The sequence below is a fragment of the Grammomys surdaster genome, unplaced genomic scaffold, assembly GCF_004785775.1.
Source record: "Grammomys surdaster isolate TR1022 unplaced genomic scaffold, NIH_TR_1.0 67, whole genome shotgun sequence".
NCBI classification, from domain to species: Eukaryota; Metazoa; Chordata; class Mammalia; order Rodentia; family Muridae; genus Grammomys; species Grammomys surdaster.
The window spans coordinates 2,825,114-2,897,202 of record NW_021604569.1 but is presented as its reverse complement, the minus strand read 5'-3'; positions in this window follow the sequence as shown (position 1 = coordinate 2,897,202).

The following is a 72,089-nucleotide window of genomic DNA, read 5'->3' as shown; positions in this document are numbered from 1 at the left end:
TGGCTCCTGGATGACTCAGGATTCAGTTTCTCCACAGGACAGGAGCAGACCGACTCTGTGTCTGCTCCAGTCCAAGGGACCAGGCAGAGGCCGAAGGGCTCCTGTAGCTTTCTTATCAGCCCTAATGACTGACTAGGAAAACTGTTTATTCCTGTTCTAGAACTTTATTTATGTCTATTTGTAAGTTTTGTTTCCAGTGGTAGGAGTACTCCTGCCATGAGACACAGTAAATATTCTGTTATTCTGGAAGCAAAACCTCCCCTCTGGCTACTTTGGCCTTTTGATACCTTTGATCCAATAGGCTAAGAAAGAAATAACAATGTTAGGAGATATATTTGGGCCAGAATACCAGGGGGAAATTGGTTTAGTCTCCAAAGTAGAGCTAAGAAACATTATATCTGGACCACAAAAGATTCATTGGATCAGTTTTTTTCAACCTATAGGTTGTGACTCCTTTGGACATGTAATGACCCTTTCATAGTGCCACGTAAAATGGTCAGTAAAATTTACATCATGGATCATAGTAGTTACAAAATTAGAGTTAATGAAGTAATAATAAAAATAATTTTATAGTTGGGGCTTACCACAAGAACTCTATTAAAAGGTCACAGCATTATCATGGTTGAGAACCACTGTTTTAGTATGTCTCTTGGTTCTACCATATCCTGTGACTAAAGTCAATGGGAAAGTACAGCCTAATCCAGGAAGGATGCAAAGGACACAGACTTGTCAGGGACAAAGTTCTTTATTACTCTTCTAGGGAAAGATCTAAAACCTCCTGATGTGCCTGCCAAAGGTGGATGAAATACAGAGTGGAAAAAGAGAAAGGTAGTTACAGATACTAGCTAGGAACCCTTGCAAAACAAAGATTATGATTGATATGAGTATTTCTTTCATACTTTACTAATAATGCATTTATATAGATATTTATGGTTGTTTCAATTCTTTTATAATGTGGTATAATATCAATTAAGAGAGCATCAGTGGTCATCATATTTAAGTATGGGTTATTTAAAAATGTCCCTCAAAGAACATTGCCACCTACTTTAAATGTATATTGTGTTTGAAGTTGTACATAGGATTGTTATGCTGTGTCAGGTATAATTATAACTGGGTCATTGTTTTCACTTGGAAATTAAATGTGACATAAGGAGACATGATAGTGTGTCAAGTTGACAAGAGAAGGACTTGTGGTAGATATTTTTGGTTGTCAACAAAAGTACATCTTAGATTAACTAAAACTCAAACAGCTGGGTACACCTGTGATAGGTTTATTGTTGTTGTTGTTGTCAATTTTTGTTTTTGTTTTTGTTTTTGTCTTAATTAAATTCTTCGAAGTAGGATGATCCATTTTTATTCTGCACTTTTGACCTGGAAAGATCCACCTTTATTCTGGACCACAACTTCTGGTGAAAGTCTAAAGTATATGACACAATTAATATATATTAATAAGTATAATTATTATATTATAATATACATATATTATATATTAATAACTAATAACAATTAATATATTAATAAACTTGGCTTGCACACTTAGTGTTTCTTATGTGTATAGTGTATATATATAATATCAGGGCTAACTACTTGACAATGGGTAATATTTTGTTAAATATCTGTACTTGGTCTTCATTATATTTAGAGGTTCTAACCTTAAAGATTTATGCTTTCCACTGGGATAAATTTCACAGACAATAGATGGTCTCTAGGTAACACAGTATAATATCAATGAAAAGTGGGAAGCCTAGATCAGTCATAGCACAGAACATATAGGTCAGAAAATGTATCTGCAAAGTCCTAGATAGTAAATATTTCACTCTGTCACCCCTCTAAATAGATGGCATTTCAATAGGTAATTAATATGCATTAAGCTGTGATTTTTCAGCATTCCACTCAACAATGCAAGCAACATATATTAAATGTAGAGTCTTACAGGAGAGATATAAAAAATACTTCAGTAAGAGAACCATGTAAAATTATGGCTCTTAGTGAAGGGACCTAACTAAGAAAGAACAGCTTAAGTATGTAGCTGGTTACTTATTTCCCTGTTCTAATTTTTAACCTCCAAAATAATGCAGTAGTCAGCCTTAGTTCTGGAAATACCCAGAAGCAGAAAGACCATTTCTTCTTTTTTTAAGTAACTTTGCTTAAGGAAATTGCCCTGGATTTCACACAGTTTTCTCAATCTCCAGTTCATTAAAAGAATACCTCTGCTCCATTAAAATCTTCTATGAACAGTAGAACTAGTGAGCCATTTTAATGCTTAAAGTTCATTACATAATTAATTGAAAGAGAATCATGGATGCATGTCATGTTTTCTACTTATTAAAATCCTGATCATTTTACTCTGATTTAATTCATTTCTGTTGCCAGAACACAATTCATGTTTTGGGATATGATCAAATGTCTCCATCATGTAAGCGTAAGATTCTCTGTGGCCTTAGCAAAGGTTATTCTAAGCACTGCTGCTGGAGCCTCAATAATGAGAGAGCAAATGAGATTTGTATAAAGCCTCTACTTTGATAAAGAAGTGAAAATGTTTGCTTTCTGTTATCCTGAAAAAAATAATAAAAAATACAAGAACATTTGAAATGATTATGATTTGTGAAATATAAAACAGCCATGGCAATTATCTCTGGAATAATTTATCAGATGCTGAGTTAGTTAAAAGTGTCCGTTTTTCCCACATATTAAGTATAATAATTCTTTCTTCACTTCTTTGAAATAGCATTAAAAATAATCATAAGATCATTCCACCACATATAGGCCATCTTTAAATGCTCACTTACTGTTGGTGTTCTGTCCTGTACATTATTATCATAAGACTATTCCTTATACTCTAATCAAAAAAATGCTATTATTTTCAAACGGGATTTTAACAGTCACCTTTACTTTTACAACCTACATTATCAGTCAACAATTAATTAAAGCTATCCTACTGTATTGGTCTTCCATACATTCATCTTCCCTCATTTCTTTGAATCACATTGACCACCTTGCTCTTCCTTATGTGTTTCCAGTTTATATCTACATTCATTTTTTCTAACAAAATCATCCCTTCTCTATTTAACCTGAGGAATATGTTCAGGTAAATGTCCTTTACATACCAATCTGGTCACTTTTAACTTCATGGCAAAGCATGCTCACATTCACACATATATTTTAATTTTATTTCTCATCATCTAGAATAATCAAAATGGCAGTAAGGAATTCCTGGGATAGAGTAAAGAAAGGAGAAAAATGAATAAGGAAATTCCCTTCTTTCCTTAGATGCATTTGGAATGTCATGCCCAGTCTACGTGTAATCCTTAATCTCATGAAAGTTCTGCTGTTCCTCAAGGACAGCCCAGGATATTAGAATAATAATTTCATATAAATTAATAATGTTTGATGTTAATACAACATTTCATTTTGCTGGAAAACATTTTCATCCTGCTACTAAGATGATTTGTGGACTCTTCCTGTGTGCACATGCACCTGGAGGGGGCCTAAGGCTTCAGATATGTACCCAACTCCCAAACCCCAGAAGATGCTGGGCTTCCATGAATTCTAACATGCCCAGGAGTATAGATGAATAAACTGCAACCCTCCCTTGCCCCTCCCAAAAGAGTAATTTAGGACTATCTGGGACCCACAAACTCCCTCAAGGCAAGTGACACAGGACCCTTCTTGTCTGTACTTGCACCTGTAGCAGCCCTAAGGCTTCATCTCTGTACCCAACTGCCCAAAACCCAGAGGAAGCTGGACTCCCAAAAGCTCTAACACATAGGAACACAGGATAATAGAATCATAGGCTCTCAGGAGCTTGGGCACACCAGGATTTCAGGAGCCCAGAAGCAGCCTGACTCCCAGGAGATATCACAACCAAAGTCTCAACATCACAGGATCACAGAGACAACTGGACTCTGAGGAGTGCTGACTCAGCCAAGATAACAAGACAGACAGGCTCCAGTCAGAGATAAAGAGCAAAGGTAGCACTAAAAATAATCACATGGTGAAACACAAGCAAAAGAACATAAGCAACAGAAACCAAGGTTTCTTAGCATTATCAGAACCTAGTTCTCCCACCACAGCAAGTCCTGAATACCCAATGACACCAGAAAAGCAAGATTCAGATTTAAAGTCACTCTTCATGATGATGATAGAAGACTTTAAGTAGGACATAAGTAACTCCCCCAAAGAAATACAGAAGAAGAACACATAAAAACAAGTAGAAGCCCTTAAAGAGGAAACACAAAAATCCCTTAAAGAATTACAAGAAAACACAATGAAACAGTGGAATGAATTGAACAAAACAATTCAGGATATAAAAAAGGAAGTAGAAACAATAAAGAAATCAGAAAGGGGGACTACTCAGAAGATACAAAACCTAGGAAAGAGATCAGGAGTCATGGATACAAGCATCACCAACAGAATACAAGAGATAGAAGAAAGAATCTCAGTTGCAGAAAATACAATTAAAAACATTGACACAACTGTCAAAGAAAATGCAAAATGCAAAAATCTCCTAACCTACATCATCCAGGAAATCCAGGACACAATGAGAAGACCAATTCTAAGGATAATAGGTATAGAAGAAAGCAAAGATTCCCAACTTAAAGGGCTAGTAAATATCTTCAACAAAAGTACAGAAGAAAACTTCCCAAGCCTCAAGAAAGAGATGCCTATGAACATAGAAAAAGCCTACAGAAATCCAAATAGACTAGATCAGAAAAGAAATTCACCCTGTCACATAATAATCAAAACACAAAATGTGCAAAACAAAGAAAGACTATTAAAAGCAGTAAGGGGAAAAGGTCAAGTAAAATAAAAAGGCAGAACTATCAGAATTATACCAGACTTCTCACCAGAGGCAATAAAAGCCAGAAGATCCTGGACAGATGTCATATAGACCCTAAGAGAACACAAATGCCAGCCCAGACTACTATACCCAGCAAAACTCTCAATTACCATAGATGGATAAACCAAGATATTCCATGACAAAACCAAATTTACACAATATTTTTTTCACAAATCCAGCCCTACAAAACATAATTGAGGGAAAACACCAACACAAAGAGAAAAATTATATCCTAGAAAAAGCAAGAAAGTAATCTTCTTCCAACAAACCCAAAAGAAGATAGCCACACAAACATAACTCCACTTCTAATAACAAAAATAACAAGAAGCAATAATCACTTCTCCTTAATATCTCTTAACATCAATAGACGCAATTCCCCAATAAAAAGACATAGACTAATAGACTGAATACATAAACAGGATCCAACTTTTTGCTGCATACGGGAAACACACCTCAGTGACAAAGACAGATACTACCTCAGAATAAAAGACTGGAAAACAATTTTCCAAGCAAATGGTCCCAAGAAACAAGCTGGAGTAGACATTGTAATATCGAAAAAAATGGACTTCAACCAGAAGTTATCAAGAAAGATAAGAATAGAGACTTTATACACATCAAAGGAAAAATCAATCAAGATGAAATCTCAATTCTGAACATCTATGTACCAAATGATGTAAAGACAATCAAATTCATAAAAGAAACTTTACTAAAGTTCAAAGTACACATTGCACATCACACAGTAATAGTGGGAAACTTCAACACCCCACTCACATCAATGGACAGATCATGGAAACAGAAACTAAACAAAGATACAGTAAAGCTGAGAGAAGTTATAAACCAAATGGTTTTAGCAGATATTTTTAGAACACTTTATCCCAAAACAAAAGAACATACCTTCTTCTGAGCACCACATGGTACCTTCTCCAAAACTGACTATATAGTTTATCAAAAAACAGGCCCCAACGGATACAAGAAAATTGAAATAACCCCATGCATCCTATCAGCTCACCACAAACTAAGGCTGGTCTTCAATTGTAGGAGTGCGTAAGGGTATTCTGGCTCATGGCTTGACAGTTGTCTAGAACCCTGAGACTCTGTGTGATAATCAGCAGGAGTTTGGCACACCCAGGGTCCTGAAAAGCAGTCTCTTCTCCATAGAATTACATTGTTCAGTCATGTAGGCTGGCCATTATAACCCCTCCCAAAGTGTACAGGTAGAGGATGTGACTAGAGGCCTCAGGGCCTAGGGATTTACATACCAATGAACGCCAGACGGTGGAGCAAATTAAGCATGCCTCCCCAGATCCTCCCCATATCCTCCCCCTTTCTCCCTCCTATATAACTCGGGACTGCCCTGAGTTTTACAGGGGTACTTCCAGATTCATCCACCATCCACCATGACAATAAACCCTTTTGGAACCAAGGACTTCCTCCTGTCATTTGGGCCTGCCACTGCCAAATCCTTCAGGCCACTGGAACCATAGACGTTCCTTCTGCATGTGGGACCCGCTGCAGCATGGAAGCTTCCCCGGACCACCACTGCTATGGCCTATAATTTTTCCCCACATTTAATAATTATAAAATCAACAGAAAGCCCACAAACATATGATAACTGAACAACGTTCTACTCAATGATAACTTGGTCAGGGAAAAAATAAAGAAATTGAAGACCTTTTTGAACTTAATGAAAATGAGGGCACATCATACCAAAATTTGTGGTACACAATGAAAGCAGTGCTAAGAGGAAAACTCATACCTCTAAGTGGCTACAAAAAGAAATTGGAGAGAGTACACACTAGCAGCTTGACAGAACACATGAAAGCTCTAGAACAAAAAGAAGCAAATGCACCCAAGAGAAGTAGACTGCAGGAAGTAATCAAACTCAGGGCTAAAATCAAACAAGTAGAAACAATAAGAACTATACAAAGAATCAACAAAACCAAGAGCTGGTTATTTGAGAAAATCAACAAGATAGATAAACCATTAACCAGACTAACCAGAGGGCACAGAGACAGTATGCAAATTAATAAAATCAGAATTGAAAAGGCAGACATAACAACAGAAACTGAGGAAATTAAAATAATCATCAGATCCTACTACAAAAGCCTATACTTAACAAAACTGAAAAATCTGAATGAAATGGACAATTTCCTAGACAGATACGAGAAACTAAAGTTAAATTATGATCAGATAAACCACCTAAATATTCTTATAACCACTAAAGAAACAGCAGCAGTCATTAAGAGTTTCCCTACCAAAAAAGCCCAGGAAAGGATGGTTTTAGTGCAGAATTCTATCAGACCTTAAAAGAAGACCTAATACCAATTCCCTATAAACTATTCCACAAAATAGAAACAGAAGGAACACTACCCAGTTCGTTTTTTGAAGCCACAATTATGCTCATACATAAACCACATAAAGAAACAACAATGAAAGATAACTTCAGACCATCTACATTATGAATATGGATGCAAAAATACTCAATAAAATTCTCACAAACCAAATCCAAAAGCACAACAAATCAATCATCCACCACGATCAAGTAGGCTTTATTCCAGGAATGCAGAGATGGTTCAATATTTAGAAATCCATCAGTGTAATCCACTATGTAAACAAATTCAAAGAGGGGAAAACACATGATCATCTCACTAGATGCTAAGAAAGCATTTGTGAAAATTCAACATCCCTTCATGGTAAAAGTCTTGGAAAGAACAGAAATCCAAGGCCTGCACCTAAATATACTAAAAGCAATATACAGCAAATAAGTAGCCAACATCAAACTAAATGGAGAGAAACTTGAAGCAATCTCACAAAAAATCAGAGACTAGACAATGCTGCCCACTCACTATCTATTCAATATAGTACTCAAAGTCCTTGACAGAGCAATTAGACAACAAAAGGAGATCAAAGGGATAAAAATTTGAAGAAGTTAAAGCATCACTATTTGTAGATGATATGATAGTATACTTAGGTGACCTCAAAACTTCAACCAGAGAACCCTTAGTCCTGATAAACAACTTCAGCAAAGTGGTGGATATGAAATTAACTCAAACAAATCAGTAGCCTTCCTCTACATAAAGGAAAAGCAGGCTGAGAAAGAAATTAGGGAAATATCAAATTTCAAAATATTCACAAATAATATAAAATGCCTCAGTGTGAATCTATTCAAGAAAGCAACACATCTGTATGACAAGAATTTCAAGTCCCTGGAGAAAGAAATCAAAGAAGTTCTCAGAAGATGGAAAGATCTCCCATGCTCATGGATTGGCAGGATTAATATAGTAAAAAATGGCCATTTTGCCAAGGGCAATCTACAGATTTAATTGAATCCCCATCAAAATTCCAACTCAATTATTCACATAAATAGAAAGAGAAATTCTCAAATTCATTTGGAATAACAAAAAATCTAGAATATCAAAACTATTCTCAACAATAACAGAAGTTCTGGGGGAATAAAAGTTCAAAGGGTTAAAAAAAGGGATAAAGGGTCACCACCCCTGACCTTAAGCTGTACTACAGGACAGTAGTGATAAAAACTGCATGATATTGGTACAGAGATAGGCAAGAAGATCAATGGAATAGAAGACCCAGAAATGAACCCACACACTTATAGTCACTTGATCTTTGACAAAGAAGCTAAAACTATCCAGTGGAAAAATGACAGCACTTTCAACATGTGGTCCTGGTTGAATTGGAGGTAAACATGTAGGAAAATGAAAATGGATCCATTCTTATCTCCTTGTACAAAACTCAAGTCCAAGTGGGTCAAGGACCCCCATATAAAACTGGACACATTAAAACTAATAGAAGAGAAAATGGGGAAGAGCCTGGAACACACTGGCACAGGGGAAATGTTCCTGAATAGGACATCAATGGCTTGTGCTCTAAGATCAAGAATTGACATAGGGGACCTCATAAAATTACAAAGCTTCTGTAAGGCAACATACACTGTCAGAAGGACTGAAAGGCCACCCACAGATAGGGAGAAGATCTTTACCAATTTTACATCTAATAGAAGGCTAATATCCAAAATTTACAAAGAACTTAAGAAAGTAGACTCTAGACTGTAGGGCTGTGAAAGGGGTCTTGGTTTTTGCTAGAAGCGCTGGCTGGAAATAGCCCGGACACTCAACAGGTGTCCATTGCCTGTGAGGGACATGCATCTAAATGTGGGAAAAAATAAGGTCAAAGCAGTGGTGGAGGAGTCCCAGAGGCTTTCCAGACTGGGGGGGGTCTCACATACATGAGGGGGTCTAACGTTCCAGAGGCTGGAAGCTTTGGTGGTGGTAGGCCCCAATGACATGAGGAAGTTCTCGGTTCCAAAAGGGTTTATTGTCATGGTGGATGGTGGATGGATTTGGATGTACCCCCCTGAAACTCAGGGCAGTTCTGAGTTAAATAGAGAAGGAGAAAGGGGGAGGATCTTGGGAGGAATGCTTAATTTGCTCCACCATCTGGCCTTCATTAGTATGTAAATCCCTAGGGCCTGAGGTCTATGGTCACACCCTCTACCTGTGCACTTTGGGAGTGGTTGTAATGGCCTACAAGACTGAACAATGTAGGTCTTTGGAGACTAGACTGCTTTTCAGGATTCTGGGCTCTGGGGACTTGGCCGAACACCCGCCGGTTCTCACTGGGTTTCAGGGTTCTAGGCCCATGGCCAGCCATGAACCAGAATACCCTTATGCAGTCCCACAACACGTGGCATAGAACTCCATTGACATGCACTGTTCAGTCATGTAAGGAAATACAGCCCCTCCCAAAGAGCACAGGTAGAGGGCATGACTACAGGCCTCAGGCCCTAGAGAGATTTACATACTAATGAGATACCTGAAGGCTAGAGGTTGGAGCCAATTGAGCATTCTTCCTCACACCCTTCCCCTTTCTCCCTCCCTATTTAACTCATGTCTGCCTTGAGTTTCAGAGGGTACTGCAAGATCTATCTACATCCACCATGAAAATAAATCCTTTTGGAACCATGGACATTCTCATGACTTCTGGGGACTGCTGTGGGGCATGCAGGGCAGGTTTTTAATGCTGAGCTGCCAGAGCCACCTCGCCTAACTTCCCCCCTGGAGGACCTCTCTGCATTTCAGCCACAGGGACCCAGACCAGACAATCAAATAATCCTATTAAAAAATGGGGTACAGAGCTCAAACAAGAATTTTTAACTGAGGAATATCAAATGGCCGAGAAACACCTAAAGAAGTGTTCAATGTCTTTAGTCATCAGGGAAATGCAAATAAAAACAACCCTGAGACTCTACCTCACACCACTGAGAATGGCTAAGATTAAAAACTCAGGTGATAGCAGATGCTGGTGAGGATGAGGAGAGAGAGAAATACTCCTCCACTGCTGGTGAGATTGTAAGCTTGTACAACCACTCTGGTAACCAGTCTGACTGTTCCTCAGAAAATTGGACACAACATTACCTGAGGACCCAGTTATACCACTCCTCTGCATATACCCAGAAGATGATCCAACATACAGCAAGGATACATGCTCCACTGTGTTTATAGCATCCTTATTTATAATATCCAGAAGCTGGAAAGAACCCAGATGTCCTTCAACAGAGGAATGGATACAAAAAAAATGTGGTACATTTACAGAATGGAGTATTATTCAGCTATTAAAAACAATGAATTCATGAAATTCTTAGGCAAATGGATGGAGGTAAAAAATGTCATCCTGAGTGAAGAAACCCAATCACAAAAGAACACACATGGTATATACTCACCGATAAGTGGATATTAGCCCAAAATATCATAATAACCAAGACATAACTCAGAGACCACATGAAACCCAAGTAAAAGAAAGACTAAGGTGTGGGTGCTTTGTTTCTTCTTAGAAGGAGTAACAAAATACTCACAGGAGCAAATATAAGACAATGTGTGGGGCAGACACTCGAGGAGAGACTCTCCAGAGACTGCTCCCTGTGGAGATCCCTCCCAGATACTATCACTATATGCAAACACTGTTGTGGATGTCTGGAAGGGCATGTTGACTAATATACCTGTCACCTGAGATACACTGTCAGAGACTGCCATATACAGAGGCAGATGCTAACAGTCAACCATAAAACTGACCACAGGGTTCCTAGTGGAGGATTTAGAAAGAAGACTGAGTAGTTGAAGGGGCTTATGGCCCCATGGGGAGAGCAACAATACCAACCAACCAGAGCTCCCTGGGTCTAAACAGCTAGCCTGAGAACACACATGAAGGGACCCATGTCTCTAGTTGTATTTGTAAAGGAGGAAGGACTTGTGTGGCATCAGTGGGAGAGGATGGTCTTGGTCCTTTAAAGGCTGAATGCTCTAGTGAGGGGAAATTAGAGGGAGGGGAGGTGGGAGTGGGTGAGTGGGGGCATACCCTCATGGAAATAAGAGTAGCAAAGAAGGCTTAAGGGGTTTCTGGGGGTGGGAAATGGGGAAAGTTTATAACATCTGAAATGTAGATAAATTAAGTATCTAATAATTTTAAAAAATGAAAAAGAAAAACAAATAAACAAACAAACAAATAATGGAACTGGCTATGGTAGTCGAACATTTGAGAGTCTTTAGCAGCAATTTAACATTACCTATATTATGGTGATTCCTTATAATTGTCAAGGACGAGAGACTCTGGAATGGGCCCATGGAACTTTAAAACAATATCTTCATGAAATAAAAAATGGTGAGATATACCCCTGTACACCACAAATTTATTTAAATCATATTCTTTTTATTTTCTATTTTAAAGTATTTTTTAAAAAATTTGGATGCCAAGGAACCTTCTGCTGAGTGTCTATGGCCCTCTACTACTAGGTATACTTAAGTATAGGTGAAAGGGAAGGATCCATTTACTGGCATAAGGCATGATCCTGATCAGGTATTAAATATGGGGTAAAGGACACATTTGTGTTTTTTTCTGCAGGATGCTGAAGGAGCATGGTGACCACTAGAATGATGGGTGAGACATGAGGATGCCAGGAAAAAGAATGATGCTGACCTGGGAGCTTGCTGAATGTCCTGACAATGGTGACTGGGAAGCTGTATTGGACATAAGTTCCTGACTCACCATTGCTTACCTATACTCTTAATGGGACAAGCTGCCTTGCCTCAAGTTCTTAGACCTTGTGGAACAGAGAATCAAAAAAATAAGTTATAATCTCTCTTGTATTCTTACTAAATGTGACCAGTTATTCATACTGAATCATGGACTGGTCTAGAAATCAATCCAATATTGGAAATAACAGTCTTCATTTGAACAGTCTGGTTCTGGACATTTTCAGAGACATATATGGAAATTAGCTGCAGTTCTCTATGATGTTATGTTAGCAAGAGATAAAGTTGGGGCAGGATCTGGATTTCAAATAGATGTTAGCACATGTGTTAAGACTCTTTTAATTGTCAAATTAAAAATACTTCTGTTTTTCTACAGTATTTAATGTAAGTTGCATTGATTGTACACCTGCTAATTGTCTTTGTGCTTTGAAATCCGGCATGTCAGTTATGGAGGTCTATCAACTAGCTGTTGTTTTATTGTCCTGGGTATCACAGAACTTTAATATTCTAAAAATAACTTGCAAGTACTGGAAGAAATGAGTCAGGCTTTAAGTAGAAGGAAGAGGGTAGTGGGCTTGATTATCTCTGGTATAACAGCTTTAATTACATTAATTGCTTTAATAGGATGAAATGCTAGTACCACTGCTTCTGCATTTACTGTGACACAAGAAGTTAAGACAGCTAGTTTTGTTAATCATTTAGCAAAAAATGTTACTAATGTGTTGAATAAACCAGAGGATTTACATAGGCATTTGGAAGAACAGATTGATACTCTATATCCTATTCAAACTACTGGGAGGAGGTTCAGAATTTAAGAGTAAGGAGCTATCTTGAGTGTCATGCCAAATATCATTGGATTCATGATAGTTCTACAACATACAGTGGTAGTCATTATAATTAGGGAGTCATTTAATGACATGTGCAGTATATTTGGTATAATTTTACCACCTCTCGGGACGTTTTAATGATACATAGGGAGCTTATGAATTTCAAGAATGCTGCTCTGCTGAGAGTTGATGCAGTAGATACTGCAGATAAAATTACCCATAGCCTGAGGTCAGTATTTCTATTTTAGTCAAGCTTTGAAAATGACATATATAGCTAGATCATGCTAGTCCTTTCTATCCTGTGAATACTTTTATTCCTGCTCATTGTTTTAAAGCTTTTCTTCAACAACATCAACAAGCTGGCAGCCAAGTACATGGCTTGAACCTGAAAATGCACTCCCAGACAGAGTTATTAAATTAACAGGCTGACAAGCTAAGGACGAGTAAGATTATTCACAGAGTCTTACCAACCTAAGACAGAAGTGCATTGCTTTTGATAATGCATATTCCATGATGGGTAAGGAAGGCATTTTTGCCAGCATGTACTTCCTGGCATCCACATCAGTGTCTACCTTTGGTCACTGCTCATGGGATGGATACTTAGGTAGAACAGTCTCCAGATGGCACCTTCTTCAGTTTCTGTTCCATACTTTGTCTCCATATTTGCTTCCATGGGTATTTTGTTACTACTTCTAAGAAGGACTGAAGTGCACACACTTTTGTCTTCCTTCTTTATGATCTTCATGTGGCCTGGGAGTTGTATCTTGAGTATTGCAAGCTTTTGGATTAATATCCAATTACCAGTGAGTGCATACCATGTATGTTCTTTTGTGACTTGGGTTTCCTCACTCGGGATGATATTTTCTAGTTCCATCCATTTGCCTAAGAATTTCATGAATTCATTGCTTTTAATAGCTGAGTAATACTCCATTCTGTAAATGTACCACAATTTCTGTATCCATTCCTCTGGTGAAGGACATCTGGGTTCTTTCCAGCTTCTGGCTATTATAAATAAGGCTGCCATGAACATAGTGGAGCATATGTCCTTGTTATATGTTAGAGCATCTTCTGGATATATGCCCAGGAGTGGTACAGCTGGGTCCTCAGGTAATGCTGTGTCCAATTTTCTGAGGAACAGTCAGACTGGTTTCCAGAGTGGTTGTACCAGCTTGCAATCCCACCAAAAATGGAAGAGTGTTCCTCTTTCTCCACATCCTTGCCAACATCTGATATCATTTGTGTTTTTGATCTTAGCCATTCTGACTGGGGTAAGATAGAATCTCAGGGTTGTTTTGATTTGCATGTCTCTGATAACTAAGGATGTTGAACATTTTTTTAGATGCTTTTCAGCCATTCGAGTTTCCTCAGTTAAGCTTTTCATTTTTTTTGTTATCATTGACAACCAGTCTTAGTCCGTGGTGATCGGATAGGATGCAAGGGATTATTTCAATTTTCTTGGAGTACTTTCTTGCTTTTTGTAGGTTGTGGTTTCCCTCCTTGTGTTGGAGCATTCCATCTATTATCCTTGTAGGACTGGATTTGTGGAAAGATATTGTGTAAATTTGGTTTTGTCATGGAATATCTTGGTTTCTTCATCTATAGTGATTGAGAGTTTTGCTGGATATACTAGTCTGCGCTGTCATTTGTGTTCTATTAGAGTTTGAATGATATCAGTCCAGTATTGTCTGGCTGTTATAGTCTCTTGTGAAAACCCTGGTATAATTCTTATAGGTCTGCCTTTATATGTTCTTGACCTTTTTACCTTACTGCTTTTATTATTTTTTCTTTGTTTTGTGCATTTGATGTTTTGATTATTATGTTGCAGGAGGAATTTTTTTCTGATCTAGTCTATTTGGAGTTCTGTAAGTTTCTTGTATGTTCATGGGCATCTCTTTCTTTAGTTTAGGAAAGTTTTCCTCTATAATTTTGTTGAAGATGTTTTCTGGCACTTTAATTTGGGAATCTTCACTCTCATCTATACCTATTATCCTTAGGTTTGGTCTTCTCATTGTGTCCTGGATTTCCTGGATGCTTGGAGTTAGTAGCTTTTTGCATTTTGCATTTTTTTTGACAGTTGTGTCAATGTTTTCCATGGTATCTTTTGTACATGAGATTCTCTCTTCTATCTCTTGTATTCTGTTAGATGCTTTCATCTATGACTCCTGATGTCTTTCCTAGACTTTCTATCTCCAGGGTAGTCTCTCTTTGAGATTTCTTTATTGTTTCTATTACAATTTTTAGCTCCTGAATTTTTTTTCTGTTTAATTCCTTTACATGTTTGGTTGTGTTTTCTTACAATTCTTTGAGGGATTTTTTTTTGTTTCTACTTTAAGTGCTACTACCTGCTTACCTGTGTTCTCCTGTATTTCTTTAAGGGAATTGTTTATATCCTTCTTAAAGTCCTCTATCATCATCATGAGAAGTGATTTTAAATCTGAATCCTGCTTTTCCAGTGTAATGAGGTATCCAGGACTTGCTATGCTGGGAAAACTGGGTTCTGATGATGTCAGGTAACATTGGTTTCTGTTTCTTATGTTCTTGTGCTTGCCTTTTGCCATCTGGTTATCTCTAGTGCTACCTGCACTCACTGTCTCTGACTGTCTTTCCCATTTTCTTGGTTGTGTCAGAACTCCTTGGAGTCCAGATGTCTCTGTGATCCTGTGATTCTGAGATCCTGAGTGTAAGAGCTCCTTGGATTCAGGCTGCCTCTGGGATCCTGAAAACCTGTTGCTCTGAGTGCAGTGATTCCTCCTCTGGTCTAGGAGGGTTCAGGATATGGTGTCTTTACAGGAGCCAGGTGTCTGGCCCAGCCAAAAATGTTAGGAACTCTTTATAATCATACCATATAGGGGAAGGAACAGAGAGTATTTATTGCCTGGATACATTATCTAAAACATTTCAGTTTAAAACAAGTTCCTATTACAGAATATCATAGTTGAATTATATGATATCTAATGAATTAAAATTTGTTAAGCCCTTTTGTAACATATGAATTATAAAGGAACTTATCAATTGAATTATCTATAAAAATTTTTATTTCACTATCATTCAATATTCACTGCATTAAATTTCTTTTTATATTACCCTAAAACATTGATCTTTATTATAGTCTGCCAATTGAGTATTGGAGTTCTTTTTCTCAATATATGTGTGTCCTAGTACCTGAGAATATGTGATTGTTAGTATGCAAATCTGAATTTCTTACTCTCTGTAAGAACTAAGTCTATCTTATACCTACTGATATCAGAATCAAGGAAAAAGTGTTTATGTAGAATGTTTTGTTATTCATTTTTTTATTTTCAGAGGGATTAAACTTTTGTTGTTATTTGTTTTCCTTTGTGCAACATCTAGGACCTGATTCAGGTTGCAGAAATTCAGCAAGATCAACTACCATAGAACTGCAGTCCCAGCTCCTTTTCTTTTATTTTGAGACTGGAGAGACATTGTTCAATTGGCTTTGAGTTCATTCTGTAGTATGGACAGGTCTTGAACTTGAGATTCTCCTGTCTGAGTCCCTGTAGAAACTCATGCCACAGGTCCAAATGAAAAGGCAATTCTTTTGTTGTTGTTGTCTTCTGTTTGTTTTTAAAGGTTGGTTCTTATGTAGGTCATGATGATCTTATAAACTGCCTATGTAGCACAGACTAAATTTTCATCTGATCCTCTATTCCCCAAGTGCTACATTCCAGATTTGTGCCACCATCCAGAATCTTTCCCCAAGTACATACTCTTTCCCCAAGTACATATATATATATATGTGTGTGTGTGTGTGTGTGTGTGTGCGTGTGCGCGTGTGTGCACGTGTGTGCACGTGTGTGTGTGTGTGGGTGCATGTGTGTGTGTGCTTTTCCATGCCTTCTAGATTTAAAGATTGTTACCAGCCAGAATTTTCTCTTGCCCGTTGCCAAGTTCAGATCTATTTTAATGCTATTTGAAATGTTGATATTAATACTATTCTCCAAATAGGCTTATTCTAAATAAAAATCGTTATCCAAATCAGTTCCCAAACTTATATAATTGAATCTTAAACCTTACAGAAAAAAAAGAAAAGAAAAAATGCCAAAATTCGATGGAATATTTATGATTTTTATAGTAGCTTGTACCTGGATAAGCAGGTGTTTTATAGTTTAAAAAATTAGTTGCTTTCACACTTGCTATGATCTCTCCAATCAAAGCCATATATGGTAAAGACTGATCTTGATGATATGAAAAGTTAGACCTGTTATTCTGCTGTGGAAGCTGTAAAGTAATACCAAAACTCTGAAAGTAGCACATGGATCTCTACATGCTGACATAAAATCTAGCAATTACAGATACTCAAAAACAAATATGCAGTATATATAACAAAGGAAAACTTAAACCTATGTCAATTATTCTGCATAGTTATATGCAACAGTATGTTATATGGTAGCTAATATTGGGGAGAAAACAATCTATCAACTGATAAGTGGATAAATGAAATGTGGTGTTTACATCAATAAAAGTTGTTCAGCAATAAAATGAAATCTCATCTCTCTCTCTCTCTCTCTCTCTCTCTCTCTCTCTCTCTCTCCCTCCCTCCCTCTCTCTCTCTTTCTCTCTGTGTGTTTGTATGTGTGTAAACATTAGAACACTTAGCCAAAGAAAAAAGCCTGTCAAAAAAGTAAAAATACCACATATAATATGATTTTAAGAATATGAAGTAACTAAAATAAAATTATAGGATATAATAATGAATGATTATCCAGTATTTAGGGAGACTTGGAAAATGGGGAGGGAAGGGAGACAGAGTCCCATTCTGTACCAATGAAATGTTCAAAGCTTTATATTAGAGATGGATACATTATTCTAATCAGTAAACTTTAAACATTAATGCCTTTAAAATTGTGTCTATAATCTCTTTCCTGTACCCAGAAGGTACATTCTGACCATTCTCCTATGAAACTTGTGAGAAAAGAGGAGGAAAACAGAATATATATATATATATATATATATATATATATATATTTATAAATCTAGAAATGGTATACAAGAGATGAAGGAGGTTAATGGTATAGAGAGGTTGTGAGCTCATAGTCATATTAATTATAAAAAGAAAGTTGCTATAGAGATCATGTTTAAGTTTAAACCTGAGTAATATGAAGAAATAAAATATCCTGATTTTGGAGAAAGATAGCTCTTTTAAGTACAAAACATTTGAATAGAAACTGAGCTTAACGTATTCTGTCACAAGACTAATGCAAATGAAGAGTGAAAATTTATATACTGTACTCTGTTCTGAAAAGTTTCCCAAAAGCCCATGTGTTTTATACATATTTCCCAAGTATGGGGCTATTGAGATGTAGTGAACAACAGACAGACAGACAGACAGACAGACAGACATTCAGACAGATACAGAGGCAGACAGAAAAAAAGTGGCATACAGAGAGGAATATTTAAACTTCAAAGCATATCATGAATGGTTCTGACTTCCTAGATAGCATCCTCTGAGACTGTTGAACTGTTTAGATAGGAAGAGTTTTGAGTATTCCACCTTGGGTAAGATGGAATGAGCGTGACTGTGGGGAGGACCCTCATTGTCCTCCTAGACCATAGAAACCTCTCCCTAACTAGGTTTCTGAAATAATAACATCTCTAAAGTCAAGTTTTTGATACTCTGTAAATCTCAAAACATTCATTATATTCTCAAGTGACACTCACTCACAAGAGCACTATGACAAGTCATGCATGTGCAGAAGTGAGCAATCACACTTTCAAATACTTACATTGCTCAGAACAAATGACGACATTAATTACAATCTCAGAGATCAGAGAAATCTGAACTTTTATTATCTTTCCAGGAAATAAACATAAGATAATCAAACCATGGCCTGAACTACAATAAATATTTAATGAATAATTAGGCTTTCATTTTTTTCTTAGATCTGTAATGCACTGATGCCTTATGATTTCTACAGGGTGCAGATTTAGACTGAATTTTCTCAGAGACTGAAAATTAAATTGAGTAACTGATGCCAATGTATTTATTTTTACGTCAAAAAGCTTGTGAGTTAGAGGAAGACATAAAAGACCTCCATAATATATTTTAAGGATCATAAGTTAAATTCTAGACCCTCAGAGTTTATTGACATGTTTTTCTTAAAATCAAAGCCCAAAACATTTAATATTCTACTAAAATATTTGGCATATGAATTGTGGATGCAAAATAACTGTGATGTTCAAAACATATAAGTCACACATGGGTCATTGGCTGGACCAGGATCCATAAAACATTGGACATTTACATCATTACCCAAAGGTGCTTGAGAAATTTCAATTCTAGTGGTAAAATATGTTACCACTAGAATTTAATTAATAACAAAATCGACATCAGTTCAAGAAATACTCATTTTATAGATTTTAAAACATAATTATATTTTTTTGTTTCATTTAGTTGTTCACTATCTTCATTTAAAAGCAATATATACATATAATCTAAGGTTTTAAAATCATATTTTAAGTCTGACTACTCTTTGATGTTTTCTGTGTGTATTTGTGTGTGTGTGTGTTTGTGTGCATGTCTGTTTTCACAGCAATAGATATATATCTACATGCATGTGGGGGACAACCTTACGTGGTGGTCTTCCACTGCCATCTACCTTGTTTTGTGTGGGAGGGTCTCTCATTGGCATTAACTAACCTGGATGAAACTCCATCTACCTCCCTGGCTCTGAGGATACAAGCACCTGCTCAACATCTAGCCTTGATACGCATGTTCTGGAGAATCTAAACAAGTTCCTGTGCTTGCATGGTGCACATTATTCTGAGTCAACTATCTCCTCAGTCCTTCTATTTGATTTGTAAAATGGTCAAACATAGAATGTTTTGTTCTTCATCAGGACATAATACGTTATCTATTCTTAAAGTTCATGATAATATCCTACCCAAAGTTCAGTTACTCCTTTATAATGTACTATTTATTCCTTACTTGGAATTTCTTTTAAAATATATTTCATGTCTGAGATGCAGAATAACTTTTAAGTACTTACATGAAAATAATAAAAGTTTTGAGAAATTTTATTAGACTCCTAAATAATAATAGTTTTCTTAGTCTGACAAGTAAAAATAATGAGATGAACAGCTATAATTATACTAACCTATTCACCTAACAGAGCTATCTAATCTTGGTTACCATGGAAAACTATACTAAGAAAGCAACAGCAGCAGAAATCTAATTTAATAATGCAAGTGCTGGTCAATGATTCCTTCTGGAGTGTCTAGCTCCTTTTCCTTCGATTTTTTTTTCCAAGCTCACAATTCGAATCATCAACACCTGCTCTTGAAACTCAGTAACCCCACACAGAAGCATGCAATTCTTCCAGACTTTTTAGCAAGTGTAGAATGAGCATGTTCACAGGCAGTAACATCTTTCAACTGCCCTCTGAGTTCTCACAGTCAACAGGAAGCTGCATTTCACACTGATGGTGTGCCCCGACTTTCTAGTGATGCTCAATACTGTTTAACATCCACTCTTGGCACAGCCTATGTTCTTGACTTAGAGAATCTCCTATGTTACCTACTCATTGTTATTGACCTGGTACTGCCTCCTCAACAATAAATGAAATTTGTACTTGATATTTTTCTTTTAAAACCCCATCCTCTTAACTGGGAAGGAGACAAACATGTTCAACATCCTGGGAATAAAGAGAAGATAAGACACCTAAACATGTACAGAAATCTCAGTTCAGGTGGCCTGTACATGCATTGATGGAGGCTCACCAACTATTCCAACAACCAAGAAATCAGTGATGTTATTATACAGCTCACCAGAAGGCACTCGCTAGTTTCAGTATGAGGTTTCTATGGGCTAGCCACCTTTCAGGCTTGAAACATTCAGAATTAGAGTTTGCAGTTCCTAGTTTTGCACACACTGATTAACAATTCCTAAATACTCAGACTTTTGTAGACTTTAAGCATGGTCACTAAGACAGAAGAAAGGCTTTGCCATCTTTCTTTGCTATTCCAATGGGATGAAAGCACTGGGTCCATGATATGGTTGTATCCATGTCAATAATATATATCCACTCAGGACTTCATCTATTCGTTTTAATAATCATTTTATTTGTTTACATTTTAAATGATATCCCCCATTACCAGTTACTCCTCTACCAACCTCCTATCCCATATCCGCTTACCCCCTGCCCTTTGCCTCTAGGGGAGTGCTCCTCTACCCATACACCCACTCCAGTCTCAACCTCCTATTATCCCCCTACACTGTGGCATCAAGCCTCCCTCCCCTCCCATTGATGTCAGATAAGGCTATCCATCCGCTGCTATATATGTATCTGGAGTCCTGATTCACTCCATGTACACTCTTTGTTTGGTGGTTTGGTCCCTGGGAGCTCTGGAATGTCCAGGTCCAGTTAGTTGATATTGTTCTTCTTATGGGGTTGCAATCCCCTTCAGCTCCTTCAGACTTTCCCCTAGCTCTTCCATTGGGGTTCTCAGGCTCAGTCCAATGGTTGGCTGTAACTATCTGCATCTGTATTAGCCAGGTGCTGGTAGAGTTTCTCAGGGAACAGCCATTTCAGGCTCCTGCCAGCAAGTGTTTCTTGGCATCAGCAATAGTGTGGGGGTTTGTTGTTGTCAGATGGGGTGGATCCTTAGGTAGGGTGGTCTATAGATGTCTATAGGGTGGCCTATCTGTCAGTGTCCATTCCATTTTTTGTCCCTATTTTTTCTATAGAATGGAACATTTCTGGGGTTAAAATTTTGTGATGCATAGGTGGTCCCATCCCTCAACTGGGAGCCATGACTATCTATTGGAGGTGGTCTTTACAGGTTCTATCTCCCCTTTGTTGGGTATTTCAGCTACAGTCATCTCCGTTGGCTCCTGGGAGCTTCTCACTTCCCTGGAGTCTGGGACTTTCTACTGGCTACCCCAATTCCCATTCCCCCTTTGCTACATGTTTTTATTCAATTTTCTGATCCTCTGTACTTCTCTCCTGTACCTTCCAATACCTGTCCTGCCTCTCTTTTCCCATCCCTTTCCCTCTCTCTCCCTGGCCCATCCCTACTTTTAGCTACTGTGATTATTTTGTTCCCTGGTCTTTGTAGGATTGAAGCATCTACACTTTTAATTCTTCTTAAACTACGTATGGTTTGTGGGTTATATCATGGGTATTCTGAGCTTTTGGGCTAAAATCCACTTATCAATGAGTATGTACCATGTATGTCTTTTGTATCTAGGTAATCTCACTCAGGATGATATTTTCTAGTTCCACCCATTTGCCTGCTTATTTCTCAAAGTTGTTGTTAATTGCTGAGTAGTACTCCTTTGTGTAAATGTACAACAATTTCTCTATCCATTCTCTTGTTCAGGGACATCTGGATTGCTTCCAGCTTCTGGCTATTATAAATAAGGCTGCTATAAACATAGTGGAGCATGTGTCCTTATTATTTGTTGGAGCATCTTTTGGGTATATGTCCATTAGTGGTATAGCTGGGTCTTTATGTAGAATTATTTCCATTAACCCAGAAATGAACCCATACACCTATGGTCACTTGATCTTTGACAAAGAAGCCAAAACCATCCAGTGGAAAAAAAAAGACAACATTCTCAACAAATGGTGCTAGTTCATCTGAGAGTGAGCATGTAAAAGAATGTAAATTGATCCATTCTTATATCCTTGTACAAAGATCAAGACCAAGTGTATCAAGGACCTCCACATAAAACCAGATACATTGAATCTCATAGAAGAGAAAGTGGAAAAGAACCTCAAACACATTGGCACAGGGGAAAAATTCCTGAATAGAATATTAGTGGCTCATGCTCTAGGATCAACAATTGACAAATGGAACCTCATAAAATTGAAAAGCTTCTATAAAGCAAAGGATAATGTCATCAGGCCAAAATGACAACCACAGATTGGCAAAGATCTTTACCAACCCTACATCTGATAGAGGGCTAATATCCAAAATACACAAAGACTTCAAGAAATTAAACACCAGAGAACCAAATAACCCTATTAAAAATTGGGTATGGAGCTAAACAAAGACTATTCAACTAAAGAATCTTGAAAGGTTGAGAAACACTTAAAGAAACATTCAACATCCTTAGTCATCAGGGAAATCCAAATCAAAATGACCCTGAGATTCCACCTTACACCAATCATAACGACTACGATAAAAAACCCAGGTGACAGCTGATGCTGGTGAGGATGTGGAGAAAGAGGAACACTCCTCTATTGCTGGTGGGACTTCGAGCTGGCAATACCACTTTGGAAATCAATCTGGTGGGCCCTCATCTATTCTTTACATATCCACTCAGGGCTTTCATAGCTCACTAAGAACCTGTCTTAAAACCCAAGGAAGATTACTCCTGTCTTTGCTAAAGTTTCTATTACTGTGATAAAACACATTGACAAAAGTCAGCTTAGGAGGAAAGGATTTACTTCCTTTACACCTCTACATCAGTTTCCATTACCAAATAAAGTTAGGGTAGAACCTCAAGACCCAAATCTGGAGACTGGAACAGATGCAGAGAGCACAGAGTGTTGTCTTCTAGATTATACCTCATGACTTAAGTAGTTTTTTTCTTATAGAGTTCAGGGCCATCTGCTAAGAATAGTAGCATCCACAATGATCTGGTATCTTTCTCATCAATCAATAAACAAAACATCCTACAAGTTTGCCTAGGGCCAATCTTATAAAGATAATTTCTCAGATGGTATTCTCTCATTCCAAGTAACTTGCTTCTGTTGAGTTGATAAAGCATCTACCTAGCAAAGCTCTTGAAGAGCCACACAAACTATTGATTTCTGTCCTCTATATGCACATATGCACCCACGTAAACATGAGTCCATATTCACAAACACAACAATCACACACACAGGAGTACACACACACACACACACACACACACACACACACTGACTTAATACTGTGATGAAAATGAAGATTAAAGTCCTTGGAATGACGTTCAAATCCTTCTACATGAGTAACTCCTATCCTTTCTCATTATTACTTCATGATCTATTCATTTCTAGTAACTGTAGCCACTCTGGATTAAGATGTTAAGAAACTGAATTTATCCACCCACCATTGTTTTTGGTTTTTTGTCTTTGGTTTTTTTGATTGTTTGTTTTTTTTATTGCTTATGCTTTCAGAGGAGACATAATAGCAATCATATTTTATGTTTGCAAAAAGGTGACAAATCAAGGAATTGAATGTCACATTCGATAATTGCCATTTTGATTCTTTTCTTGCAGTCCTGAATATTAAGCTATAGAAATAAAAATTCCACATTTCTGTATTTTATTATATAGGGATTCTTTGCTTTGACTGTAGCACTTTGTTAATAAGTATTTTAATATAGATGAGAAGATTGCTTTTGTAATAAGAATAGTCGCATACTGAGTAGGGAAAGTAATTTTTTGAGACATGTTTATTGGAATAAAATGAGATGATGAAAACAAAATTGAATTCAAATGATTCATGACATTATTTGAAAAGAAAATAAAGCAGATGTACAGATGTCTTGAGAAGAGATGTGTTACTTTGAGAGAAGGTAGGCAATATACTGGGCCTCGTGCACAAATAATCAGAATCTTAATAATAATTTTAATCCTGAGTAGTAACAAAGTCAGACATCTGTTATTCACAACCTTCCTAACCTTATTTTTTCTGGTTATCTCTATTTATAATAAAGACCCCTGCCAACTTAATCCCATTTCAACACAGATCCCACTCATTGATCTGAATCCAACTGGATCCTCCATTGCTATGCAGGACAGACCCACAGGAGGAAACAATATAATTGTGTTATCATCACAAAAATAAAAGAAGTAATAAAAATATTTCTTTAATGTAATCTACAATTTTTCTGGCAAGAGAAGAACAAATCCCATGATGCAGTTTCCATTAAAACTGATAAAGTTTATTTAACTGTGTATTTTGTTCATGCTCAGCAGGTACCATGAGTTGTAGGCATCATGTATTATCATAAGTCAACTTGAGTCAGTTCTCTCCTGTATATGTGAGTCCTGGGTGTGAAAGGCAGGTTATCACGCTCAGAAGCAGATACATACCCTCAGTGAATCATCCACCTGGTCCCTACTTTTCTTTTAATATACTTTAATCTTTAAGTATCTTTTAATATAATATATACTAATTTTACTATGGTGGAGTTCAGTACTTTTGGATATATTGACTATTCCTCTCATGATGAAATTTTAAATTATCATAATGTAAGGGACATGAAAACACACTAAATTTGTGTTTATTTCTTGTGGTCCAGATACTGGAAATTGTAAATGTTGGTGTTTGTCGTCTTTAGTAGATAGGTGACTTAGACCATCACTGAATTAAGTGAGTAACCATAAGAAGAGAAAAGTGCTACAATCTTCATTTCCTCCTTGTAGTTTATGGATATGGTAGCATTTTTTTTGTGGGTGTGTGTGTTGAATTGTGTAACATTGTAATGTGTCAAAAAATTAAGCATGTGTATAATATGTAATAGGATGGATATTAACCAATCCATCAACACCTTAGTAGGTAAAGGATTGAAGTTATGAAAATACTTGTGAACTCTTTTGTTTTGTACACACCACTGAGTACGTAACTGCTCAAGCCTTATTTCCCCTAAAGTTAAACTGTATTATTTTAAAAGATTTTAACATTCAATGTACTCATCTATAAATGCTATATTATAAATTATGCTGTGAAAAAGTAGTAATTCTGTATGGAGAAATCATAAATCACCCATGTCATACAATATTTTCCTAATATTCCTCCTAGATTCATATGTAAAAATACTGTATTCATTTTTAAATTTAATATATAAGTATTATATTTCCATTAATTCCTTATTTCTTCTCTCTAAACATTCCTGTACCCTATGCTACCCTTGCACAATGTCATAACCCATTTTTCTTTAAATATTACACATATTCATTACATGAATTAATGAATTTAATAAATCTAATGTATTAATATATGTGATGGTTTCTATACTCTTGGCTCAGTGAGTGGCACTATGAGGAAGTGTGGCCTTGTTGGAATAGGTATGGTTTTGTTGGAGTAGGTATGTCACTATGGGTGTGAGATTTAAGACCCTTGTCCTATCTGCCTGGAAGCCAGTCTTCTCCTAGCAACCTTCAGATGAGGATGTAGAACCCTGAGCTCTTCCTGTATCATGCTCACCTTGACACTGCCATACTCCTACCTTGATTATAAAGTACTGAATAAAGCCTGAAAGTGAGCCCTAATTAAATGTTGTCCTTATAAGAGTTGCCTTGATCATGGTCTCTGTCACAGCAGGAAAATCCTAACTAATGCAATATATAATAACCATTTAGTATTGCTTGTATGCACACTTTTGCAGGGCTCATCTCTGGGAAAGAACTAGTTCTCCTTCTTTTAGCAGTCTGAGAAGTATTTCTCCTAGCTCTTCATTTATGTATTGGGGCTTATGATACTTCTTTCATTAATGTTACCATGTTGATGGTGTTGTTATTTTCAAGTCTTGTTTTTACAAAAATATTATTGAGATTTTATGGGTCAACACCCATAAAATATCCCCTTCCTTATCAAATGTAGATAATACCATCTCACCGCAGATTACTCAGCTCTCTGTTTCTTCCAATAGTTGCACCCCTCTTCTATGAAGGTCTGGAGATACTGTTGTGGATGTATTTATTGGAATTGAGTGTCTCATGGTCAATTGTTCTCTGCTTTTTGAACAGTTGTGGATTTATGTAATTGTCTCTATCTTCTGCATAAAGAAGCTTTGATGAAAGACAATGGCTTCATTTATCTTTGATGATTCAATCAGAAATTATATTGACTCTGAAAATTGGCAGTAGTACCTTCTCTAGATTCCATGGTTTGACCAATCATTGATACTTTTGTTTTTATAACTTGCAGTTACACATTCTTGACAGTCAATCTGGTCAATATAAATTTCATTTTCAATTTTAGTTTGTAATATTTCTTTTTCTGCAAAGTGCAGCCAATCTCACAGTTCTCAGGAAAAGTAAACTAAGAAATCAAATTCATTTATTTTGTGACTTCTTAGAATTTCTAAAATTTTTATTTGAATGATTTGTCAGCATATTAGCTCTGTAGCAAGCAGTAAACTTTGTAAATAACAATAATTTTCTTCCTCCCATGACTATACTTTGAAACCTTTTGCTATTTACTTGTCTTAGGTGCTGAAGAGATAGCTTAGAAGCCAAAAAGACTTGGGAACTCTTTCAGAGGACCCAAGTGAGTCTTATTCTCGACATCCAAAGCAGAAGGCTCAAAACTGTAACTCTGTTAGTAACTCTAGCTCCAAGGGTCCAATACCATTATTTAACCTCCCCCCTCTCCCTCTCTCTCACACATGCAAACACAGAGAGGGGTGAGAAATAAAATTTATTACATTATGTATTTTATAACTTCAATTTCGTTATGAATAGAACAGAATAATGATGCAATGGAAATAGTAATCAAGTAACCTTAACTTGATCTACAATGAATGGATAATATTTTGAAAATTTAATAATTTGAAAATGTGTTACCATTTATTTTATATAGTCACTTTATCATATAAACAAAAATTCATTTTATGTATACAGTAGAGATTGGATTTTCAAATCCAAGAAAGGTTAGGAAATATTTTATTCTTTTATACATAAAATCATTAAAATGTCATTTAGAGATTTTTTAATGTTACACTGGCCTTCCGTGGTGATATCTGAAAACAGTGGATAATATCAGATAATACTTGACCTGGTCAGGATGCACCATCTGTTTTTTTTTTTTTTAAATATAGGCTTGGAATTCATATTTCCCTTAGTGTCTTAAATTTAATGAGTCTTAAGTGTATTGGTCCATTGATTTTTTGCTTTATTTTGTTTTCATTCTTATCAGGCTTGAAAGTTTGGATATTATTGTTTTAAGTAAAAGTCAGATAATATTTATGCATTTCAGTTCTCTGGAAATACTATTTGTAAAATCGATTTTTATTTCTTGTGTGTTTTTCTCTCTGTGTGTATGTAAGGGTCATATCTGTGCTTGCATATATGAGAGAAGGCACCATTCAAGTGCGACAGAGTTTGTGTGGAGAACAAAGGACTGTCTCTGGTGTCAGTGTTTGCCTAACCACTTGTTTGAAACAGTATATTTTTTGTTCATTTCTGCTTAATGAAAACTTGCTTACCCCTGAGTTCTGACAGTTCTCTTGTCCTTACCTCCCATCTCCCTGCAAGAGTAGGGACATGCTGGAACTGTAGAATAGACACTGTATCTGGCTGTTAAATGGGTTCTGGGAATCGGTACCAGTCATTTTATACACTGAGCCATCTCCCAAATCCCAAATTGTTTTCAACTTAAAAATTTATAGAATTATGTTTAGAAACATATGGGCTGGAATATTTTGGGTTCTCCACCAATGTTGATTGAGAGTTTTGCTGGGTATAGTAGCCTGGGCTGGCATTTGTGTTCTTGTAGGGTCTGTATGAACTCTGTCCAGGCTCTTCAGACTGTTACTGTCTATGTTGAGAACTCTGTTGTAACTCTGATAGGTCTGCCTTTATATGTTACTTGGCCTTTTTCCCTTGCAGCTTTTAATATTCTTTCTTTGTTCTGCGCATTTGGTGTTTTGATTATTATGTGATGAGAGGACTTTCTTTTCTGGTCCAATCTATTTGTTGTTCTATAGGCTTCTTGTACGTTTATGGCCATTTCTTTCTTTAGGTTGGAGGAGTTTTTTTGTTTGTTTGTTTGTTTGTTTGTTTGTTTGTTTGTTTTTTCTTTTATGATTTTGTTGAAGACATTTTCGGGTCCTTTGAGCTGGGAATCTTTGCTCTCCTCTGTTCATATTATTCTTAGATATGGTCTTTTAAATGTTTCCTGGATTGCCTGGATGGTTTTGGTTAGGATTTTTTTTTTTTTAATTTTCTTTGACAGTCGTGGCAATATCTTCCAAGGTATCTTCTACACCACAGATTCTCTTTTCTGTCTCTTATATTCTTTTGAGGATGCTTACATCTATAATTTCTGACCTCTTTTCTAGGTTTTCCATTTCAAGGATTGCTTAAATTTATGTTTTCTTTATTGTTTCTACTTCAACTTTTAGGTCTTGGACCCTTGTCCAATTCCTTCACCTGTTTGATTGTGTTTTCCTAAATTTTTAAGGGATTTATTTATTTCTTCTTTAAGGGATTCTACCTGTTCACCTGTGTTTTCCTCTATTTCTTTAAAGTAGTTCTTTTTATACTCCTTAAAATCTTTGTACAAATGAAAATTAGAAGTGTGCTTTTTTTCAGTTTGTATTCTCAAGGGCCTCATAAAATTATGCATATTTATAGAGTACTGTGTTCTTATACCTGTAAATAGAAAATCATTTTCAAGTGTAAGTATGTATCTATTACTGCATACATTAATCATCAATTTCAGTGGGTCCTTGTATGTACATGATTCTTGAAATATAGTATTCATAGTTGTTGAAGACACTTACCTCTGCTGTAGGACAGGGTAACTTCTTCCATAGAACTCAATGTTCTTTAATCATCTCCCTCCATCCCTTCCTGATATTCAGTGTTCCAGTCTCTGAAACAATCATTTTACCACTGGAAATTGTGTCTTTTTCATGGTTTATTACTGAAATATACTTGAGTACATTACAATGAACTTAACATTATAAACAATTTAGTATGTTTCCTTGTATGAATAGGCTTATATGAATGGAGACTTATTGTAAAATTTACAAACACATGCATGTAGAATTATCTTAATAGAAACTTTTAAGGTAATTGATAAAAATCGTTGTTCTCACTAAATTTCAATCAAGTAGAAAAAGAATTAATGTTTTGAATTCAACAAAGATACCAACCAATGATTATCACTAAACTTTTTCTTTATTGTGGAAGAGTATTTTTTCACATAAAATTAGGAAAGAAGTGTGGGAATATATGCCTGTCAGTCTTTCTTTTTATAAATTATTTAGAATAATTTTCAAATTTAAATATACTTCAATCTTATTCTTCCCTTCAATGCAAGTCCTTCTAAATATTCTCTCCCTTCCTAGCTACTCTAATTTAAATTCTTTTTCAAGAACATAAAAACCCAGTACAACAGCAAAACCAAGAAAACAGACAAACAAACAAAAAATAGAACCTTCAAGCTGCAATCATATAAAGAACACACACAAAAAAGCTATGCAGTCTATTATATGTTGTTTATCTACTACTGAACATAAGGCCTGCCCTGGAGTGGTTGCTATACCCAGAATTACTCCCTAAGAGAGAACTGATGTTTCTCTTCCAATAGGTACAAATGACAGTTAAGTAAATGGTAATATACTTACCCTAGGGGCTAAGTTTTTCATTCATTCTACCATCCATCCATCCATTTATCTATCCACACACCCATCCATCCATTCAAAAAAAATTAAGTGCAATTAGAAAAAGATGAAACAAAAAAACTATCACATTGAAGTCAAACAAACTAACTGAGAGAAAGGATCCCAAGAGAAGGTACAAGACACACTTGTTGCATACTCAGGAGTCTCATAAAAACACTAAACTAGAAGCCATTGTATACATACAGAAGGCCTGGTGCAGACCATGTGCATTCTGCTCAGCCTCTGTAAGTTCATATGAGCTTTACTCATGTTGATTTAGAGAACTCTGATTCCTTGGTGTCCTCCATTCCTCTGTTTCTTAGTCTGTTTCCACCTCCTCTTTTATGACATTCTCTGACTTCTGAGAGGAAGGATTTAATGGAGATCTCCCATTTTAGGCTAATTGGTCCAAGGTTTCTCACTCTTTGCAATAATGTCAGGTGTCTATATTTGGTACCATCTACAGTAGGAGTAAACTTCTCTGATGATGGCTGGACAAGTAACTGATCTTTGAGTATAGCAAAATATCACTCAGAGTCATTTAATCATTACGTATTTTATTAGATCACTATTATTTGTTTTTAACTGAAGTCCCTGGTGTATCTAATCCCAGGTTCTTGGTCAACCAAACAGTATCATGTATGGTTTCCATGTTGTGGAGTAGTCCTTAAGTCAAGTCAGTTATTAGTTGGTTAGCTCCACAGATTGTTGACCCACTATTGGCCTAGCATATCTTGTAGATGCTACATCACCTTTCACAATACCCTCAATTAATATAACATATCTTGTGGTATCTTTAACATATTAGGTAAAATGCTTATATAATAAAAGCATCAAGTCTTTGAAGAATGAAGTTGAAGAATATATCAGAAGATGGAAAGATCTCCCTTCCCTTACATCAGTACGATTAATATAGTAAAAACGATCATTCTACCAAAAGTAATCTACAGGTTCAGTAAAATCTCCATCAAAATTCCAACATAGAAATTGAAAGGATAATTTTCAGCTTCATGTGGAAACACATTTAAAAAACAGATAAAACAATCTTGAATAATAAAAGAACTGTGGGGTGTCTCAGCATCTATAAATTCAAAGCTATATTACAAGACTGTAGTGATAAAAATAACATGGAATTTTGTTCCTTTCAATGAGAAAAATATCCCTTTCATATTTATACCTGTTATATTTCTGAGTTTTCATGGTTCATATTTCTCTCCAAGAAAATCTTATTTTCTCCAGATTTCACAGATACATGCTATTTTTCCTAGTCACATTTTATATTATGTCTTCGATTTGTCTTGAATTGGTTCTTGGAATAGTATTAAAAAAAGTTCAACTGTTTTAATATATATATATTTAGAAAATATTTGATTTTTGTTTGCTATATAAGTTGTTTCATTACTAATTTGTTGATAGTTTTGTCATAAAATTATTACCTTGTAAAATAATGGATATATAATGGAATAATATAGTATATATTATTAGTATAATTAGTATAATAATAGAATATTCATGACTGCTTTTCATATGATAAAATATCCTTGGATTCTGGTGCTGAATCATATGTCATAATTTAATAGGCTTATATATTATTAGAATTAATATCCTAATTTTATTTTATGTATTAAGTTATTAAATTAATTTTGAATAATACATAAAAGTACTAAAAATATACTCTGTACTAAAGGGGATCTTGTGTTATTCTGATACAAGTATATATTGTTAAAGATTTAAAGCAGGTGAAGTATGTCTCTCTCTTCTATTTTTTTCTTTCATATGAAAAAATTGAAAATACTTTCTTATATCTTTTTAAAATGAATAAAATTTATATTAAAGATTTTTAATCTATAATACTCAGAAATGCTGCTCTGTAATTTTATTTAATCTTTAAAGAATCAATTTCCCAAAATTAGTTAAATATTTTCTCCTCATCTTGTATTTCAGGTATTTTCATTTTATTTTTATTATTTAAAATCATTTTTAATTTGAGTTTCTTAAGAAATTTGCTCATTGCAACAATTTCATTGATGTAAGATTGTTTATAATTTCTTTGACTAGGATTTTTAGTTGCTAAGGAATTTGAATTATATCTTTTATTTATTTTAAATGCCAATTTAACATTTCATATTTTTCTACATTAGTCTTGCTAAAGTGTTATTAATTTTTTTGGAAGTGTGTGTATCTGTACATGTGTGTTTGTGCTTATATGTTTATATGTATGTGTGTGCTTGTGTGTGTATTTTTGTAGTATGTATATCTGTGTGTGGAAGTTACTATGCATGTCTGTATAAGGGCATAGAGAACCAAGAGGTGCATTGTGTGTCCTACTCTAATCATTCTCTGCCTATGTGTGGATCCAGTGTGAAGGACAGAAGCCCTGGAGAGCCTTCTGTCTCCACCTACCACAGTTTTGGGGTCACAGATATACAGGGACATATACTGACATCTTCCAATGGATGCTGGGATCCAAATTCAGGTCTGCATGCTTTTACGTCAATGTCTCTTACCTACTGAGCCATCTCTGTATTCCCTTAGTGGCATTAAAAAAAAAAGACTAAAATGTTATACTTGTTTGCCAATGTCAAGTCTTTATTACATTCATCTTTGCAACTTACTTTCAGTTTAATTTGGTCTTCATTTTCTGCTTTATAACTGAAAAGGAAGTTTGTTTCCAGTTTTTTCTAATAAAGCATTTGAAAGCAAATTTTCTTTAAGAACACTTTCTTTGGTATTTGTTTGCCTTTTAGCTCTGCATAGCCGACATTGAATCTCATTGACCTCCTTTGTCTTTTTTCCCTAGATACCTTTAAGATATTTTCTTTGTATTTTATGTCACACTATACTTCCTGGGGATTCACTTTAATTTTGGCTGTATATCGCATTTCCTATCAGGTCCTTTTTGCCAATCTGCAACATTATCATTCTCTCTCTCTCTCTCTCTCTCTCTCTCTCTCTCTCTCTCTCTCACTTTCTCTCTCTCCCTGCCTCCTCCCTCCCCCCACCATTTTCTACCGTTCTATCTATTTCTACTCAAGGTGACCTGAAAAGACATGTTAAGCATTCCCATGTTATTCCTTAACTTTCCACAACTGGTGCAGTTTCTCACTTCTGGTTTAAAAATAGTAAAAAGCTTTTCCTTCTCTCTAGCATCAGGGAAGGGCTTCACAGTTAATAATTCTGTCCACCTGGCTCCTGGCCACTTCTTAGAGGAAGAAGAAGAAACTAAATATAGTTATTTGAAGAAAGAACAGATGAAAGTTTCCAGCCGTTTCTACTCTTCTTATCATTATTCTCCCTGCCGTTTCTGTGCTAGATAACACAGTATCTGGAGTAGAAACCCTTCACGTAGAAACTTCCAGGTATCTGGTGCTTCTATATTGCAGTTTTGATAAGGCTCCTCTAGCTTAGATTTTTGTCATAAATAAAGCTTACATGTTTATGCCCATCCAAATACTTCTTATGTTTCTTGGGATTTCCTAGGTGAACAATAGAAAAGGCAGAACAACAATTGTGCCTGTGAGTTTTTCACTTCATATTTGGAAGCTCCTTGAAAATACCTCTTTTGAAATCCTTTGATTCCCTTATTTTAAAACTTTATTTTATTGGATCTCATTTTAGTATTTAATTCAAAGGATTAACTTTCCTCATTTTCTTTATGCGCCTATGCCCAATAGATTTAAAGTTTTCTTTATTAAAATTACTTATATAAATGACACTGCCCTAGAGACAGTGAGATATGGAAGAATAAAGCCAATACATGAGGACTAGACTTATGCAATAGTGAACTTTATTAAGACCGCCAGACATCTATATTCTTAAAGTCAAAGAGAGTCACCTGAGTAAATTATACAACCACAAGGATGAGTCAAATGTGAGAAAAACAAGTTTTTGCTACAGGAGTATATAAACAAAGAACAATTGCCATTTTTGCTTAAAAATATGAAGTAAATTCACTCATATCTCATACACCTGGAGGGGCACTAGAATACATTCCATGAACAATTCCATGTTCTGAAGAAACTGAGGCCACAAGAATCTTTTTTTCTCATGAGGACTCAGAATTCCTCTCACAGGATTCAATTTTTGGACCATATTCCAACACATAAAGTTTATCCCTTAAATCATTTTATAATATACATTCAATAACTTTAGTAATATCTACACTGTGAAGCCATTGTTAAGAGCACTTAAATATTATTTTTAATCACAACTCCCTCAAAGAACCCGAGACACACTAATAAATCCTCTCTGTTCTCCCCATATGACCTAGAATTTTAAGGCTTTATGGATTCTTATAGTCTGATCATTTCAGAGAAGTGACATTTTGTGTTATGTATTTTTGATATTTTTAAATTTCACAAATGCAGTAATATATGTACTACTGACCTTTTTCTATGGATTAATTACATTACATCATATAGACAGTATTTTGTTTATTCATCAGTTGATAAGTACTTGTATTGGTTACATTCTTTGGCTATATGAGTACTGTTATGAATATTTACATGCAAGTTTCTACATATGAATTCTTAACTCTCTTGAGTGTATACTGAGATGTGAAATCACTGGGTCCTATAGGAAATATGTGATTTTTGGTATGTATGCCTGGTGTGTGTGTGTGTGTGTGTGTGTGTGTGTGTGTGTATGGCATCAATTAATATAAACATGAACACATGTGTGATCACATGTGTGGTGCTTTGTATATGCTTGGTTCAGGGAGTGACATATTAGGGTGCATGGCCTTGTTGGAGTGAATGTATCCTTTGGAAGAAATGTGTCACTGTGGGGTTGAGCTTTAAGTTCCTCCTCCTAGTCACATGAAAATCACTGTTCTAGTAACAGCCTTCAGATCAAGATGTAGAACTCCCAACTCCTTCTCCAGCACCATGTCTGCCTGGACACTGCCATGCTCCTACCTCAATGATAATGGACTGAACCTCTGAAACTGTAAGCCAGCCCCAATTAAACGTCTACATCTATATGGATTGCCTTGATCATGGTATCTGTTCACAGCATTAAAATCCAAACTAAGACAAAGTGCTTGTGCACTCATTTGCATATGTGAATATGGAGGCCAGTGATCAATACTGAATGTCTTTTCTGGTTATTTCCACTTTTATTTTTGAGACATGGTCTCCTAATAAACCTAAACCTCCTTGACTTGGCAAACTAGGTGACCATACAATATATGTCAGGAACCCATATGTCAAATCTTCCACCTTTACATAATAACTGGAGTTACACGATGTACTGCCATATTCTGACTCTTACATAGGTTCTGGGGATACAAACTCAATTCTTCTTGGTCGCACAGCCTGTCCTTTGTTGACTTAGTCATATCCTTAGCTGCAAACTTAATTTAAAATGAAAAAGACAAGTTGCTCATTTCTCTACCCAGCACTTAGAACAGAAAGCCTGGTGCATAGTGCTTTATTGATTATTTGATGGGTAAATAAGGGAACAATATTCAAATGGCTTAACTTATTTTATAAAATTATGTGCCTCAAAACATAATGGATGTTTGTCATTCAAACTGCTGTTGGAATGATGTAAATTAGACTCAGAGCATCTGGTGTCATTTTATACCATTTTTGTTCTGCGCTGTTGACTCCTGTTCCCCTGATCATTCATCCACACAACTGACTCTTGCTATGTAAGAGAGATGTGTGCTACCTTTTCTGATTTCTTTGCCTTGTTCTAACACTGACTTTCAGGTGGTTAAATGTTTCATTTAATCCTACACCTTACATTACTTTCCCTCTGGGATATGCCTTCCCTGATTTCTTGTAATAAATTTCAAAATGATTAAGTTTATGTGACTGTTTAATTAGTGTCTGTCTTTCTTACCTGCTAGACTGAAAAGTCTCTGCTTCACACTCATTGTGCAAAATAAATGAGTTTTTGAATAGAAGTTACCACAGGTATTTTCAATGTTATGTGTAGTGTGCATGTGTATGTGCACATATTCATGTGTGAGTATGGAAGAATGCTCCTGAAAGTAAATACAGGTGTTCGGTTATCACAGTGCCCATGTAGTGGTCAGCGGGCAACCTCAGGTGTTGGTTCCTACCTTATATCTTGTTTAAGCAAGTCTCTTGTTCTTTACTGTTATGTATACTGACTGGGTATCCAATAAGCTTCCTCAAATTCTCCTCTTTCTGTCTCCTATCTCACCACAGAATAAGAGAGATTACAGACCTACCCGACTATATCAGACTTAACCTGGATTCTAGGGTGCTAGACTCTCTCTAGTCCTCATGCTTGTGCAGTAAAAATTTTATACACAATACTATCTCCCCTCAAAAAAGTGAATATTTTTAATGAGTAAAATAAATAACTTGGACTCCTAGGCACAGTTGTACACATACACACACAGGTACACATACATATGGACATACATGCACACTTGAATTCAAACAATACGCAGCTACGTTACACATACAAAAGCAGATGTTTTATAAGATTGTATATATTTTTAAATAAGTGAGATTTGCCTATGACACCATCTTGATGACCTTAGATTTTCTGTTCTCTGGGATTTTTTTGTACCTTTCTTTAAGGCTTTTCTACTTCCTCACTCTTAAACTTCTCTGACCCCATTCTCTTAATGTTTTAGTCTATGATATAAATCCCTTGGTACTCACTCTTGGTTCCATGGCATAGAGAGCTTCCATAACTGAGAAGTTTTTCTGTTCTAATACAACTTGGCTGTTCATACCCTTGGTAACATAAGTTTGCCTGTTGGCATCTCAATTCCATTCTGAAGAAATAACTTCCAATTAGACCAAGACATGTTCTGACAAAAAGGAGTATATGAGACTAATACAAAAGATAGCAACCATAGACTACCTATAAGATCAAAGACAGTAATTAATTCTAAATACTTTGGTTGACATTGACTCAGAAATTGTATGTGAATATGAATTCCTGGTGCAAGATATGAGAAAAACTGAGGAACTGTTTAAAGATTGGAGTATCAAATGACCCAAGAGCATACATATAATAGTTTATGCTCTTCCAGTGGTCTACAACTGGCCCTAAGTATATCAGCTACAGGCAAGATAGTCAAATGACTTCCTCTTCAGAAAAAAACGGAATTGCCTATCTGTTCCAGATATAAATGTCAACAACAGATGTTAGAAATAATTCTTTTCAACTTCTGCGATTGTAAAACAATGAATTTCTTAAGAAAACTTTCAAGAGCATGTATAACCCAGGCATCTAAACCACTGAGAAGCTCACTCCTACATGGATCATATATAGTACAAATTACAACACAGGAGTTTTCCTGCCCAACTTCCATTCAGACACTTCAATGAGGAATCTCTTCTTTTAGTCCTCCTACAATCTTAGGTCTGGGTGATAGGGTTCTTAAAATTTCATACCTTATATACTTTATACAGTGTCATGAGTGTTAAGAAAATTGATTTTCTAGGAAGAAAACCATCAATTCAGAGGAATAGGTGTTTAATACTGCATTCTTTCTTTTGGACTTTTGTTCTTTTTTCCTGTTCTTTCATAATGTAGTAGACAAGACTTGTTATTCCTTGATTAGAGAGATGCCTTATTCTTCCAACAGTTTAACCAGTCTCAGTTGTACTCACTGCTCACTTAGAAATGAAGCACTCATAAGTAATACTGTTGTAGTTTAAAACATTCCCCATAGGCACATGTACTTGAATTCATGGTCACCTATTGGTCCCGGTGTTTTGGAAAGTTGTAGAACTTTTAACAAGCAAATCATTCTTAGAGGATATAATATTTGGCCCAGATTTAGAAAACCCCAAAGAGACCACCATGTATCATAACTCTGATGCAAGCACATGAGAATCTTTGTTCAAGATCGAGCTCAGGCCATAAACCTACCTGATGCAGCAAGATAGGAGAGCAGCCTGAGGTCAAAGGGAAGTGGTTTTATAAAGGAAAAAATCCAAGCAGAGGTTTCCATGCCTTGGCCTTACATGGGAGGGTAAAGTCAAGTGGGCCTTTAAGCTAATTGATATACAGTACCTGGTTAAACCACAAGGAGAGACCGTACATCAAAATGGAGCATCTTGCCTTGGGGAGTACTTTTGTTTCTTTTCATACTCAGTTATCGCTAGCTATAGCTGCTGTGTTTATTTTGTAACTGCCAGGAACAATTCATGATTTTTTTTCAGACCTCAAGGATGGGGGCCATGCCTCTATAAGGGCAGGTTAACTTAGAATGAAGTCTTAAAAAAAATGGAATTTACTCTACTACCTCAGTCCCTTCATTCCTCCCTTCTACTAGTTGCTTTGGAGGCCAATCATGGGCTCCCAGAGGTCTGGATTTTTCATGCTAATTTGTTGATAATGAGATCTCATTGCCATTAATTGAATAGTCCCCAATCTGGGATTTATGTATTGTAAAGGTTTATTTATGATACATAGTCCAACAATAATAAATAGAAAAATATGGATGAAATGGACAATTTTCTAGAGAGATACTAGGTATCAAAGTTAAACCAGGCTCAGACAAATCATCTAAACAGACCCATTAGCCCTAAAGAAATAGAAGCAGTCATTAAAAGTCTCCCAAGCAAGAAAACCCCAGGTTTAGTGCAGAATTCTATGAGACCTTCAAAAAAGCCCAAATACCAATGCTTTTCAAGCTGTTCCACAAAATAGAAACAAAAGAATTGTTATCCAATTCATTCTATGAAGCCAAAATTACTCTTATACTGAAACCACACAAAGACCCAACAAAGGAAGAGAACTTCAGAGCAATTTCACTTACAAATATCAATGCAAAAGTACTCAATGTAATTCTCACAAACCGCATCCAAGACCACATCAAAACAATCATCCATCATGATCAAATAGGCTTCATCTCAGGGATTCAGGGATGGTTCAATATAAGGAAAACCATCAATGTAATCTATTATATAAGAATCTCAAAGAAAACAAACTACATGACCACTTCATCAGATGTTGAGAAATCATTTGACAAAAATTCAACATACCTTCATGTTAAAAGTTTTAGAACGATTAGGGATTCAAGGCCCATACTTAACCACAGTAAAAGCAATATACAGCAAACCAGTAGTCAATATCAAACTAAATGGAGATAAATTTGAAGCAATCCTACTAAAATCAGGTACTAGAGAAGGCTGCCCACTCCACTCTCATCCTACCTATCCAATATAGTACTTGAAGTCCTAGCCAGACAACTAAAGGAAGTCAAAGAGATACACATTGGAAAGGAAGAGGTCAAAATATCACTATTTGTAGGTGATATGACAGTATACATAAGTGACCCCAGAACTTCTATCAGAGAACTCCCAAACCCAATAACCAACTTCAGCAAAGTGACATAATATAAAAGTAACTCAAACAAACTCAGTAGCCATGTTCTACTCAAAGGATAAACAGACTGAGGAAAAAATTAGGGAAATAACACCCTTCACAATAGTCACAAATAATATTAAATGCCTTGGTGCGATTCAAACCATGCAAGTGAAAGATCTGTATGACACAAACTTCAAGTCTCTGAAGAAAGAAATAAAAGATCTCAGTAGACGGGAAGATCTCCCATGCTCATGAATTGGCAGGATTAATATAGTAAAAATGGCCATCCTGCCAAAAGCCATCTACAGATTCAATGCAATCCCCATCAAAATTCCAACTCACTTATAGAATTAGAAAGATCAATTTGAAAATTCATTTGGAATAACAAGAAACCCACCACAGGGAAAACTATTCCAACAATTAAAGAACTGCTAGGGAAATCACCATCCCTGACCTCAAGCTATACTACAGAGTATTAGTGACAAAAACAAACAAACAAACAGAACAAAAAAACAAAAACAAAAAATACTCTGCATGGTATTGGTACAGAGACAGGCAAGTAGATCAAAGAATTGAAGACCCAGAAATGAACCCACACACTTATTGTCACATGATCTTCAACAAAGGAACTAAAACCATCCAGTGGAGAAAAGATAGCATTTTCAACAAATGGTGCTGGTTCAACTGGAGGTCAGCATGAAGAAGAATGCAAATCAATCCATATTTATCTCCTTGTACAAAGTTCAAGTCCAAGTGGATCAAAGACTTCTACATAAAACCAGATACACTGAAAGTAATAGAAGAGAAAGTGGGAAAGAGCCTCAAACACATGGTCACAGGAGAAAAGTTCTTGAACAGAACACCAATGGCTTATGTGGTAAGACCAACTGTTCACAAATGGGACCTCATAAAATTGCAAAACTTCTGTAAGACAAAGGACACTGTCAATAGGACAAAACTGCGACCAACAGATTTGAAAGAGATCTTTACCAACCCTACATCTGATAGAGGGCTAATATCCAATCTATACAAAGAACTCAAAAAGTTAGACTCCAGAGAACAAAATAACCCCGTTTAAAATAGGATTCAGAGCTAGCAAAGAATTCTCAACTGAAGAATAGCAAATGTCTAAGAAACACCTAAAGAAATGTTCAACATCCATAGTCATCAGGGAAATGCAAATCAAAACAACTCTGAGACTCCACCTCACACTAATTAGAATGGCTAAGATCTAAAATTCCGGTGACAGCAAATGCTGACAAAGATGTGGAGAAAGAAGAACATTCCTCCATTATTGGTGGGATTACAAGTTGGTAAAATCACTCTGGAAATCAGTTTTAGTGTTCCTGAGAAAATTGGACACAGTACTACCTGAGGACCCAGCTATAGCACTCTAGGGCGTATACCTAAATGATTCTCCAACATATAGCAAAGACATATGCCCCACTATGTTCATAGCAGACTTATTTATAATAGCCAGAACCTGGAAAGAACCCAGATGTCCTTGAACAAGGAATGGATACAGAAAATGTGGTACATTTTCACAATGAAGTTTTATTCAGCTATTTAAAAAAAAATGAATTCATGAAATCTTTAGATAAATGGATGGAGCTAGCAAATATCTTCTTGAGTGAGGCAACCAATCACAAAAGAACACACATGGTATGCACTCACTGATAAATAGATATTAGCCTAAAAACTCAGAATACTCAAGACAATTCACAAATCTTGTGAAGCTCAGGAAGAAGCAAGACCAAAGTGTGGATGCTTCAGTCCTCCTTAGCAGGGGAAACAAAATACTCAAGGGAGGAAATGAGGAGATCAAATGTGGGGCAGAGACTAAAGGTAAGGTCATTCAGAGACTCTGCCACCTGGTGATTCAGCTCATATACAGACACCAAACCCAGACACTATTGTGGATGTCAAGAAGTGCTTGCTGACAGGAACCTGATATTGCTGTCTCCTGTGAGGCTTTGCCAGAACTTGGCAAATACAGAGGTGGATACTCACAGTCGATCATTGGACTGAATACAGGATCCCCAATGAAGGGATTAGAGAAAGAACTGAAAGTCCTGAAGTGGTTTGCAACCCATAGGAACAACAATAATATCAGCCAACAAGACCCACAGAGCTCCCATGAACTAAACCACCAAGCAAGGAGTACACATGGAGGGTCCTATGGCTCCAGACACAAATGACAGAGAGGATGGCCTTGTTGGGCATCAATGAAAAGAGAAAACCTTGGTTCTTTTAAGGCTGGATGTCCCAGTGAAGGAGAATGCCAGGGCAGGGAGGTGGGAATCGGTGTGTGGGTGGGTGGGCACCCTCATAGAAGCAGGGCTACAGAGGATGGGATAGGTGGTTTCTGGAGGGGAAACAAGGAAAGTGGATAACATTTGAAATGTAAATAACTAAAAAAGAGTTTTGCTATTTAATGCATGCAGCAATTAATGAAAAAAATAAGAGGCCATGAATTTGAAAGATTACAAGGATAGTTTGATTGAGGAAAGGAAAGAGAGGAATACTGTAAATGTATTAATGTCAAAAACAATAAAAAGTAAAAGTTAAACAGTTAGGTGGTACAGAGATTGGAGGAGAATATGCCAGGAGTTAGAAGGTATGTAGGGGTATATGTGAGGTTGAAATATGTAGTCCATATGAAATTATCAAGTAAAAACACCAATGTCAAGCAAATAAATAAATAAATAAATAAATAAATAAATAATAAATAAATAAGGTGAAGCTAACTACAAGGCTTCTAGTTATGCTTTCAAGGGAGTTGTGGGCCCCAGCCACTTTCTTCTCTTTCTTTTGTATCCTGGCTGTGAGTAGACCTCATTTGTTCTAGTGTGTGCTCCTAAGCATGACAACTGCCTTACCACAGGCTCTAAACTATAGAGTTAGGCCAGCTAGTATCTTATGTCAACTTGACACAAGTTGATGTCATTTGAGAACGGATCTCAATTATGAAAATGCCCTCACCAAATCAGCCTGTGGGAAACCCTATAGTGTATTTGCTTAATTGATTATTGATATGGAGGTGTCTGGTTCACGTTGGATGGTATAAACCCTGGGCAGGAGTCCCTGGATTCTGTAAGTTGACCAAGCCTGTGAGCAGAATGCCTCTACAGTTTCTGAATCAGCTTCTGCTTGCAGTTTCCTGCCTTGAAACTAAGAGCACTTAGCTCAGATGGAACATGTTAGAGTTCCCAGAAAGAAAAGAGATTTAATTACATAAAAGAGTGGACTGGATTTTAAAGGAAGCACTCAATGTATATTGAATTGTGAAAAGTGGATGCTGCAAATTTGAGAACTGTAAATGAAGCTGTATCAATTCACTTCACCCTTAATTGAATAGTATCATTAATCCATGACATATTTTCATGTCTAATATAAGTCATTACAATAAAAAAAAATTGGGTATGAGTATTTAACAAATGGCATTTGAAGCATTGTCACTGAAAGGATAAACATTAACTCAGGATCCCCCAAACCATGTTTTTAGCAAAAAAGAAATGTATTTACTCTATAAGGAAAAGGAGAAGGGAGTAAGAGAAGGGCAAGAGATAGAGGATGAGGGAGAAGGAACAAGGCAGAAGTGAGAAAAGGTGCAAGGCGATGAGGGGTATTTTTCTGAAAGACAAAGCACTGCCTCTGGATAGAGAACAGACACTATGGATCACACACAAATACTGGTATATAAAGGTGGAATTTCTGTGTTAGGGTGAGATGTCTGGGCATGTTAACCAAAGGGGGCTTTTTATTGTTGGACTCTAATATTTTGTCAGTCAGTCTCAAGGGGAATAAGTGCCCAAATAAGGGAACAGAGCATGATGGCTAGCGTTATGAATGTAATATAATGGCTTTTAGCATGGCAGAGCAAATAGGGAGGAAAGGCCTGGCCTGTTCGAGACATGCTTGCCACTCTAGCTGTATCAAACATCTTTTTACCTGTGTCTGCTTCAGGAAAACATTATTTCACCTGTGGCCACTTCAGTGAAATGTTCCTTCATGTGTCTGCCCCAGCGAAACATCATTTAACACAACTGACTTTCCAAACAACCCTTAAGTTTTCACTTCAATGGTTTATTGAATACACATATCCAAAGTCTGATTTACCAGCAAAATGGCTTAAAGCTATGTACTAGACATTTCTCAGGGCCAGTTTATAAAGGCAAAAACCACAATGATTTCAAACATAGGTGCTGGAAGTGCTGCCTTATGGGTGGCCTTGACTTAGGTCATTTTAGACATAACAGTTCATATTAACCTTTCATTTGATGAGTCCTAATACCATATAGAACCTTATAACATATAGAACATAATGAGGTATGTAGTCAGCATGAACCTGCTATCAGTCAAGTTATTTTTCTATGTCAATGACTGGCAGACATATTACAGTAACAGTGTGAAATAGTGGACAGGCATGAAAGAAAATGGCTACAGCTCTGCAGGGGGTAGGGGACAGGCTTCAACAATCATCCCTGTGAATTGTTCATTAACTCAAAGATTTTCTCTGAGGCCAGAGGGACCAATTAAACAAGCTTTATTACTAGCCTTTGTTAGCATTTTGTTGTCCCTCTCCATGATTCTTTATTTGACTAAGTTTAGGCTTTTAAAAATTATGTCTGAATGATTAGCATAGAAATAGCATTGTTTACCTACAGCCATGCTAATCTTCTTTGTTTCATGAAGAGAAGGTCAAGCCATCTTGAGTTTTATGATTTCAGCTAAAGAAAACATTAAATGACTGATTTTTAAAATTCTGACATGTCTTGATCAATTCGTTAACTAAAGTACATAAAATTTGATCTCTCTGAAAAAGTGCTGTATCTCCAATGTTAGCAGTCTCTGCTATGCCTGTGCCTATTAGGAGGGGAACTAGGACTGGTGCTATCCTCACCATCCAGGAGCAGTGTAAAAGTCCTAGGTGTTTCCAGCCTCCTCTCCAGGATAATATACCTGAGGCAATAGATGTACAAGTACAATATTGACCTAAAGAGTCTAGGTGTGGGGCTGTGAAGGGTAGCCTTGTTCACAGTTGAGCTAAGGCTAGAAACCCTGGTGACCCTGAAAGGACAGTAAGCCCTTTGCCTGATTCCTGGGCACCAGGCCCCTGTAACTAGTCTCAGTCCTCCATAGACTTGTGACCATCAGTCACATAAAGGCAACATCTCAAGCCCCTCCACTGGTAGAGGAGATGACCTTTGGTCACATAGGCTCAAGCCAGATCTTCATTTTAATGAGGTACCTAAAGGCCTGGAGGCTTAGCCAATAATCTTTCCTCCCCTCCCTGACACAACTCCGTTCAAAAGGCATTCAACCCCAAGCCCACATTGAGAAGTGGGGTATGGTTTTACTCATCCACGTTCCTCCATGATAATAAATGCCTTAAAACCATGGACTGCCTCTTTTCATTGGGATCCACTGTGAGGAGCCATGGAAAAGGCCTTCGCCTATAGAGCTACCATAGAAGAACCTCCCATAGAAGTCCTCTCTGCGCTCTCAGCTACAGCCACCACCAAGCCCAAGCAAATTGCTGCAGTCAAGCCAAGAACTCTCCCTACAGAACCAGCCTGAGCTCCCCACTCTCCTCCACCTCACCCCCCCTCCATCCCACCACATTCCCCTGCAGCCCCAGGCTAGATCTAGCCTTCGAGCCCCCCTCCCCTCCATTCTCAGTTCTTCCACTTCCACAGCATAGGTGTGCAGCGGCTTCCCAACAGCCCATTTGGCGACAGCAAGATGTAAGCACGGTCAACTTCCCCTGTCCTGCCTCCCTGAGGGGCCGAGCCCTATGGCGGAGCAGACACTGGACTCCCATAACCCTATATCTAGGTACCTCTGTTTCTTCAGTTCCTAAGGGGGAAGGAAGACCACTTGATGTAGAAGAGAAGGCAACTAAGATTGAAGAGAGACCTGTCAGCTATGTAGTAACAGAAAGAGATTGCTGTGTGGTTAGCTCTTGCTTAGGAGCTGTCTTTCCTGGGTCAGGGAGAGGGTTTAACACTTTGTTGTGACCAGTAGTGTCTAAGACCCAGTTACTGGTGACCTGGGATCTCTGGATGGTAAACATCAGTCCAGGGTCATTACCAGACTCATAAAGGCAGAGTCCCCAATTCTTCATTGTATCCCACACATTACTTATACCATTTTTGATCTTGTGGTCAAACTATTTTCCATACTCTGGATCCCACATCCAAAAGACCTAGAGAATGAGGGAACACATACGTTTGCAGTCTTTGGGCACCTATTCTATATCACCCAAACAATTTACATAAATCAAAAGTGAGGATGTGGGGTAAGCATAGACAGTGATAATAGTGTTTAGGCTCCCATATGTAGTTCCAATCAGAGTTTATATGTATTATACTGGAGTATGTGTCTCAGAAGTTCAAGGCACCACACACACAGACACACACACAGACACACACACAAACACAAAACTAATCTCCAGAATCTTTAACCAGTTTGATTTTTAATAGGCACTGATAACCCGAAGCTTGTTCAGGTCCTGATGTTTCCAGGGGGTGAACATCAGATGAAAGTGATGAATCCAGAATTGGATCCCATCTACTTTGATGGCCATCAGCCTGATCGGGATCACAAACTGGGACCTTTTTCAGCATGGACCCAGAGGCTTTCCCTTTTGATTTAGCATTTTACCCAGTAAGGTGTGACAATGGATGGCATATTTTCTTCTATAACTGTTCCTAGTTGACATTAGGACATTGCTATAGGGGACCAGAAAGGTTGAAATGTAGTCAAAAGCTGGGCAGTGGGGCATGTATGAGAAGCGTCTGATTAGCTGATCCCACTGGAAGATAGGGTGCAATTACTTTTGCAGGACTGGTTAACATCAGCTTTCATCAAGTCAGAGTTCAGCAGCTCCATAGGTGATACTTGGATGGAGTCTGTCAGTCAGATGAAAATCTGCTGAGACAAATCAGATCTGCGGCAGGTGGATCCAAATCTTACAACTTTTTGATTTCATGAAGCTTATGTGAATTTTAGTTTACAAAAACAATGTACATTGGTATTACCATTGTACTGAAATCCATATCTTAGAAAAAAATGGTTAACAGTTTAAGACAAAAGAAGTAGACTCATGCCTTTGAGATCTAGTAAAAGCTATAGTTGTGTGTCAAAAGGCATAGGACATTCTTTTTTGTTTTCAACGCAGAGTGCTAGATATACAGACTGAACAGACATGATTTAAGCGTGATGAGGAGCACCTTTAAGTCTATATTTAGAAAATAACCAAAGGAAATTTAAAATCTTGAGCTTGTGATTGAATTGTAAGCAGCCAGTGTTCCATTAGCTTATCAAAACTCCACTGATCAATGTACAAATTCTTAACATTGAAATCTTTGTATCACAACAGCATGAGGAGGAGAAATAGGAAACGTTTCCTATTTTTTTACATCTTGATTTATTTTCTTATACCTCTACAACTTGCATATATATATCTTAAAACTCTTCCTTAGACCCTCCAAACTTAAATATCTTCTTAGGCTCTTAAAGATTTTTTTAGATCCTCAGACCTTAAATAAAATGTAAATTTTATATTTTTATCCCGTTATTCATTATTATACATAAGCAGTTTATTATTGAATAGTAAAAAGTTTCTTCCTTTAATTTGAAGCCTGTGAGCAAAGCAGACCTGTTTGCCCTGTTAATAAGAGATCTAATAGTTTTAACTAACTAATTAATTGACTAATGAACTAACACAGTGGTGGATTACCTTGGGGTAAAGAGCTAGTTGCCTGCAGTTCTCTAGCTGTCAAGCTACAATTAGCTTAGCCATTAATGTGATCAGAAACCTGAGAAGGATAAGTTGTAGTTTAAATGGCATACTTATCAATTAAATCATATCCATAGCTATCATAACAGGGATTGCCTGAGGTTTTTTTTTAATCATTATTGTCTCCTCATCATGAGTCCATAATTTGATTGCTGTTGTGTATTATAATTTCTAAAGTCATTATAGTTTCCATCATCCTTATACTCATTTATATAAAAATTTTCTTTTTTGTTGTAACGATCATATATTATATGATTATAATATATGATTAATATATGATTATATGATTATATAGACATTATAATAAAATATTTAATAAATTTTAAAACATGGCATAGCCTTATATATTTCAATAATTTTTAAAAGTTGCTTTTGCAATATTAAAATAAAGTATCTTTTTAAGGAATGAAGTCATAGAGCATAACCATGACTTTTAGAGGACAAAACCAAGTTTTTAAAAATTTAAATAATCCAGTGTCTCTAAAATCAATACCAACTGCATTATTTTCATGTTATAAAATTTGGCTGCCAACAAGAAAATTTCTCATATACGAACATGAAGACTCAGTTGGGTTATGTGATCTGTTTTCTGGAGACTGTCCTATGAGAGGATGTTTTGCTGAAGCTGAAATGTGGGAGGACATTTTAATGAGAACAGACATGTGGTGTTTTTCTGAAAGCTTCCTAGAAAAATGACATGCTGCATTCTTCTGGAGTATATGCTTGAAAGCACATGACATGATGTTTCGAACGGGTATACGTATAGCCTGGAAGACAATGGCTGATGCTGTGCTATTGGTTCACCTTGCCACACTTTGCTGGTCTTTGTTGGGCTTTCCTGACACTGGTCTTCACAGGTGGCATTACTTCACCTTACCTTCTCCTCTGGTCATTGTTGTGACTGTAAAGAGAAACTTGACTAAGAACTTCTCATGATATTCTGGTGGCTTCTTTCTGCTTCCATGGACTCAAGCCAATTGGTAGAGCCTCACAGTTTCTTCAGGATCATACTACCATTGCTAATTTGAATGAACTGAACTACTGATATTTTGACAATGAAGATTGGAATCACCTAAAACAATTATTTTCAAACACGTCCACATCCTCCTTTGCTGTAGTAACTGTGCCTTTCCACTCCCTCTTGTGGGTGGTAGGCTAGAAGGGAAGTTAAAACTTTTAAGAACCATTATGAAAGTAGATTTTTAAAAATCTAAGCCTTCATGAATACATAAAGGTGCAGCTTTAATACCTCATTAAAGAAACTTTGTTTTAAATTCCATCTTTTATAAGTCTGATTTTGAAGACAGGAATCACATAAAAATATTATCTCAATTTAAAAGTATCTTTAGAGTCCTGTTTCTTTAGTTGGATCATGCCATGTTTGTTGCCCAGAATGGCTCCAACCTTGTGCAATGACTTTTAAGCTAACTTTTTGTTTCAGATGTTACAGATTTTTAACCATACCCAATAATTTATAAGCCGATAAAAACCAAGACATACAGAACATAGTAAATATATACTTAAGACAAGTTAGAAACAAAGATATAGTAGCCACATACACTTGTACATTTAGAATAATCAGCCAAAATTTGTTTTTCTTCCACCTATAATTTTAAAAGAGAAGCACTGTGCTATCTGCTGAGTCCAGTTCTCATGGTCTCAAAGGTTTCATAGCTGGACTAGCCATTAACGTTCTTACCAGAGAAGCTGAAAAGCTGCTGGTGTTACTTGAGAAGTGGCTTATACAAATCAAGCAGTCCCCTTGGCAGGGCTTCTCCAGTGGTGCTAGACTCATAGATGTAGATGAAAGGCTGCAAGGGCAGTTTTCCTTTGAATATGAAACAATTAATCAACTAAATGAAACTACAGCTATAAACTGAGAGACATGGACAGTACAGTGTGCTAAAGACTTCTAGAGTTGAGTAGAAGAAAGAAGGGATCTTGATGTCCCACCAAAGAGATCCAGATACCCAATGGTGAAGGAGATAAAGATACAGGAGAGAGGTACCAAAAAACAAAACAACAACAACAACAAAAATAACAAAATGAAAATAGAAGACAAACAAAACCAAACTGAGTTTCAATATTCCAAACCAAGGTCAAATTCAAAAGGGTGAATTGTACTCCAATCCCTCTAGTCAAGATAGAATCAGATTGTCTTCCATCTTTCTGACTCAAGAACATTACTGTGTCCAACTGTCTTTACTTGAGTCACCAAAGGTACCATAAACAAGACCAAACCAAGTAAACTCGAGACCAAGCCAAGAAAAAGAACTGTGCAGGAAAAAACACCTTACCTCTTCATGGGGTCACAGCTGAATTGATGGCATTAACTGTCAGCTACTGAGGGATGTTCAAAGGTAGGGAGCTTCCTTGCCAACACACCAAATGTTGAGATTCAGGAGTCACCTCACAAACCACACAAACATTGATCTTAGTAAAACAAGAATGATTTACTGAGCATTCCCTCCGTGACTGATTGACCCATACAAAGCTGTGCACTGGAGATTTCTTAGGGCCAGTTTACAAAGATTAAAACTGCAAAAAGTTATTTTCTGTGTCAATCACTAGTAGGCATATTATAGCAACAATATGAAATAGCTGGTGGCATAAAACAAAATGGCAACAGATATGCTAGTAAAGCAGGCTTCAGCAGTTGGCATAGGATGATTGTCATGTGGCATGCACATATGCTGATAAGTTCAAGTCCTTCCTAATTCTAGTAGTTAGAAGGTGTAATCAGGAGACCTTAATACTCTGAAAAAATAGACTAGTTGTTCAATTGTTAAAATTAGTTCTCTCTGTGATGTTCAGTTTTGTACGTGCAAATATTGAATTTCTGGAATTGTAAAAAAAGACCTTAAAGAGAATGATTATAGAATTATGTGGCTGATTGTATTATGTTAGTTTGGGTCCCCAAAATTGTTTGCATGAGAATCCACACAACCACATATAAGACATTGAGGAACCCTGCCCCCAGTTAGTTCTGATTGGTAAATAAAGTCGCATAATGATGGCTGGACAGGGCAGACAGTGGCAAGACTTTTAGGATTCCTGGGTGAGTGACCAAGGGAGGAGGAGGAGATCCACCATGGTAGGAGAGATGGAGGAGAGGAGGTACCATACCTACGAAGGTGCAGGACAGAGAGTATGCTCACCATATAGCAACCTGGGGAGAGCAGCCCCAAGAAAGATGCCTGACTGGGTCCAGGGAAGCAACTCAAAAATATCAGAGGAAGGTGGGTTAGCCATGTGGAGCTTAGGAACTGGCCCAGCCATTGAACTGTTTGAAGCATATCAGGCTGTGTGTGTGTGTGTGTGTGTGTGTGTGTGTGTGTGTGTGTGTGTGCATGTGTATGTGTGTTTCATTTGGAGACCTGGAAAATTGGGGCAAGTAACAAGGAACATGCCACAGCCAGGATTAATTTAAGAAATTAATTAGGTACTTCTACAAAACTATTCCTACATATGAAAAAAAAAGACAAAGAAAGCCAACCAAAAACACAAAAACCTTATATTTTCTAATGGGTTGCAACTGCAGCCTACCATCCATGCTGGGGTGGGAATGAGGATGGGTATCTTTCTTAAGGCCCTAGAGGTCTCTCTGGTTTCACACTGGCGCTGATGCAGTAGCTTTGATCTAAAACAAAAGTGTGAAGAAGGCAGAATGTCTGTCTTCAGAGTTGGGAGTCTTATACCTTTTGGGCTAGTGTCAAAAGCTGGTGGGCTGTGTACAGGGGTATACTCCTGCTTTTTGTTTAATCTGGAGTTCCTGTGTGGGTCCACGTGGGCCACCAGCATGATATGTCACCTTGTTATGCCCATATCTGGAGTCAGTGCATGTCTGCCTTGCCACTGGAATGTCAGAGTGTCACAAGCATGATGCTCAGGGATGGCAGACCATAATATGTGATAGGGAGTCCTAGCCTGTGTTGCTCTGTGTAAGAAACAGCCGCGGGGGGGAGGGTTAGGATGGGTGCTGTGGTTCCCAATCTCTTGTATACCCAGGGAAACATGGGGAGTTGAGAACAGTGGTCCCCAAGTCTGTGCCTCTCTTATGTGCAGGCAGGAAGGGGATGGCTGAGCCTAGGGCAGAAATGGAATCCAGCCAAGTGAATGCAGATAGTGTAGAGGGAATGGGAGACAGAAGGCATTCCCCTGGAGGTTTAGGTGTGGCTCTTTCTGACAAAGGCTTCATCCCTCAGCAATTCTTGATGGAAGGAAATGGTGCCTGACTTATTTATGGCAAATATGAATGCAAATGTCTTACTTAGAGTAAACTAGGGATTAAATAACTTTTGCAGGAAGGGATGCCCAAGAAGAGAAGCTCATTGGCTAAACACTCAGGGCCTATCTAGATATCTCAATTGCAGAGAGAACTCTAAGTTTTTATGGTTTATGACTGGTTGTCATGGGCCTCTCAGTGGGATATCATGGATATGTGTTCCAGGCAGGTAGTGCCTGGCCAGGAGCTGGTTCTAACACTTGCCTTTCTCAATTTTGAGTTTCCCTGGTGCTTTTGAACATGCTTCCACCTTGCTAGTTCTTCTGTATGGTGATATGGTCTGCTTGTCCCACATTTTCCCACTAATAATCATCATTTTCTCAGCTTCTGATATCCTTTTTTAACACTATTTCTATTTCTTTTGTACTACATATCATAAGGAAATGAACTTAAATGTGTGAATTATATATGCAATAATTGAGATATAAAGAATTTGGTGAAGCCCATAGAGTTTGGCCCCAAAACAAAAACAAACAAAAATCAAGCATATTATAAATGTCAAATTGCCAAAAAATATATCAGAGTAATATACATGTGTGTGGGGTTTTTTTCAATTAAACACAATGTTCTTTATGTAACCAAAAGGCATATGATAAGACAATGCTTTTACATGTTAAGTGAAATATGAAGTGTAAATATTTGGCATAGTTTTTAAATGATATTCATTATGGTCAGGCATTAGATCCCTGACTCACTAAGCCTAGCTGATCTTATTCAGGTGACTTTGATCCTAGTACTGGGTGGTCCAATCCCCACATCTGAAAAATAAAGATAAGTAATTAGCATAAATTTGTTTGGTATGTACTATATGGATACCACTTCAAAAAAATAAAAACATAATGTTCTTTTCTTTTGGCAGGTATGGGGTTTTAAGTGAGAATGGCCCCTGTGTGCTCATATGTTTGAAAAATTGTTCCATAGTGGTGAAACATTAAAAAGTATTAGGACATATGGTCTTGTTAAAGGAGGTATGTCAATAAGCTTAAGGTCTGAGGCTTCAACAGACTCACACCATTCCCAGTTCCCTCTCTTTGCCCCTGTGTTGAGCCTCAAGGCTTGAGCACTCAACTACTGCTCTAGCACCATGCTGCCTGCCTGCTGTATGTTCTTTTCCAGGATGGACATAGGCTCTAACACTCTGAAATGGTAATCCCCAACTAAATGCTTTCCTTTGTAAGATGCCTTGATCATAGTGTTTCATCACAGCAATAGAAAAATAACTAAAACAGAAATCAAAAATCTCTGAACAGCATGAGTTATTCTTAACAAGTGAAGATACTAAGTGATACTAGGCACAAACATACTGTCGACCTCTACCATAAGAAGCAAAGCACAATGCAGAACCAGATTTATCTGGAGCTACAATCCATGCACGTTCCCTACATCATTCAGTTTTCAGAATATATTAGAAGATTTTTTAAAAGTCTATATATGAGAACATATCCATTTCAAAGAGTTTTTAAAAATAGCATCTAACACTGTTCCTTCTGAAGTCTAAAGGGAAATTCAGGGCTATGTGCTCATTTTCATGAAATATGTTTTCCCTGTAGACTTAGTTTGCAAGAATACATTTATCTTTCTATTTGTTGCACAGTGCGACACAGAGGGATAGCTCAATTAATGGTAATAAGTAATTATGCTACCTTTATTTCCACAGTTTTACATTTAACCTAAGCTCCATTCTATATTATTAAAAGTCTAAAATTAAAGTTCTGCACAGAGTGCAATCTTTTATACACAATGTTTTACAAGTAAAGATTTGGAAGGGGCTATGAGCCATCTCTGCAAACACTTATCAATATCTCATTAATATTGGACACTTCCTTTCCTTATTATAGAATTCAAATTTCCCCTTTTGGGTGGTTAATGGCATATAAAGCCAAGAAAATATTTAGAAAGAAAAAATGTCCTTTGGGCTGGGGCAGACACAGAGTTGGTCTGCTCCTATGGAGATACTGAATCCTGAGCCATCCTAGAGGAGCCACTGCATTCAGAGCAGCCGGTAAGAACTCCATCTCACTCCCTAAGCCCCAGAGATACATCTGGGAGCCAGGGACATACAGTACACACCAGCTACCCAAACCCTGCCCCTCCGGAATTCCACTTCCCTTCCACCCCTGCCTGGTCCTTTGGGCTGGAGCAGACACAGAGTTCGTCTGCTCCTGTGGAGATACTGAATCCTGAGCCATCCTAGAGGAGCCACTGCACTCAGAGCAGCCGACACCAAGGTGGTTTGCATTTGGGAGACATCGTATTCTGAGCCATCCTAGAGGAACCACTGCATCCAGAGCAGAAGGATTTCCAGATCCAAGAGGTGGCCTGAGTCCCAGGAGTTCTTCCACCCAGAAGATTAGGATCATAAGACCACAGAGACATCTGGACTCTGAGGAGCTCTGCAACAAGCAAGATAACTGGAAATACAGATTCCAGTCTGACACAGTGAGGGCAGGTAACACTAGAGTTAGCCAGATGGCTAAAGGCAAGCGCAAGAACATAAGCAACAGAAACCAAAGTTTCTTGGCACCATCAGTACCCAGTTCTCTCAATATAGCAAGCCCTGGACACCCCATCCCACCTGAAAAGCAGGATTCAGAATTAAAATCACTTCTCATGATGATGATAGAGGATTATAAGAAGGAATTAAGTAACTCCCTTAAAGAAATACAGGAGAGTACAAGTAAACAGGTAGAAGCCCTTAAAGAGGAATCACAGAAATCCCTTAAAGAAATGCAAGAAAACACAAAGAAGGAATTAAACAAAAACATTCAGGATCTGAAAATGGAAATAGAAACAATAAAGAAAGCTCAAAGGGAGACAACCATGGAGATAGAAAACCTAAGAAAGAGATCAGGAGTCATAGACGCAAGCATCACCAACTGAATACAAGAGATAGAAGAGAGAATCTCAAATGCAGAAGATACAGTGGAAAATATTGACACAGTTGTCAAAGAAAATGCAAAATCCAAAAAATTCCTAACTCAAAACACCCCGGCAATCCAGGACACAATGAGAAGACGAAACCTAAGGATAATAGGTATAGATGAGAATGAAGATTCCCAACTTAAAGGGCCAGTAAATATCTTCAACAAAATCATTGAGGAAAACTTCCCTAACCTAAAGAACAAGATGCCCATAAACATACAAGAAGCCTACAGAACACCAAATAGACTAGACCAGAAAAGAAATACCTCCCATCACATAATAATCAAAACATCAGAGGCACAAAACAAAGAAAAAATACTAAAAGCAGTAAGGGAAAAAGGTCAAGTAACATATAAAGGCAGACCTATAAGAATTACACCAGACTTCTCACTAGAGACTATAAAAGCCAGAAGAGCCTAGACGGACATCATACAGACCCTGAGAGAGCACAATTGCCAGCCCAGATTACTATACCCAGCAAAACTCTCAATCACTATAGATGGTGAAACCAAGATATTCAATGATAAAACCAAATTTCCACAATATCTTCTACAACCCAGCACTTCAAAGGATAATTGATGGAAAAAGCCAACAAAAGGAAGGAAACTACAACCTAGAAAAAGCAAGGAAGTAATCTTCCAACAACACCCCCAAAAAATAACTATACAAACATAATTCTACCTCTAATAACAAAAATAACAGGAAACCACAATCATTTTTCCTTAATATATCTTAACATCAATGGTCTCAATTCCCCAATAAAAAGACGCAGGCTATCAGACTGGATACACAAACAAGACCCAGAATTTTGCTGCATACAAGAAATGCACCTCAGTGACAAAGACAGACACTACCTCAGAATAAAAGGGTAGAAAACAATTTTCCAAGCCAATGGTCCCAAGAAACAAGCTGGAGTAGCCATTCTAATATCAAATAAAATCGACTTTCATCCAAAATTAATCAAAGAAGATAAGGAAGAACACTTCATACTCATCAAAGGAAAAATCTACCAAGGTGAACTCTCAATACTGAACAACTATGCTCCAAATGCAAGGGCACCTACATACATAAAAGAAACTTTACTAAAGCTCAAAACACACATTACACCTCACACAATAATAGTGGGGGATTTCAACACCCCACTCTCAGCAATGGACAGATCATGGAAACAGAAACTAAACCGAGACACTTTGACATTAACAGAAGTTATGAACCAAATGGACTTAACAGACATCTATAGAACATTTCATCCTAAAAGAATATACCTTTTCTCATCACCTCATGGTACCTTCTCCAAAATAGACCATATAATTGGTCACAAAACACGCCTCTACAGATAAAAAAAAAAATGAAATAATCCCTTGCGTCTTATCAGATCACCACAGGCTAAGACTAGTCTTTAATAATGACAAAACCAATGGAAAAACGCATGTGCACATGGAAACTGAACAACTCTCTACTCAATGATGACTTGGTCAAGGAAGAAATAAAGAAAGAAATTAAAGACTTTTCAGAATTCAATGAAAATGAGGACACATCATACCAAAACTTGTGGGACTCCATGAAGGCAGTGCTAAGAGGAAAACTCATAGCTCTAAGTGCCTACAAAAAGAAACTAGAGAGAAACTAACAACTTGACTGCACAACTAAAAGCTCTAGAACAAAAAGAAGCAAATACACCCAGGAGGAGTAGAAGGCAGAAAATAATCAAACTCAGGGCTGAAATCAATCAAATAGAAACAAAAAGAACAATACAAAATATCAACAAAACCAGGAGCTAGTTCTTTGAGAAAATCAACAAGATAGATAAACCGTTAGCCAGATTAACCAGAGGGCACAGAGACAGTATCCAAATTAATAAAATCAGAACTGAAAAGGAAGACATAACAACAGAAACTAAAGAAATTCAAAAAATCATCAGACCCTACTACGAAGGCCTATACTCAACAAAACTGGAAAACCTGGATGAAATGGACAACTTCCTAGACAGATACCAGGTACCAAAGTTAAATCAGGAGCAGATAAACCATCTAAATAGTCCCATAACCCCTAAGGAAATAGCAGCAGTCATTAAAAGTCTCCCCACTAAAAAAGCCCAGGACCAGATGGTTTTAGTGCTGAATTCTATCAGACCTTCAAGGAAGACCTAATACCAATTCTCTTCAAACTATTCCACAAAATAGAAACAGAAGGAACACTACCCACTTCATGCTATGAAACTAAAATTACACTCATACCCAAACCCCACAAAGACCCGACAAAGAAAGAGAACTTCATACCAATCTCCCTTATGAAAATCAATGCAAAAATACTCAATTAAATTCTAGCAAACGGAATCCAAGAACACATCAAAATAATCATCCATCACGATCAAGTAGGTTTTATCCCAGGAATGCAGGGATGGTTCAATATTTGGAAATCCATCGATGTAATCCACTATATAAACAAACTCAAAGAAAAAAAACCACATGATCATCTCACTAGATGCTGAGAAAGCATTTGACAAAGTTCAACATCCCTTCATGGTAAAAGTCTTGGAAAGATCAGAAATCCAAGGCCCCTATCTACACATAGTAAAAGCAATATACAGCAAACCAGTAGCCAACATCAAGCTAAATGGTGAGAAACTTGAAGCAATCCCACTAAGATCAGGGACTAGACAAGTCTGCCCACTCTCCCCCTACCTATTCAATATAGTACTGGAAGTCCTAGCCAGAGCAATTAGACAACAAAAAGAAGTCAAAGGGATACAAATAGGAAAGGAAGAAGTCAAAATATCACTATTTGCAGATGACATGATAGTATACTTAAGTGACCCCCAAACTTCCACCAGAGAACTCCTAAACCTGATAAACAACTTCAGCAAAGTGGCTGGTTATAAAATCAACTCAAACAAATCAGTGGCCTTTCTCTACATGAAAGATAAACAGACTGAAAAAGAAATTAGGGAAATGACACCCTTCACAATAGTTGCAAATAATATAAAATACCTTGGTGTGAATCTAACCAAGCAAGTGAAAGACCTGTATGACAAGAACTTCAAGTCCCTGAACAAAGAAATCGAAGAAGATCTCAGAAGATGGAAAGATCTCCCATGCTCATGGATTGACAGGATTAATATAATAAAAATGGCTATCTTGCCAAAAGCAATCTACAGATTCAATGCAATTCCCATTAAAATCCCAACTCAATTCTTCACAGAGTTAGAAAAGGAAATTCTCAAATTCATTTGGAATAACAAAAAATCCAGGATAGCGAAAACTATTCTCAACAATAAAAGAACTTCTGGAGGAATCACCATCCCTGACCTCAAGCTGTACTACAGAGCAATAGTGATAAAAACTACCTGGTATTGGCACAGAGACAGGCAGGAAGATCAATGGAATGGAATTGAAGACCCAGAAATTAACTCACACACCTATGGTCACTTGATGTTTGACAAAGGAGCTAAAACTGTCCAGTGGAAAAAGGACAGCATTTTCAACAAATGGTGCTGGTTCAACTGGAGGACAACATGTAGAAGAATCAAAATTGATCCATTCTTATCTCCTTGTACAAACCTCAAGTCTAAGTGGATAAAGGACCTCCACATAAAACCAGATAAACTGAAACTAATAGAAGAGAAGATAGGGAAGAGCTTCGAATACTTGGGCACAGGGGAAAAGTTCCTGAACAGAACACCAATGGCATATGCTCTAAGATCAGAAACTGACAAATGGGACTTCATAAAATTACAAAGTTTCTGTAAGGCAAAGGACACTGTCATTAGGACAAAACGACAACCAAAAAATTGGGAAAAGATCTTTACCAATCCTACATCTGATAGAGGGCTAATATCCAATATATATAAAGAGCTCAAGAACTTAGACTCCAGACAACCAAATAACCCTATTAAAAAATGGGGCATAGAGCTTAACAAAGAATTTTCAACGGAAGAAACTCAAATGGCCGAGAAGCGCCTAAAGAAATGTTCAGTATCCTTAGTAGTCAGGGAAATGCAAATCAAAACAATCCTGAGATTCCATCTCACACCAGTCAGAATGGCTAAGATCAACTCAGGCGATAGTAGAGGCTGGCGAGTGTGTGGGGAAAGTGGAACACTCCTCCATTGTTGGTGGCTCTGCAAGATGGTGCAACCACTTTAGAAATCAGTGTGGTGGTTCCTCAGAAAATTGGACATAGCATTACCTGAGGATCCAGCTATACCACTCCTAGGCATATACCCAGAAGATGCTCGAACATACACCAATGACATATGCTCAACTATGCTCATAGCAGCCTTATTCATAATAGCCAGGAGCTGGAAAGAACCCAGATGTCCTTCAACTGAGGAATGGATTCAAAAAATGTGGTATATTTACACAATGGAGTATTACTCAGCTATTAAAAACAATGAAGTCGAGAGTTTCCTAGGCAAATGGATGGAACTAGAAATTATCATCCTGAGTGAGGTAAGCCAATCACAAAAGAACACACATGCTATTCACTCACTGATTATTGGATATTAGCCCAGAACCTTGAAATGCCCAAGATGCAACTCACAGGCCACATGACGCTCATGAAGAAGGAAGACCAAGTGGAGGTGATCCGGTCCTTCATAGAAGGAGCAACAAAATACTCAAGGGAGCAAATATGGAGACAAAGTGAGGGACAGAAACTGAAGGAGGGGCCATCTGAAGACCATTCCACCTGAGTATCCATCCACTGTCCAGTCACCAAAGGTAGATGCTGATGTGGAAGTCAGAAAGTGCATGCTGATAAGAGCCTGATATGGATGTCTCCTCAGAGGTCTTCAAGAGTCTGACATATTCAGAGGCAGATGCTCACAACTAGCCATTGAACTGATAATGGAGTTCCCAATGGAGGAGTTAGAGTGAAGGCCACTGGAGCTGAAAGGGTTTTGCGGCCCCATGAGGAGAGCAACAATACCAACCAATCACAGCTCCCAGGGTCTAACCCACCAGACTGGGAGCACTTTGGAAGGGATCCAGGGCTTCAGCTGAATATGTAAGAGTGAAGGGCCCTGCTGGGCATAGGTGAAAGAAGAGATCCTTGACCTCAGGAAGGCTGGATGCCCCAGGGGGTGGGAATTTTGAGGGTGGGGAGGTGGGAGTGGGGGAGTAGGTAGGGGTTACATCTGCAGAGAAGAAGGAGGAGGGGTGAGGGGATAGGGTTTCCTGGGTGGGTGAGGGATGGGGTAAGGGGACAACATATGAAATGTAAATAAAACATCCAATAAAAAAAAAGAAAAAATGTAGTTGAGCTGCTTTTCTTGCCATTCACAGAGCAACCAACCGTCTTACAGATCAATGATGGTAAAATTGTATTCATGTTCAATATACTGTTGAGACAAAATTGTTTATTTTTTTTACAAAACACATTATAGCTAAAAATAAAAGTGTATAATTTTAATTATTATATACTATCATTAAATCTATACCTCAATAGATTCTAAGTGGTAATAAATAGTGTGTTACAAAAGGGATACATTTTACTTAATCTTGAGGGACATTGAGTGAAAAGTCAATCTAAAACCCAGGCTGCCCTGTTCATAGGAAGAATGACAAACTTTGTGTAAATATTCTTATATCAAAAGAGTGAATGAAGGACCAGGAGTTAGATTCTCGAATTGGCAACTAGATAGGAAGAAGGGACAAACTAGATAACAATGATAGTGAACTTCCACATTTGCTAGCTGCTTCTTCTCCCCTCTGTCCTGAAACAAAAGCTTGGCAGCTTTAATCAAAAGTCTGACAAGTGTTTTCTCCACCAGTGAGCCCTGTTGCCTGTGGTTTGGACTGACAAGTTCAAGATCAGCCTAGGGCATGTTAACTCCAAAGTTGTAGATCTGTCAGCCTCACTGTTTATGTTCAATCTGAGTAACCCTAAATTTGGGGGATAAATATCCTCTCAAAGTCTTTAAAGGCCCTCACCTTCAAGAAGATACTAGGCTTCAGTTTTGCAAATACTTACTCTACTAGGCAGAGGGTATATGTATTTCCTCATTTATAATAAAATCTTTTTTTAGGAAAAAAGAACTAGTAATGAAGAGAGAATAAATTCCAGTATTTATACTGAAGATGTTAGATTTAATTTTTACATATTCACATGTGGTAGTATTGGTGAAAATTTATGTAACTTAGTCTTTTGTTTGCATCCTATATTATTCTCATTGGATATCATCTTATAAATATGTATCTCAATAGCAAATCATAAAAATAACAAGTTGTGGTGTTATATTTTATTATTGTATAGAATTTCTATGTACTTAAAAGAAAGTGCTTCTGCCCCTCAAAAAATATGCAAGGTCTGTAACCTAAAATTAATGTTAGCCTAAGTAATCCCAAGATAATGCCCTTTACAACAGCCATGACCTTTCCCTAAGCATATAATAAAAGAGAGAAAACACAGTTTTCATCACTTCATATTAGACAGACAGAAAGCTAAGCACAATGATTGTTAGCATCATAGTAACATAATTAAGAAAACTAGGAAATGGACTAAATATCATTTGGAATGGCCCTATGAACACTCCAGCTTTTTAGAGAAACTTATAAGAGATCCTCTAATTGATTATGCCAGAATATGAACATGACCAAACAGGATGTAGACTGGGAATATTTCCATGAACAAACTACATAATCAAATTTCAATTTCTTAATAAAAAGAATCTAGAAGCATTATAAAAGTGACTATTTTTATTTGTAAATTATCCAGGCATCCATAAATACTCATTCATGAACATGGAGATGTTGACTACTTAGTAAAGAATGTTTTTTTTTACTAAGTATAGGGTTATACATCTAGTAATTTATTGTTTTAATTATATATAAAAGAAATTCATCCATTGTTGCTCCAAATACAAGCCTATATTCACTGAATATATCATTGGTTTATTACTATAGACTCAATCACCTATCAAAGATTTCAGACAGAATTCCACATTATGCTTTGCAGTCAACTAAAAAGACAAAGTCTTAAAACATTATTTAAGCTTTATATAAATTATTGACTGTAAGAATCATTCCAACTTGATAACTAAAGATTCATAACTATTTTTCCTAAACAAATAGAAGGGAACTTGTAAAAGTCAAAGAAGCAAATAATTCTACCCAGATTTTATGACTTGATTTTTGTCATGTTTCTGATTTACATTAAACACAAACAGAAATTTTGAAATTTACCACCTTGAAAATTTTTTTTTTTTTTGGTTTTTCTAGACAGGGTTTCTCTGTATAGCTCTGGCTGTCCTGGAACTCACTCTGTAGACCAGGCTGGCCTCGAACTCAGAAATCCTCCTGCCTCTGCCTCCCAAGTGCTGGGATTAAAGGCATGCACCACCACTGCCCGGCATGAAAATTTTTATGAGGTCCAAAGTCATAAAGCAAATATTAAAGAAGAAATGTCAAAAACTTTCTATTCTCTCCCACAATTCTCATCAGCCACAAATTATTTCACAATATAGATATTTTCAAGTAAAACTTACAGAAAATAATCTATATTTCTATTTGGTTGCCTATCCAATCATTATGTTTCTGAGGGCTATTTTTTCTTCTCTGGCCTTATGGATTATGTTGTCTTGGTAGAAACATGCCTACAGACAAACTAGAGAACGATGAATATAGCAACCTAAGTCACAAATGGTTCATTGAATTATGTTATATTTAGAAATTCTTCATTTTCAGAATATAAATAAGAAATTTTCTGCTAAACCAAGTTTGCCAGCAATGTGGGTGTTCTGAGTGTGTCTAAGGAGTGAACATAGACAGAGAAGTTTTTGTCCTCAATACGTGGCATTCTGGTTTGTTTACTTGCTTGATATTTTTATTTGTTTTGGTTCTGTTTCGCTCACTTGTTGCTGTTTTATTTAGTTTGTTTTCATTTTACTTAGAACTAAAGTTCTAAAATACTAAAGAAAACAATCCTACAATGAGAGTTTACACTGAAAGTCGATGATCCCAAACCCTCAGTAACCATCGTTCATGTGTTCACTTGAGAGGAGATCTAACAAAAAAACGTAATTATGGTAAAATTTAGTCATCAATTCTTATAGTGCTAGACAGATTTTAAATTGGCTTCATTATCCCTTTATAGCTTATAACTGTTTTTCCTTTAAAACAGGCAGGGTTTGTTCCTTGCTTCTATAGCAGCAGGCTGTAGGAATCTAACAGTCATTCACTTTTGACATTCTACCTCATACAGAAATCTGGTCTTACTACCAAACTCCTTTTTAAGTTTTGAAACAAGCAAACACAAGCTAGCATGAAATTGAAATTTAGAAGGAACTTAATATTGCCAAACCATCTAAGGAAGAATGTTGAAATTTTCCCTGGTTGAAAAACCTAGCTGATTTTTCTTCTGTTATGTCCTTCTCTAAGTAGAGAATCCAGCTAAGTGGGGCCTGGACTTTTGACCTATGGAAACTCTTATTTAGGATGTGTGTTTTGTTTTCAGTTATACTGAATGATTGTGAATTAAGCTACAAATTGTGAATGAAAAAGCAATGCCTCATTTACAAAATGTATGGTAACTTGGCAGAAAAGGTGCTCACCAACAAGTCTGATAACCTGAGTTTCATCCCTAGCACCCACAGGGTAGGAGGAAAAAAGCAATTCCTACCATTTTCTCCTTAAAGTCACAAACATGCTCTGGCATGTGCATGTGAGCACACACAAAATAAATGAATATTTTTAAATGCATATTAGTATGAATTACTTTTAAGAAAGCCTTTCCTTAAATAGAAATTGTTGGTGAAGTAAAGACTAAGGGTGATATAAAAATAGACCTAGGAAAAACTTTTTCTACTTGCTTGAATATGGAAAGAATACTTGTAAAAAATTAACAAATAGCAGACAAAACGATGACATGGGTAGACTCAAATGACAGATCAACCCAGTGTGATTCCTTGAATCAGTACCATCTTACACTATTTCAGCATCACTATTTTCTTAGACACTCTGACTTAAATTTACAAAAGTTCTTTAAAGAGTTCCTTTCAACACCAGCTTCTGATTGTTATATCTCTATGAGCTTAATATATTTTTATTTCTCCTTATCACACAAAGTTACTCTCAGAGAGAATCTCCATCAATCTGATGTATATGATAGCATACCAGTCAACCTTAAGCAATATTGATTGAGCCAAATGTTATGAAACACCTTTTATGTGGCAAAAACTTAGTAAAATATTTTATAAAGTATTATCAGACAATCTCCACAAATGACTGACAGACTCATCAAGCATGATGCTGTCTAAGCCAACCTGTCACTAAACAGAGGTTTCGTACTCAAATTAACTTAGCATTACTCAGTTGAGTATAACTAGCTAGAAGAGCCAAATACTTTATTTTTTGAACTCAGAATTCTTTTAAAATGATGTTTCCATAGAGTACCACCTTTTATCATAACAGGGTAAAATTCTGTTTACTTTAAAGTACAACTGTTAGTGTGTGTGATTACTTAATGTGTTATTGTGAGGATAAATGTACCCATCTGCATAAAGCCTTGGGAGACATATGGAAGACTTGAGAAGCATTATACAAGTTACATTAGTATATTGTTTATACTTCTACCATATAAAATGTTGATTTTCCAGTAAGAAAAATGTAGACTCAGTATAATAAAATCCATTTAAGAAAAAATGGTTAATAATGATGCACTGGCATATACATGTCCAGAAATTGTTTGGTGAATTATTTTACTAGCTCAGTCAGAAGCATGAAGTATATGAGTTTCAACATGAAAGTAAAAATTTACATTTAAGATATAATAAGAAAAGCTATTTGCCAGACATTGATGTGTGAATTGAGGTAAAGTGTGAAGAAAGGAAAAAGTGATGAGATTAACCCAAGTGAATTCTAGAGAGGTGCTACTATGCATTTGTCTGAGATGTGGACCATTTAAGGCAATACAGAAATTGTCCATAGACATTACTCATAGACGAGGGGATTTCTCTGTCCAGAGATTCATCCTTGTCTTACTCATTTTGTCATCTCTCTTTAAACACAGGCCCCTGGGCTAGAATATAAGATAAAATATTCAATACAATTGACAGTTCTATTTCTGAAAGGTCAAAAAGCACAGGGAAAATGAGATGCAAAAAGCATCAAAATGTCTGTTCTTTTCAATTCAAATTCAGCAGAGACAAGAAATATTTGTTTACAGCCTCAGCAATCAAGAAAAGAAATAGTCTTACAAAGACTAGGATTAATCCAGAGGCCTATGACTTTCCATAGCCACTGAAAGGATCTTTGTAAAGTAATTTAGTGTCACTTCCATTTCAATAAAAATTCTTAATATCAAATACTTAGCTTCTTCTCATTTATCTGTCACTTAAAATAAACTTTAATAGCCAATAATTTGAAAGTCTTGAAGATGCCACTGTAAGTACTGTCAAGTCCTATTGTTGGAAAGATAGATTGCTTTGTCCAGATCGGGTTATGCTATATCTACATAGCCTATCAGGATATGTTATCTATATATGTTACAACTATACAACATAGCAGGATATCAGGATGTTATATATATAAAATCTAATTTTTATGTAGAAGCTGTGATCAGACTTTGTAGTCTGTTTTCCACAATAGCCAGCCCTTTTCAAATGCCATCATACTACTTTTAACTTCCATTTTTTTCAATCATTACTTTGTGTGTATATTATTTTAACAAGGATGTAAAAGAAAGGAAGGAAAGAAGAAAGGGAGGAAGGAAGGAAGGAAAGAAGGAAGGAAGGGAGGAAGGATGAGAGGGAGGTGAACAGACAGACAGACAAAAGAAAATATAGAAAGAAAGAAAAAGAAAGGAAGGAAGGAAGGAAGGAAGGAAGGAAGGAAGGAAGGAAGGAAGGAAGGAAGGAAGGGAGGAAGGAAGCTAAAGCCCATGCCATTGGCCAAATTTCCGTTACCTGTTTTAACAATTTCCCCTCTGTATTACTTGGCATACTGGGAAAAAGAGGCTAAGCCAGGCTTGTCAGGGCATCCAAGTGGGGGAATCTGCTCTAAAACTTTTGTTTTAAAAATACTACAGATTATTCCATACATAAGTTTAACTTTCTATCAGTTGAAATAGTGCTGTAATGAACATATTTTATATTAAAGACTAAAATGCATTGTTACATATTCACTCCACAATGAAATATTTTCAGGTAAAGTTCTGTGAGTATTCTATTTTGACCTTAAAGTAGTCACAGTTCAGATTGCCTTAAAGATTGTAAGCATTAGTAAACAGTAAGAAAACTGTAAACCTGCTGCAGGCTAAATGGCAATTTACCATCACTAGCAACAGCATTTACTGTCTCCTCAGAAACAATTTTCTGATCACCATGTGACTTTAGGAAGGATGTCAACTTGATTACTAGAAACTGTCCCCTGAACTGAAAATAACATTAAAGCACAAATTCTGTATGTGCAGCTGAAATGGCTGAATATTTCCTTCCCAGAAGCTGATGGCAGGCAGCCCTTCACCCCACCAGACAGCGTGCTGGGAGAAGACACAGAGTGCAATGTTATTGAAATAAACTGTATGAAAGACAAAAGGAATTGCTAGTGTGGAAGAGGAGGAAGAGGAAGAGGAGGAAGAAGAGGAAGAGGTGGAGAAGGAGATTCAACTACAGTCACATGTAACATTCCTGGAATAAAAATGCCTGCTGTCTTCTGTCTTCCTTTCTTCCTTTTGTTGTTGTTGTTGTTGTTGTTATTGTTGTTGCTATTGTTGATGTTGTAATTTTTTTGTCTAGAGGGATCTAAACATGGAAGCGTTTATTTGGAGATATGGTGAATTATAAATGGGACGAATGGTGAGGAGAGATGAATACCCACTAAGCCCATCTTTAGGGAAATCCTGTATATCCTACATGCAGTTTCTGGCATCCTGCCAGTTTGGAATGATCACAACAATATTTATAACACACTGCATCAGGGTGCCCATGTTCCCCAGCAGGAGAGATTAATGTGTGATATCAACACCTATGACAAAGCACATTTTACTTCTGTCAACAAACAAAGTACACTGTGTTCTTTCTGTCAGCTGCTTACCAAAGCCTTTTATTTTGTACAAAAAGAAAAAAAGAAAAAAGAAAAAGAAAAATCATCCACAGCTGGAGCTGAAAGATAAATGTTGAAATGCAGTCAATCCTTAGAAACTTTTCAACTGGCGAGTAGCCCCATCTCTGGCCTGTATCAAATGTGAGGAAGCCCTGGAGGAAGCTATCCAAGAAAAATCTTGCTGCCTTGAGTTTTCAGACAAGTGTTTATCATCTGAGACATAAACAGGACATACATGGAAGACTCTGCCTGAAGATAACCATCCAATAACACTACTAATAAAAATGACAGAAGAAGTCAAGAAAATTTTATTACTGCTTTTATATTTATTTAGATATTTTTTGATTTTGTGGCTACAGCTGCTGTTTTAAGACTCTGCTACTACAAGTAGTATCTTAGTGAACACTATTATTCCTTCTATAAAACACCATGACCAAAAACAAGTTGGAGACAAAGGGGACTATTTGGCCTATACTACAATATCACAGCTGATCATTAAAAGAAGTTTAGACATGGACCCCAATGGTACAGGAACCTGGAGGCAGGAACTGATGCAGTGGCCATGGAGGAGTGCTGAGTTCCTGTTTTCTCAGCTTGCCTTCTTATAGAATGTAGGACCACCAGCCTTGGGATGACTCCACTCACAATAATCTGGGCTGTCCTCTATCAATGACTAATTAAGAAAATGTTCTATAAATTTGTCTACAGCTTGATATTATAGAGGCATTTTCATAATTGACACACTGTCCTTTCCAGTGATCTTAGCTTGTGACAAATTGTCATAAAACTTACCAACACAAGTGGTGTTAAGTTTTAATGGTTAGCATGAACTGGTGCAATGAATCCCTGTTGGCCTCATTAATAGGCAAAAGAATTTTACACAGTTGCTCATAAAAGAGATAACAAGTACCAGTTCTCAGATAAGAGAGCAGTGCAATCTGGCTTATTGCACTTTGGGAGGGAGTGAGCTTTTCAAAGAATGAAGGCTCAGGACTCAGGGATTCAGATGACTTACATGGCTTGGTGCTGCTGACAGTAGCCTGTGGAGAGGCTGTGGAACTAGCTTGGCTACCTGAGTGCTAAATCTTTATTTTTAGAAATGAATATACCTGAGCCTGTCATGGATCACTCAACTCCTGAAGAGCATACTCTGAGTATGCCTAAAGTTAATAAGTAGAGTATATCATCAAAATACTTGTGAAGCAAAGAGGAGCAGCTCTTTTGTAATATAGGTGTACCAGCCCCTAGTGAGTTCTGATCACATGCTTTATAGTAGTCAACATGGAAAAGAGGTTTTCAATAAGATTTCTGAGATTTGATTAGAAAATTGTGATGTTACCTAATATGTGTATAAGCAGAGACTTGTGTTCTTAAAACTTTTCCTGCATTATATCATTTAGGTATCACAATTGGCCCACTATTTAAATTATTTACTATATCTATTTAAGAGATAAAGAAATAAAGGCTTAGACTAAATAATGTGCCCAGTGTCTTTTATACAGTAAGCAGAATTTGGGGAAATCTATGACTTCCTCTGATATGTAGTTTTGTCATTTGATATAGCATATTTTCTCAATGACCAAGTTTCCGATAATTTATTCTGATAATCTATTATTTTCTCAATATTATTCTATGTGTCTCAGGAGACAAAGTGCCCTGGCAATTTTTGACTAGACCCTCAGATGCTCACAGTCTTAGGAGAAAAGTCAAATATATATAAATAGAACAGTTAACAAATGATTTGAGATACCAATTGAATATTTATTAATTAACTAAATAGAATCAATTAATTGAATTGACAATAATTGCCAACAGAAGTAAGAAGCTATGTGCCTGTCTGTTTTTCCACATACTATCACATATTTGAAGTTATAAATATGGTCTTCAATATAATTCTTTCTTTCTGGGAAGTTGGCATTCTGGAGTTGAGCACAGAGCCTTTCACATGCTCAACAAGCTCTCCAGCACTAAGCAACATTCCCAGCCCTTAAACATCATTTGTCAGTTATTTCTGTATGAATTGAGGCCAATTACTTAGCTTTGGTGCCTTCAGTTTGGCAATATATCTACCAGACTCAAGTGCAAGGCCTGTGAATCATGTGACTAAACACAGAAAGTTATTTCATGCCACAACTCTTGCAAATATCAGGAGGCACATGTACAGCTTTTATTCACCCCTGCAAGATGACATTAAAGATAAAATGGAGTGTCATGATGTTACTTACGGTTAGGAAGCTTTGGGGCACATACAGAGGAATAGCTATAAAGAACCTAAGGACTAGAGAAATAGAGATCCAGGGCACCCAAGGAGAACAATGTAGTCTAGCCTTGTGGAACAGAGTAGAGGTAGCACTTCCAAAAACTTTCTCAGAACCATGCTCTGTAACTTCAGCCCTACAGATCAAGACAACAGAAAGCCAACCTAATATGTACCTGAGTTGATAGCAGGTCTAAACATAACTGTCAAGGACATGGACTTTCTGCTCTGGCTATACATCTTTAAGAGCCCAAGTTTGATTACATATGGAATATTTGATCAAGTGGTGATAACTTCCTGCCCACTCCTTTTCCTCTTCCTACCCTGGCTTTGTCCAGCGCTGTAGTTGTTCTTTCATGCTAAACATGAGCATCTTAGCCTAAGTTCTCTAGTTCCTTTATAGACTTCCACAAACAGTTTTGCTTAGCTACTTGTCAGATGTATCACTGTGCTTAGTTGCAGAGAGAATTAACTCAAAAGAACAAAATAAAGTAAGTAAATACTTGTAGGAGTAGGGTACTTCAATACAATGCAGAAATCTTAGAAGGAGGATAGTAAGTTATAACTACAAATTGGCTAATGCCTTATGCTTTTCAAAATGAAAAAAAAGGAATACATTATAAAAGGCAAATCTTAATTTTGCCACAGGTTGTTAAAATTTGGTCATAAATATTTGCAAACAAACTACATATCTACAAAGTTTCTACCACCTCACCACAATGAGGACTTTGTATATATTTAGCATGATTAATGAGCAAATTAAATAAAGCATATAAACACACAGCAAGTCATATGCCAGCCAACTTTTCATTGAACTATAAGTCATTCTTTCAACAATATCAAATATAGTGCTATATTTGCAATATCAAATATCATGCTATATGACTGGGTACTCAAGGCTAGGCTGAGAATCAGTGCACTTATTACCAAATTAATGAATTCAAAGATAAATTTAAAAATAAAATATCATCTAAAATTTTATAGAATTTGAGATAACTTCTTTGATAAATGGATTTTCTGGCCACTGTCTTTTAAAAATCAGACTACACTAAAGGAGCAGCCTAGGTAGAATTTTGTCTTAAGGTTTGCATTGCTGTGAAGAGACATCATGACCAAGTCAACTCTTATAAAGGACAACATTTCATTGGCTAATAGTTTCATAGGTTTAGTCATCATTTTCACTCCATGGTGGGAAGCATGGCAGAATCTGGGCAGACATGGTACTGGAGGAACCACTAGTTCTACATCTTATTCCACAGGCAGTCAGGAGAAGACTATAGTTCCACACTAGGTGCTTGAGCATAGGAAACCTCAAATCTCACCCTAACATTGACGCATTTCTTTTAACCAGATTATACCTACTCCAGCAAGGCTACACCTCCTAATAGTGCCAACCCTCCATGGGCCAAGCTTTCAAACACATGAGTCTACGGGGTCCAAACTTTCATTAGATTTTCACAGTGATGAGACATGGGCTACACAGCATGAACTTTATAAAAATCATGTGAATCTATGCATGCTTTGTCAGGTTCAGTAGATCTCCTAGTTTTTCCCATTTATAGTAGATAGCATTTGACTAATCTATGAAATTCTTTCTTGTGTCTCATTGAAAGAAACTGATAACAAATGCAGCTAGGTTTGTCTTTCTTATATCAAGAGTACAAATCGAGATCACTACTCTTGGGAACTTAGCCATCTTTGTCTTTCGAAAACGGCTCAGAATAAGTTACTACTACAGCAATCTCTCTTAAGTTTCTCCTTGTCACCTAGACCAATAGGTTGATCTTCAGTGACACGTCCTGAGAGAGAAGACCAGGAGATCAGAAGTCAAGAAGATAGGAGAGTTTACATTTGGGGCCCTTGCACAAGCTATTTATTGTTACAAGAAAACTTGTTAAGAAGCTCAGCATATTACATATTCTGTGCAGGAGAGATATACAACAAAGACGTCAGAAAGTTAATCGGGCAATGTTGCATAAGGAGAACAGAAACTATGTTAATGGCATCACAGCGATCTTGGATCTGATGATGCCAGTCTCTACAGGTGGAAAAGCCAAGTTCTCAAGAACAGAAACCTTAATTTTTTTTATTGGATATTTTATTTATTTACATTTCAAATGTTATCTCCTTTCCTGGTTTGCCCTTCAGAAACCTCCTTTTCTAGCCCCCTTCCCCCTTCTTCTACGAAGGTGCTCCCCCACCCACCCACTCCTGCTTCCTCTCCCTGATATTCCCCTACACTGGGGTATTAAGCCTTCCCAGGACCAAGGGCCTCTCTAACCACTGATATCCATTAAGGCCTTCCTCTGTTATATATGGAGCTAGAGCCATGGGTCCCTCCATGTGTATTCTTTGCTTGGTGATTTAGTCTCTGGGAACTCTGGGGGATCTGGTTGGTTGATATCCTTGTTATTCCTATGGGTTGCAAACCCCTTCAGCTCATTCAGTCCTTTCTCTAACTCATCCATTGAGGACCCCATGCTCAATTCAATGGTTGGCTGTGTGCATCCACAGGTTCTGGCAGAGCCTCTCAGGAGACAGCTATATCAGGCTTCTATCAGAAAGCACTTCCTAGCATCAGCAATAGTGTCCGGGTTTAGTGAATGCAGATGGGATGGATCCCCAGGTGGGACAGTCTCTGGATGGCCTTTTCTTCAGTCTCTGCTCCACATTTTGTCTCTGTATTTCCTCCCTTGAGTATTTTGTTCCAACTTCTAAGAAGAACTGAAGCATCTATACTTTTTATCTTCCTTCTTCTTGAGCTTTATGTGTTCTATAAATTGTATCTTGAGTATTCAGAGCTTTTAGGCTAATATCCACTTATCATTGAGTGCACATCATGTGTGTTCTTTTGTGACTGGGTTACCTCATTCAGGATGATATTTACTATCCATTTGCCTAAGAATTTCATGAATTCATTGTTTTTAATAGCTTAATAGTACTCCATTGTGTAAATGTACCACATTTTCTGTATCTATTCCTCTGCTGAAGGACATCTGGGTTCTTTCCAGCTTCTGGCTATTATAAATAAGGCTGCTATGAACATAGTGGGGCATGTGTCCTTATTATTTGTTAAAGCATCTTTTGGGTATGTGCCCAGGAGTGGTATAGCTGGGTCCTCAGGTAGTACTATCTCCAATTTTCAGAGGAACTGTCAGACTGACTAAGGCCCCAGCCTCACTCTCACACTAATTTTGCAAAGTCTACTCCTGGGAAAGAACACAGCATTTGATTCTTTTGGTACTTTCATCAGGGCCTCTGAGAAAGCCTTGATTGTTCCAGCTCTCAACATCCATGTAAATCCAGAGACTAGAGACAGATGGCCTTCAACCTGATTCAACTCAAGAGGTAATCTTTTTTAAATTTTCACTGCAGCCTTTAGGTGAGAAACTCATAGAAAATAGTGGTTTCCTT